We start from the raw sequence: 72,089 nt of genomic DNA on the forward strand, positions 1-72,089 counted from the left end.
GCAAAATATTCACCCAGCTCTGGAAAATCTGGTCAGTCAACCCCGGGCTCAACCATATTAGGGGAACAAAATCGTCCCCCCTCTAGTAGAAAGGGGGATATAACCACTATCACCAGAGGACCTCATTTGGCGGGCACGAGTAATGGAACCCATAAAATATACATATAGAAGCTAAAAACCCACAATGGCACTGAGTTCATTCTGGAGCAAAGGTTATAAAAAAAATAGTGGTTGGAGAAACAACCAGTCATTTTCATGGAAGAGGACACTAGCCACGTCTAGTTCCCGCATAATGATTTGCTGGTGATAACCATTCAGCTCGCCAATTGAAGAGTACAAAGGATATTGATTGATAATGGGAGCTCTGTGCTATTTAGGTCCACCCTAGAAAAGATGGGGCTGTCGGTGGATGATCTTAAGGCAATCTCGATGACTCTATATGGAGTCTCAGGTGAAGGAAAAACAACCATAGGAATGATTGAGCTCATAGTGACACCAGGAGATGATGCACGAGCTATTGCTAAAATGCTCGAGTTCGTCGTAATTGATTATCCGGTTGAATACAACGCAATTTTGGGACGACCTGGGCTGATGACTTTTGAGGCTGTCACCTCAATCTGACATCTAGCAATGAAGTTCCCCTCAACCTCAGGTATATGTACAGTAAGAGGAGATCAGCTCGCTGCCAAAGAAGACTATAACATTGTTATGAAGGGAAAATCACAACCCAGGTAGCAAGCAATGGTCATCATTGAGGGGGATGAGGAGCCCCGGGTAATGGAAATTGCCCATGGGGCGGAAGAATCTCAGGAGGGAGGTGACGAGGTCGCCCAACAAGATGACATTGATCCAAGATTAGGCAAAGACAGATCTGAGCTCCAAGCATTGGAGGAGCCCGAGGAAATCAATATCAAGACAACGGTTCCTTCCAGGGTTGTAAAAGTTGGAAATAATCATGGAAATGAAAGGAAGAAGGAGTTGGTCGAGTTTTTGAGAAATAACCTGGACGTCTTCGCAGGGTCACATGAAGATATGGTGGAGATCAATCCAAATGTTATAATGCATACTCTGAATCTAGACAGGAATGTGCCTGCAAAGGTACAGAAACGAAGACTTTTGGGGAATGAGAGATTAGAAGCTTTAGAAGAAGAAGTAACTTGCTTACTTAAGTGTGGATTCATAAGGGAAGCAAAATATCCAATATAGATTGCTAATCCTATTTTAGTCCCAAATCCCAATGGAAAGTAGAGAACTTGCATTGACTTCTCCAACCTCAATTAGGCATGTCCTAAGGATTGTTTTCCACTACCTTGAATCGATCAGTTGGTAGACACAACAGCCGGTCACGAGCTCATATCTTTCACAGACGCATATTCTAGATATAACCAAATCGCGATGAACCCTGTAGAACAAGATCACTCTAGCTTCATTACTAAGCATAACATATACTGCTACAAGGTTATGCCATTCAGGCTGAAGAATGCTGGTGCAACGTACCAATGACTGGTCAACAAAATGTTCGTTAACCAGATCGGGAAAAAAATGGAAGTGTATGTCGATGATATGCTTGTTAAATCAAAGACTACCAGTAACCATGTATCTGACCTGGAAGAATGTTTTGGCGTGCTGAGGAAATATGACATGAAGCTTAATCCCCAGAAGTGCACCTTTGGGGTTTCCTCGGGAAATTTTTTGGGCTTCATAGTCAACACAAGTGGGATAGAGGTGAACCCAGAGAAGATCAGGTCGGTATTAGAAATTCCTTTGCCTAGGTCATGTAAAGAAGTACAAAGCTTAACTGGGAAAGTGCCGGCCCTAAATCACTTCGTTTCAAAATCAACTGACAAGTGTCTCCCGTTCTACAACTTGCTCAAGGGAAACAAAAAGTTTGAGTGGACCAATGAATGGGAGAAGGAATTTTAGAATTTTAAAACTCATCTAACTGAACCCCCCATATTATCAAAACCATAAATTGGAGAATGTTTGTTCTTATACCTAGCTGTGACAGAAAATGCTGTCAGTGTCGTATTAGTTTGAGAAGAAAATCGGGCGCAGAAACCAGTGTACTACATGAGTAAAAGGCTTCTGGGAGCTGAATCCAAATACCCTTTATTACAAAAACTCGTGTTCTGCTTGTTCTTGGCCTCGAGAAAACTCAAGTCGCATTTCCAGTCCCACACCATCCACGTCTTAATCGATCAACCTTTAAGGCATGTCTTGTAAAAACCTGATATATCGAGACGTTTGCTAAAGTGGGCCATCGAACTCAGTCAGTTTGAGATATTATATTAACCTCGCACAACAATCAAGAGTCAAGTGCTTGCTGATTTTGGCAGAATCAAGAGTCACATGAGTAAAAGGCTTCTGGAAGCTAAATCTGAATACTCTTTAATAGAAAAACTCGTGTTCTGCTTGATCTTGGCCTCGAGAAAAATCAAGTCGTATTTCCAGTCCCACACCATCCATATCTTAATCGATCAACCTTTAAGGCATGTCTTGCAAAAACCTGAAACATCAAGATGTTTGCTTAAGTGGGCCATCGAACTCAGTCAGTTTTAGATATTATATAAACCCCGCACAATAATCAAGAGTCATGTGCTTGCTGATTTTGTGACAGAATTCACAAGTTTTCAGGACGAGCCAATGAGAGAACTAGTGCAAGAGCTGTGGAAACTCTTCATAGATGGATCTAACAAAAACAAATTTGGAGTTGGGATAATTCTGATCTCACATGAGGGACATCGATTCCACACAACCCTGAGTTTCGGATTCGAAGCAACCAACAATGAAGTAGAGTATGAAGCTCTATTGGCAGGAATACGGGTGGCAAAAGAACTAAAAGCAAAGGCGATCCAATGTTATAGTGATTCCCAGCTCGTGATTAATAAGATATTGGGGGAGTATCAAGCTCAAGGTATCAAAATGGCAGCTTATCTAGCTAAGGTTAAAGATGAGTTGTTTGAGTTTGAGTTTGAGTTCTGCTCCATTAAGCAGGTACCCCACGAGCATAATTCGAATGTTGATGCTTTAGCTCGACTTACCACCACCAAAGAGGTGGATACATTAAACGTGGTCCCAGTGGAATTCTTAGAAAAACCAAGCATAACAGAAGAACCAATTGAGGTCGGAGTGATTGACACAAAACTGACCTAGATGACCCCCATAGGGAATACCTTACAACCGGTAAACTACCAAATGACTGAAAGGACACAAGAAAATTACTATATCAAGTCCCACAATATGTTATTGTTAAGGGAATTCTATACCGATGAGGACATTCGCTACCCCTCTTGCGGTGTGTTCTTCCCAAGGAAGCACAGACTATCCTACATGAGATACATGAAGGATTCTGCCGAGACCACACTGGGGGGCAAAACCTGGCTCTAAAGATATTGAGGCAGGGCTATTTTTGGCCTACGCTAAAAAAGGACTCGACCTCATACATACAAAAATGTGATAAGTTCCAATGTTTTGCCACAGTTGCCCGGGAAACACCCATGGAGCTAACCATGATTTCACCGCCCCTGTCATTCGCAGTATGGGGGATCAACTTTATTGGTTCACTACCAGAAGGAAAATGAGGAGTTCGTTATACAGTTGTCGCCATCAACTACTTTAGAATTGGGTCGAGGCCGAGCCTCTGGCGACATAACCTCATATATAATCTTGGATTTCGTCATGAACAACATCATAGTTGTTTTGGGCTCCCAAAAAAGATCGTGTCTAACAATGGAACTCAGTTCGATAGTGATATTTTCATGAAATTTTGTGAGAAGTACTGCATAAAGAAGAGTTTTTCTTCAGTGGCTTATTCACAAGCTAATGGGCAGGTCGAGGCTGTAAATAAAACCCTAAAGGAAAGTTTAAAGAAACGACTAGATGAAGCAAACAGACTATGGCCCGAGCAACTCCCGCAAGTACTTTGGGCCTATGGAACCTCACATCGCACCTCCATGGGGGCACACTCCCTTCTCTTTAACCTTTGGAAGTGAGGCTATGCTCCCCATTGAGGCACTAATGACATCACATAGACAGAAAACCTTTTATCAGGATTGAAACCACGACTTGCTTAATGCATCCTTGGATCTGACCGAGGAAAAATGGGAGGAGTCACAATTACAGCTTGCCCATTATCAGCAGAGAAATACTCATTACTTTAACTCAAAGGTAAAAGGACGCAGAATCAGACTGGGTGATTTAGTGCTTCAAATGGTGTTTTTGACAAGTAAAGATCCTAAAGATGGTGTATTGGGACCGAGCCGGGAAGGTCCATACAAGATCATGGAAATCTTGCATGAAGGAACCTTCAAACTAGCTCGGTTAAGTGGAGAGTTGGTCTCACGGACCTGGAATGCTCTACATCTCAAAAAATACTATCAGTAACAGACGACTTTGTTAATTTTTAATGTTTTTAGTATTTTTCTGTGTAAGAATTATTTATAAAAGCCATTCTATTTTAATAGCACTGGGTTGCTCATTTGTACAAGCGACTTATAATATTCCTAAATTCTGATCTCTTGGGGGGGCATTTAACACTCGAAGAGTCGTTAAAAGTATTTAGCATATTTGGATAGAATTTAGAACTTAGAATTTGGAAAATTGATTATTCAACGACTTTTCAAATCTCGAATCATCAAAAAAATTCCGAATACGAACTAAGTTAAGAAAATTCAAAGAAACAAAACCTAGAATTCAACTAGGAAATCCTAGATATAACCAGGTCTGAAGCTTGATTCCTAACAGATATAACGTTATTAGGCGAGAAAAATCCTGGATATAACTAAGTCCAAGGCCTGATTCCTAGCAGTTATAACACTATTAGCTGGTCAAACTCTTGGATATAAACAGGTTTGAGGCCTGATTCCTAACAGGTATAATGCTATTAGGTGGGCAAACTTCTGGATATAACTAGGTCTGAGGCTTGATTCCTAAGAGGTATAATGCTATTAGGTAGGCAAACTCTTGGATATAACTAGGTTCGACGCCTGATTCCTAACAGGAGGTCATTGAGCAAAATTAATTGGTCGAGCCATCAGACATCTATCTCGATCTTAAGATAACCCCTATGATTGCTAATGAGCAAGGACTTAATGTTCCTAAGCACAACAAGATAATAGGTTAAGGGGAACAAAAATAGATCATAAAGTAATGAACATGTAATTACAAGTATATGAATAACTCGAGGAGAAATAACCTTGAACTGAGCCTGAAGGTGATTGTTTAAGCTTTTGAAAGCTTAATTACAAGGGATTTAAAAATCCTGAAATAAAACACAAATAAAAAAAATATGGGGGCGTTTTAAACATCACTGAGCTCTAGTAACTTGCCCTTGTGATGTCACCTCATCATCGCCTCCTTTAGTAGCTCTAGAAGCCTCAACAGTCTCAAATGGCTCTGGAAAGAGTTGGCTTTGGAACTTGGTAAGATAACGCCCCCAAAGCTCATCATCCAGAAATGAGAAATCTCCTTCCTGGTTGGACGCCCAACATCGGTCTAACATCTCCTCTAGGGCATTTGTTGCCTCGGTAACCTCCAGATTTGCCTTCTCGGCATCCTCCTTAGCTTTCTCTTCGACCTTAGACAATTTCTTTTTGAGCACATCGACTTCCTCAAGTTTCTTATTGAGTACGTCGACCTCAACCTATAGCTGGTCTCAACGCTGGCTCACTATAATGACCTGTTCCTTGGTGATTCACTCATTGTCTTGGGATGCCACGAGGGCGGCCCTGACCTCATCTCATTGAGCTCAAATCCGAGTGATGCTGCAGATTTGAGCTAAACAAGACTACAACAGAAAAATACATGTCAGGGTTAGCTCACAAAAAAAAGGGGGAATGTAGCAAGATAGGATAACTCACAGTCATATTCACTCCAAAGGCTGACTCCAGGACGTTCCCTGGGGAATGCTTCTCTATGGCCTTCAGGTCCTTGACATTCACCTGGTTGGCGTGACCCACCATGTGATTTTCCATGTTGCGAAGGGGTCCACGAAGTGCTTCCAAGATCCTTACGACCTCGAGCGGCATGACTGGGAGTTGTAAGTCCACGAGCTGTGTGTCTGGGAGCTGAGCAGATGGGACCTCTCCCTGAACAACTTGAGGAACCAGAGCAGGTTAATGAGGATGAGGAGGAGGAACCTCATGAATGGTAATTGCAGTTACCTGAGTTGGCAATTGCTTTTGCTGCTGCTGTTTTTGAGTGGAGCTAGCACCTTTATCCTTTACAGGGGGTCCAGTGGCAAACTCTGGCTCTGAAGGTGTTTTTCGTTGATATTCTCGCCTTTTTGACGACGGGTCCAGTTTCGGCCCCACTAGATTTAAAGGCGCTCTTCAAGTCCATATCTTAATGTGCAAAAGGGCGAACAAAGAAGTCAGATTCGAGAAATGATTAATCAGGATAGCACAAGACAAATAATAGAACAAGAACCCTACCCTTCGAGCTAGAGGAGGAAACTACTATGATTGGCTCTGGATTACGAACGGGGCTGGGTGAAACCTCTAACTCTTGGACTATCGGAAGAAGGGGAGATTATGGTATTATTACATTTTGGACTAGACTCATGCATGACCAGCGTAATACCCGGGGTAAAAACACCATGACAAAGGGAAGGCCACGACAAAAAGTTTGTACCGTATTCCTAAAAAATAGTGGACCTAAATTGAAGGATATTATCTATCACTACATTACATCTGGGGTAGCTATGGTTATAGCGTACGACCAAGTGATCCACACATTGAAGGAGGGTCACGTTCAGGTTCAAATCAACCAGGTGTCGACTCACGAGTTACCTTGGGTTGAATCGAACTAGCCTAAAACTGGCAGCAACCTGGTTCATTTCTCTGTAAGGGTTACCTTGGCCAAAGGTGTCGGCTGCTACCCCTGATTCAGCTCAGCCTTGGTCAGAATTTTGTCTGTATTTAGAAACATTTCTTTTGCGCACCAACTACCTGACCTCCTCCTCTTCATCAACCTCTTCAAAGGCTGGGATGAGTTCTTGGGGAGAAAGGAGCTTGGGGGGAGGGCCTCAAGCTCTGATGGCTAGTGTCTGATCTTTCCGTATCACCTTACAAGCCACCATGGTGGCATCATTCACCATAATCTAAAACTCTTTCTCCTTAGCAGGAATATGAGCCAAAGTCACATATTGACCTCCGAGGATCTTTGAACGCCCCGTTCTCTTATATATAGTTGCATAAGGTAACAACTTGATCAGAATATGTTTAATTTTGGTTGAGAAGGAATTCAAGTACAAAGTTCAAGGAGCTGAGAAACTTATGAGGGCGGTTGAAATATCGATGGGTGTAGTTCCTGAACCCGTTTGACATAAAGAATTGATCCTTGTAGTCATTCGGGTGGTTGGGGAGGTCAATGATGTAGGCTGTACTGGGGAATCTGGTGAGGTAGTAGAAGCCATCACTCCGTTCCTTTGATTCTGGATTGAATTTGAGGCAAAAGAAGTACATGATATCAACAGGGGTGAGAGCCTCCCACTCGTGCTTCAAAAACAGATACTTCAGCCCCGCCAAAAGTCAGTACGAATTAGGGGGGAGTTGGAATGGGGATAGTTCGACGTAGTTTAAAAAATCTACGAAGTACTGGTCCAAGGGAAGAAAGGCACCTACTTTCAGGTGCTTGTCACTCCAAGCTACGAAGTCATCCTGAAGTGGAGTACAGTTCTGCTCTCCCTCTAGCGGAGGGTGGGCAACAAGACCCTCGGGCCCCAACTCGATCCCGTGACTCAGCAAACTTTTATTCACTTTGCCCTGATTTTTTATCCAGGATTCAATGTGATCATCCTCAAAGAAGGCGTTGGGGTCAACCACAATCTCCCTATCAACTATTGGGCCAAAATGGGGAATAGGGGTCTCAGACGCAATCTGCTTACCCTTATTCTTACTTTGGGAAGAAGAGCTCGCCACTGACTGGTGTTATTAAATGATCAAATCAAAGGTATGCATCGGAATATATGAACCCATTTTAATAAATATTAATACCAGCCAGGATCATATACTCATATGAACATTAAATCACATACAAAATAGATCAGGGATCACCTCTTGTAGCTATCAAGTGTCCTTGAGTCTTTTTTTTATATAAAATCAACAATCTTCCTATCCAGTAATCTGAAAGCTCACATCTTGATCTTCCGGACCAATCCTCAAACACACAAGGACGTGTGTGGGTATGTAGGATTCAAAAGGTTGATTTATCTAATTCTCTAGATGTATTCAACACATGAGATCTAGAGAGGTTGACTGAGAGAAGAGGTTTAGAATAGTTTTCAAGTTTAGAGAAAACTATCGCTTTAGAGAGAGAGAATCTGTAATTTTTAATCTCATAAAAAATCAAAGCTTATTCTAAAGTCATGTACTATCACACTTATAAAAGATATTTAATCTAATTAAATAATCTTTATTTTATTAAAAATAAAATTCAAATTAAAACTGATATGATATTTATATTTAATTATTTATTTAAATCATATTTAAAAAGGAATAATTAAATAACTGATTAAAAAAATTTATTTGAAATTCAAAATTCAAATCCCAGGGATAAAAATCCCTGAGTTAGGCGCTACACACTGTACTATACAGTGTGTGTCGCCCATCCTTATTAGGGTTTCCCTAATTTTCTAATTTGTTTATTTAATCAACTTTTAAGAAAGTATATTTATCCCAACATAAATATCAGTTAATTCAAAATTAACATTATCTTAAAATATATGTTTTAAATTAAATAAATAAATATCATATTCTAAATAATATATTTATTATTTTCTTTTTATATTACTCCAAACAAGATTAATATTAATTTTAACCTATAGTTTTTCAAAATAAAAACTATATAGTTAAATAATTAATTGTTACACCCAAATTTAGCTCATGTATACGGATACTAGCAAAACACTTGTACGAATTATCAAATGGTTCCAGATCTGCTATCAGCACTCTAGTCTACTTACAGATCTATTACTAGGACTTGAGCATGAGTCGCATCGTTCGAGCTTGAGTTGCTGGCTCGAAGGCACTGACCTTCTCCGAGGAACGTACTTGACAAATTACTAGATGAGGAGGAGATTATAACTGGAACGGTGAGCTCAACGACGTGTTTTTCACGTGGGAATGCCGTTATGAAATCCCTATTCTATAGGGATTCGTTATTATCTAATATTAAATACCTATTATCATGGGATATTATGTATTCAATGCATTTATTGTATTTATTTCAAATTAATATGATTGATTGTAACTTCCCTGAATTAGAGGAAGATATTCTCATGACCAGGTCTATAAATAGCCTGGTCTGATTCACTTGTAGATACACACAAATTGTACTAGAGAATACTCTGCCAAAATGCTTTCTGAAAAAGCTCTGAGAGAGTAGTGAGAGTAATAATAGTGACTTGTGGACTAGGCATGTTTTAACTGCTGAACCACGTAAAAAGCCTTTGAATCCTTCTATTTTTTCCTTATATGCATTTAGTGTTTTTCATATCTAAGTTGACAAAAAATGACGTCAACTGTTTGGTGCTTTCATTGAGAGAATTAAACAAATCTATGTATTGTTAAATAAAAAACCTTCTGCATTTCATCAACGGTCGCCATGAACAATCCTGGAACTGGTGGACGACCATTGCCACAAACCATGAGGAACAAACTCCTTAGACTGAGAACTACCCGCGAAGGCTTGGGAAGCAGTGGTAGATCAAAGCCCCGATGAGGGAAGTGCATCATCCGGCTCCAGGGGGCAACCTGCTCCAACCCCCAGGCCCAACGAGGATTTATAATATAATCCCGAAAGGTACGTGCCCATCGTGGAATTGGAGAATAATCCCAAAGCTACACAGCAAAAAGAGGAATTGGCTAGGCAAGCCGCTGAAGTACAAGCACCACCTCGGAGGACTAGAGGGCATTCCTGCAGAAGCATGGTCGCCAGAATGGCTGAACAAAAGGCCCAACAGGCCCAGGACAAATGCTGGCAATGATCGTTCTGGGAGAAATGCTCAAAACACTACTAGGGGAAACCCTACGGTGAGTGTAACTACTAGAGCGGGGAATGACTAAGCTCCTCCTGTAGCTCAGAGTAATATCACTGAGCCTGTCAGGAATAACCCAGAGCCATTCCGAGCCAATTCTGTACCTTTCTAGATCCAATAATGGAAGCCTCCCACCATCGCCAATAAGGCATCCTCTGTTGCCAATGAGACACCCCTCTCTGGTTCAAGAGGCACCCCAGGCAGCTCCTAATGGGAACTGGGCGGGGGAACGGGCACCCCAAAGACCCTTTCATAGTGGTAGTCGAGATAGAAATCATAGGGCTCGACCTGGACAAGGGGGTGAATGAGAAGCTCCCCGAGGACATAGGGCATCCCAACCAGCAGGAAGTCATATGTGGAGGTCATAAACAACCAGGGTGAGGGGGATAGTGGAAGACCCACCTCGCAACCCTCGAGCTACACAACAACAACCTGATAGGAATGTTAGCTTCATCAATTGAAGTCTGGACCTCAACAAATCAGTGAGTGTTTACAACATCGAACCTAGGAATACTGGGAATTATGAGAATGACAATCCTGATCTTTGAGATCACTTGAATCAACACTGGGGGCAGGCTAACCCTTCAAACCTGGATTTACAAACACATCTGAATAGCCGAAAATAGCCCATGCAGCTAGTACACGAGAACCAGTTTAACCCTGTACTGAGGCAAGGAACTGGAGTTTTCACATACAATAACCAGCTACCCCAAGTGCAAGCTCAACCTCCGGTGGACTTGGTCCAAGAAAGAATTAACCAACTTGAAAGAGCATTCAGGGTTCTTTAAGAAAAGAGAAATAGGGACAAAGCCGACGACTCTGATGAGGAGCTCGAGCCTTTCGCTCCACACAATTCAAACACCACATTTCCTTACGAATTCAAGATACCCCATGTGTTACCTTTTGACTGGACCTCAGACCCGTACAACCACATGAGTACGTTTAACACGATAATGCGTGCCAACAACGTCATATACGAGCTTAGGTGTATGCTTTTTCCAACCACGATGAAGGGACCAACAATAAACTAGTTCAACAAGATCCGAAGGCATTCGATCTCATCTTGGGAACAACTAGCTAAGTAAATCAAGAAGCAGCTCAAGGCCATGGTAGGTGTCAGCCCGAAGCCTCGACCTTGACTACTGTTAGACATCAACTGGGAGAGTTTTTAAGAAGCTACCTGGCAAGGTTTAACATAGAGGTGGCACGAGCTCGGAATGTCGACGACAATGGTTATCTTATGGCAGAACGAGTTGGGGTATTGCCAGGAAGTCCCCTTTGGGTCGATATGCAAAGGAAACCCATAAGGACAGTAACTGAGTTCAATAACAGGGCCTAGAGATTCGTCAATGTGGAGGAGGCAAGGTTAGCATTAAAACTGACCCCTTAACCGATTATAACTACAATGAAGAACATCAACTCAGCCTCGACCTCGGCTATGCCCTCACCGTCGCGACCCTCAGGAGACAACCCTTCAAAAAGGAAGAAAAATGAAGGGAATAACTCAGAGGCAGATGGAGGAAAAAAAGAAGAAGGGAGATAAATACTTCTAAATTTACATAGTATACACTGAGCTTACGGATACTTGGGAGAACATTTTTATCACAAATGAGAACTAGGTCTCGTTTAGATGACCTGACCCGATGTGAAATCAAAATTCGAAGAGGGATACCAATAAATTCTGCAGATTCCATAGAGACATCAGTCATACAACCATGAATGCAGACAACTGAAGGACAAGATCAAAGGTCTGATGTTGAGAGGATATTTTGGGTAATATATAAGAAACAGGAATCTGGCCCAAGTGTCTTCTGTACAGAGGGCAGATCCTACACAGCCTACCCAACAGAATATGACCCCACGCACAAGCGATGATGACCGACCTCCCCCGGTAGATGGGGAGGATGTGGTAACCATTGCCAGAAGACCACATATCGCTGGGTTAGGTAGAAATGCCCATAAAAGGTATGTCAACGAGCTTAAGATGGGGGATGGATCTACCTACGAACCTGAACCACGAGCTCCAAAATAAAAGAGGGTTAAAACTTAACCCATTACTTTCACAGAAGAAGACACCTCGCACGTCCAGTTTCCCCACAATGACCCTTTGGTCATCACATTCCACCTCGCCAATAAAAGGGTGCACCGGGTCCTGATAGATAACGGGAGCTCGGTTAACATCCTTTATAAGGCCACCTTGGAAAAGATGGGACTCTCAGTTTGAGATTTGAAAGCCCGTGTGATGACGTTGTACGTATTTTTAGGAGAAGGAATAGCCAGCACAAGTTCCATTGAGCTCCGAGTAATCTTGGGAGACTATTTAGTCTCAATAACCAAGATTATGGAGCTCATAGTGGTGGACACCCCATCGGCTTACAATGTACTGCTTGAGAGACCAGCCTTAATCGGGCTGGGGTTAGTGTCATCTGTGACGCACTTGGCCATCAAGTTCCCAACACCTAGTTGCATTGGAACACTGAAGGGAGACCACCTGGGCGGCCGAGAATGCTATAGCATATCCATCTGAGGGAAGGGCCAAACAAGTGCACAAGCACTTGTTGTAATCAGAGAAATAAGCGAGACAATCTTCAAAGTTGAAGAAGAAATCAATCCCAGGATAGAAGCGGATAAGGCCGATTTCGGACCAATCGAGGAGCTCGATGACGTAGAGCTCGACGAAAAGGAAAACACTACGGTGGTAAAGATAGGTAGGAATCTCCCTAAAGACACGAGATAGCAGTTAATCCACTTCCTCAGGGAAAATCAAGATGTGTTTGCTTGGTCACATTCAGACATGGTTGGGATCAGCCCAAACATTATAAGCCATGCACTCAACATAGACAAAAGCTTCCCTCTAAAGCAATAGAAAAGAAGGCTCCTGGACAATGAAAGGAAGAAAGCCCTGAAAGAAGAGGTCGAAAGGTTGAAGACAAATTGGTTTATTCGAGATGCTTTCTATCTCGATTAAATAGCCAATCTGGTGTTAGTTCTGAAGCCTAATGGCAAGTGGCAAACTTTCATTGATTATTCAGCCTTAACAAGGCATGCCCAAAGGATTGCTTTTCCTTACCTCAAAATGATCAGCCCGTAGATGCTACCATAAGGCATGTCATCATGTCGTTCATGGATGCATATTCTGGATATAACCAGATAGCCATGCTTGCACCCGACCAGGAACATACGAGTTTTATGACTGATAAGGGTTTGTATTGCTATAAATCGTTCGGGCTCAAGAACATTGGGGCCACATATCAAAGATTGGTGAATAGGATGTTTTCCAAAAAAATAGGGAACAATATGGAGGTTTATGTGGATGGCATGCCGGTTAAGTCCAAACATAACCGTAACCATGTTGACGATCTCGCGGAATGCTTTGATATATTCCGGAAGTATAACATAAGACTTAACCCACATAAATGCTCGTTCGGAGTATCCTCAGGAATGCTTCTCGGATTCATAGTAAACGCCTATGACATAAAAGCAAACCCGTATAAGATTAAGGCATTAATCGATATGCCCTCACCAAGAAAACATAAAGATATCCACAACTTAACTAGAAGAATGGCAGCCTTAAGTAGGTTCATCTCGAAATCTACAGACAGATGTCTTCCATTCTTTAATCTATTCTAAGGGGGCAAGAAATTTGAATGGTTAAATGAGTGTGAGTTTGCTTTTCAAGCCCTTCAAAAGCACCTCTCCGAACCACCGATCTTATCCAAACCAATCATAGGGGAAGTATTGTACTTATACCTCACTACAACCAAACATGCAATCAGCGCAGTACTTGTTCAGGAAGATAAGAAAGTGCAAAAACTCGTTTACTATGTTAGTAAGAGGTTACTGGGGCCAGAGTCAAGATATCCACTAATGAAAAAGTTGGCCTTGTGCTTGATACATGCCTCTCAAAAGCTCCGACCTTACTCCAAGCACATCCCGTACAAGTATTGACTGATCAACCGTTAAGACAAGTATTATCAAAGCCCGAGGCCTCCGAGAGATTGTTAAAATGGGCTGTCAAACTCGGGCAGTTCGAGATCACTTATCATCCGAGAACAATGATCAAAGGGTAGGCCTTAGAAAATTTCATAGTTGAATGTACGAGAATCGCCAACGAGGAAGTCATAACCCCAGCTCGCGAGCTGTGGAGACTTTACATCGATGGATCTTCAAATGAGAACGGGTCGGGGGCGGGAATCATTTTGATCACTCCAACAGGAAATCATTTTCATTCAGCCTTACGGGTTGGCTTTGAAGCATCAAATAATGAGGATGAATATGAAGCACTATTAGCAGGAATTCGGATAGCTTCTGAGCTCAAAGTGAAGGCCAAGCTTGTGGCTTTAAAATGGCAGCCTATTTGAAAAAATTTAAGGCGACGTTTGGGCAATTTGAGTTCTATGCCATTGAACAAGTTCTGTGGGAACATAACTCAAATGCGAACGCTCTAGGCAGGCTCGCAACAACCAAAGAAGCTGATGCACTAAATGTGGTACCGGTCGAATTCCTACCGTTTCCAAGCATAGCCGATCTTGAAGAAGAAGATGTCAACATGATTGACTCACAACCTACTTAGATGACCCCCACAATCGACTACCTCGAACCTGGGAGCCTCCCAGCAGATAGGAACGAGGTTAGGAAACTTATGTACAAGATACCAGGATACACCATCTTAGAAGGGAAGTTGTACAGAAGATGGTACTCTATGCCACTACTAAGATGTGTAACTCCACACGAAGCCAGAAAATTATTAGAAGAAATCAATGAAGGATTTTGCAGAGACCACACCGGGGGGCATAGTCTATAAAAAAAATGTGATTAGGCAAGGATACTTCTTGCCTACAATTAAAGTAGAATTGTTCGAATACGTCAAGAATTGTGACAAGTGTCAACGATTCGCTTCAATCTCGTGAGTTCCACCTACCGAGCTCACCATGATGAGCTCCCCATGGCCATTTGTAGTATGGGGAATCGACCTGATAGGATCCTTACTAACAAGAAAAGGGGGAGTGAAATATGTTGTAGTCGTTGTTGATCACTTCACAAAGTGGACCAAGGCCTAACCTCTAGCTACTATCACCTCGAAGAAAGTCTTGGATTTCGTGATGAAAAATATAATTTGTAGAAATGGGGTACCAAGGAAAATAGTATTAGACAACGGGACCCAGTTCGACAACGACCTGATCACATAGTTCTGTGAAAAGAATGGGATAATCAAAAGTTTTTCCCCTGTGGCCCATCCACAGGAAAATGGCCAGGTTGAAGCAGTTAATAAAACTCTGAAGAGTTCTATTAAGAAAATGCTCGAAGAGGCTAAAGGAAAATGGTCAAAGAAATTACCACAAGTCCTATGGGAATACTGTTGGGAATTGTGCCCTTAAAACAATTGTAGTTGACAATGGTTTTAATGAAATAAATGAATGAATCGAATTATTGTATTTATGTAGCTTATGTACTATATTATTGTTAATAATATTAAGTAAATATCAAAAAATTCCCAAGTTCATCTATGTGGTCTCAATCTCATATTGGTATGAGATGATCGAGATTGAGATAATGAACTTAAATAGTTCGCAGTAAAATAAAATTATGGAATCTTTAGATTAAATACTGCTAGTACGATCCACTAGTATTATGAATAAATGTGACCTAGATCCTGGTTACTAGTGTAGTAGGACACTTTAGTGGATGTACTTTGCATACTAGAGTATGTAGAACTGGACCAGATGTGATTTAATAATACTTGTTTGAATACCATTTCGTAGTAGTATAAAACACATCAAATGATGATCATATACAAACTGATCTTAATCCTGAAGTTACTATGAACTTCTATATATGTCATTTGATCCTTAGATTCATGCGTTAGGGTTTGTCAAAATGATCAGGCTAAGAACTATTGTTTTGGGGACTCGATGATGTATATGGCTGGAGACATAGCTTAACAGATATGGAATCTATACCTTCTCATAGATTGAAGGAGGGTTGCCTACTGGGTTGGCTTTTGGAACTGAAAAGGTTACTGATGTCAAATTCATAATCAGATTTTGAATTAACCTTCACTAGTAAAGTCAATGGTATACTAAGAATAAAGATATAATTAAAAGGGGAAAATGGTAATTTTACTCCCATGAATCATCAATAGAGGATTAATTTGTATGTAATAATTATATCAATGGACACTTTATAGTTACAATAAAGTACTCAGTAAATATGTCTTTAATTCTGAAGAGTGCAGTCTCATATCTATAGTGCAGTAATCATGAGATTAATAAATATGATTATTGAATCAAAGAGTTTTGGTAAATAATCTTTTATTTATTGGAGCTTGAAATTATTGGTCCATAGGTCCCCGAGGCGGCTCTATCAACACTATTCAAGGTAAGAGTTGATTCAAGGGTCAAAATGTCAATGAGCCATTTGAGAGAATATTTATTCTTTGGGATAAATATGCAATTAAGTGATAATTGAAGTTGCACAATTTAATATTGCATTAGTGCAATTTTTGAAATTGTGTAGAAATAAAAGAAGTTGATTTTAAGCAATTGTTTTATTTAAGTGTGAAAGGATAAATATGGATAGTCAAAATTGGTTTTGATTATTATATTTATTTAATTAACAATAAGATGATAATGGAAATTCAAATTTTGAATTTTGTATTTTGAAATTTAGGCTGTTATCGTTTCCTTAAAAATATAATACCTTATTTGAATTTCTAATTATTAATTAATTAAAATAAAAAATGCATGAAAAATCAAATCCCATTTTTTCAGGGAAGTGCTACACACATAGGGCTTCTTGAACAACCTTATGCGTGTACCACTACTGATGGTGATCAATTATTGGTTTTTTATTTTTCTTTAATTAATTAATAAAACATTTTGAAAATAATTTTTAAAATGGAATGTAAGACTTTGTATTTAATTATCATTTATTTATTATTATTAAGATGATCAATTTTTTTTTATATTATTCTTATAATAATACCTATATATTCTATATGTAGAAAATAAGGAAGAAGAGCTTTTTACATCAGAAAAAACTGATCATCTTTTTCTCAAAAAAGATAAACCTTTCTCTCTAGCCTATAATCAAAAGTCTCACGTGTTGAGAATACTTTTGATTCACAAAATTGATTCTTGTTCTCTATGTGCCCACCCACATCTTGAGGTGTAGAGAACGTATTGGAAGATATAGGTGTGAATACTCTAGCGAGGATATGAAGATCGAAATATATACGAAAATATTCAAGGATTCTTGATAGGTTACAAGAGGTAAATCATTTCGTATTATTTTTACATATACATATTATATTGATTAACATATTTCATATTAATGGATCCTCATATAAAATTGTTTATATGATATTTTTATTGCCGTATACGATACTACCATTACCGCAATTTCCGTTGCGCACTAGGAACTGTTCCTAACAATTGGTACCGAAGCCATCTTTAATCCCTTCGTATGTTAATTACTATGTGGGTATCATATGCATTTGTTATATTATGTGTAATATATGAATGGATGGATGTTTATGTATTAATTTTTTATGTTCTTAAGGGTTGGTTTTCATGGTGTTTTTTGGTTAGAAAAAAGTTCTTAAAATTTCTAGATATACAAAAATTGTATGCCATTTTGGGGCATAGAAATTTTGTAATTAATTTTTTTAAATTATGGATAAAATTATGTTATGGCCCGAGCCTTGAGCTCGAACCCCGAGGCCCGAGCCAGCGCCCTAGCTGCTCATGCCATGCCCTGTACCCATGCGCCCCACACATCCTAGGCCCTGCACCCCATGCTGTGCACGCCTGTGCCCGTGCGCCCACGTTGTGCCACTGCACCCCTGCGCCGTGCCTCCCACACACCTCATGCTTAGCCCGTGACCCTACGCCCAGCCATGCATGCCAGCCTCCATGTGTGCCCCTGCCAGCCGCCGCCCACCATTGACACACCCATTAGGATTTGTGTCATGCAAACCCTAATGGATGTGTAATTGTCCATTTGGGACATTTTAAGCCCAATATAATTAAAAGTGTTTTAATTATAATTTTTTGAATTAATTGTGGTGAGTCCAAATTCCAACTGGGCCTCAATAACTTGTTGGGTATTAAAACTCAAAGTTTGATTATTTTAAAGTTGTTTAAAATAATTACAAGGTTATTTGATTCATAATGGATAATTAAAATGGTAATGACCCAAAGACTAAAATAGAAGGTCCAAGATCAAAGGAGTTGCTCTTCATTAGGTCTTAGTTAGTTTAATTATTTTTATGTTTTTTTTTTTGCAAGTGTTGTAATTTTCTAGAAATACCCAAAGCACCCTACCTGCATTTATTTATTTGCTTGAACATGATTAAATTTTTTAATACTTTTTCATTTATTATAACATGCCATACATATTACCAACACAGTACATATTAAGCATGCATTTTTTTAGAAACATGCTTATGATTGATTATATGTTCTTATTTGATAACTCTACAATAAATTTAGTCTTAATTAGTTAAGATGGTAAAAACAATTTAAAGTTGTTTATTTTCTTATTTAATAATTTTTTTTATTAAATTAAATGGTATTCTATTTAAAAAGGCAAAATAAAATTAATCTAGGGCACGATTATTTATTTTGCATAGTTGGAATAGTATTTATTAGAATATCATTTGGAAAAATTGATTTAATTAGTCTTACAACCAAATTGAAAAATATTGATTTTGAGGAAAACACATTTTCTTTAAAGATAGTGAGTCGGAGAGGGAATTATGATAATAAGTCCCATGATCTCCATTATTGGTTGAACTCCGTGAGGCATAGGAAGGGCCTCATGTCGCCTCCGTTTGCGGCCTCCCTAAGGAAAGACTTTCGAATATGTTTATTTTATCTCAAGGTTGACTTCTCATAAGAGAATAAGACCAGTGATGTATTTCAAGTTTGAATGACCCTAAGACACACTCTTGAGTTAAGTCATTAATCGAAAAAGAATGGGTTACACTCCGAAGATGTATCTAGGATTTCAAGCGCGACTAGTGAATCTTATCCAAATTAATGGTAATTCATAAGTCAAAAGAGAAAAATGAGTTTTTAAGTTTTCACTTATGGAGTTGAGATCTTGTCTCAAGATTAATTTGTGATTAGTCTGACCTACCCCAAGGCTGGTTCATTAATTTTCAAATTAATCTATCGTGGACTAGTAACTAATTATTGTGTGTTATTTTATGTGTTGCATTCATGCATCATGTTTACTATTCCAAATATAAACTGATATTTATTATATGCATTAATTCATTATTTATTTATTTAATTTTCAGCAATATGTCTAATCCAAACCCTATAACTGCTTTACTTGCTAATGAGAAATTGACTAGTGATAACTACATGAAATGGAAATCAAACATGAACATTGTTTTGATATGTGAAAAACACATGTTTGTCCTAAATGAGGCATGTCCTGAGGTTCCTGCTCTCACTGTTGCCAAAACTGCCAGAGAAAAAGTATGACAATTGGATCTTATCTAACAATAAGGCCAAATGTTATATGCTTGCTAGTATGAGCGATTTGCTCAGAAAGAAGTTTGAAACTGTTGAAATAGCCTATGAGATTTGGGTATCTCTACAAGACATGTTTAGCCAACAATCTGATAAGTGCAAACATGATGCTACTTGAAGCTTCATGAATATGAAAATGAAGAAAAATGTTTCTGTCAGAGAACATGTCCTAGACATGATCAACATATTGCACGATGCAGAAATCCATGGTGCGACCATTGATGAGAGAACTCAAGTAAGTGTGATACTTGAATCTCTCACACCAGCTTTTGCGGCATTCACTACCAACTATGTTATGTACAAGTTGGACTACAACATGACCCAACTGCTGAATGAGTTGCAAACTTTTGAGTCTCTAAACAAAAGTTCCACTAAGGCTGAGGAGAAAAATGTTGCTGAAACCAAGCCTTCCACTTCAAATGGAAATTCGAAGAAAAGGAAGGGTGGCCAAGGAAAGGAAAAGAAAAAGGAAAAACAACTAGAGAAGACCAACAAGTCTTCCAAGAAGAATAATTCTGCACAGAACTCCAAAAAGAAGGCACCGAAAGGATCATGCTTTCATTGTGGAGTTGATGGTCATTGGAAAAGGAATTTTCCTAAGTACTTGGCTGAATTGAAAGACAAAAAGAAGGGTTAATTTGATTTGCTTGTTTTAGAATCTTGTTTAATTGAAGGTGATTTTTCATCTTGGATAGTTGATTTTGGAGCCACTAATCATGCTTGTTTTCTTCGCAGAGTCTTAGTACTTCGAGGAACCTAGCTCATGGAGAGGTGACCATGAGAGTTGGAAGTGGACAGGAAGTCAGCAGTTGAAGTTGGAAAAGGTCGCCTAGTTTGACAATAATAAATTTATTGTGTTGGACAATGTTTATTTTATTCCTCGATTTTCTAGAAATTTGATTTCCTTATCAAAATTGCATGAACAAGGTTTTAATATTTCCTTTAATAATATTTCAATTGTTATTTTGAAATATGGTTTTGACATTTGTTCTGCAAAGTCTGAAGGTGGACTTTACAAGTTAGAGTCCAAAGTTGAGCATGTTTATAATTTTGAATTATTTAAAACTGCAAATCCTAGATCTATCAAAAGACAGATTCCAATAGTGAAACATATCTGTGGCATTTAAGATTGGCACATATTGGTCTAGATGTAATTAATAAACTAACAAAGGATGATCCCTTAAGATAACTATCTATTGGTTCTCTCCCAGTCTGTGAATCCTGCCTAGAAGGAAAAATGACCAAGAGACCTTTCTCTGCTGAAGGTTCAAAAGCCATAGAACCACTTCAACTTGTACATACGGTGGTCCACTAAATGTCCAAGCTAGATGAGGTTATGAATATTTTGTCACTTTCATTGACGATTATTCAAGATATGGTTACCTATACTTAATGCAAAGGAAATTTGAAAATTTTGGTAAGTTTAAAGAATTCTGAGCAGAAGCTGAAAATCAATTAGGTAAATCACTAAAAGTACTTCGATCAGATCGAGGTGGAGAGTACTTAGATTATGAATTTGAGGACCATTTGTGGGAGCATGGAATTCAATCCCAACTCACTGCACCTGGAACGCCACAACAAAATGGTGTTTCAAAAAGGTGGAACAGAACCTTATTGGATATGGTTAGATCGATGATTAGTTTCTCATCATTGCCTTTGACATTCTAGGGTTATGCAATAAAATGTGCTCTATACATACTCAATATTGTTCCATCTAAGTCTATTAAGAAAACACCATTGGACTTATGGAATAGTACTAAACCTAGTTTATGCCATTTCCGTATATGGGGTTGTCCTGCACACGTGCTTAAAGGAAAGGCTGGGAAGTTGGAATCATGCACTGAAGTGTGCATGTTTGTAGGATATTCCAAAGAAACAAAAGGTGGTATATTTTATAGTCCTGAAGATAACAAATGTTTGTATCTACAAATGCTACTTTTCTAGAGCATGACTATATACATAACCACAAACCTCAAAGTAAAGTCGTACTTGAGGAAATGGTCTCAAATAAACAAGACCAATCACTAGCAATGGCAAAAGAAAAACGGCCAGAGGATATCACTAGTTCTAGTCAGAATAATAGAGAGCTTCGTCGTAGTGGGAGGGTTGGTAAACAACCAGTTTGATATGAACATGAAGTTCAGATGCTTGTGTTTGACACAAACAAAGATGATCCATTGACATATAGAGATGCAATGGAAGGTTCTGACAAAGAAAAATGGCTAAACGCCATGGACCTTGAAGTGGAATTGATGTATTCTAATTCTGTATGGACTCTTGATTATGAGTTGACAAAAGAATTAGTTGATTATGAAGAAATTTTTTCACCTGTGGCCGTGCTTAAATCTATTCACATACTCTTATCCAAAGCTGCTTGCATGGATTATGAGATTTGGCAAATGGACGTTAAAACAAATTTTCTGAATGACTATCTTGAGGAAACCATTTACATGTCTCAACCAGAAGGGTTCAAATTTAAAGGTTAGGAGCAAAAAGTTTGCAAGCTTCTTAAGTCTATTTATATACTTAAACAAGCTTTGAGATCTTGGAATCTTAGATTTGATGAAACAATCAAAATGTTTGGTTTTCTACAAAACGTTGATGAACCTTGTGTTTATAAACAAATCAAAGATAAGATTGTGGTATTCCTCATTCTTTATGTTGATGATATTCTACTCATTGGGAATGTCATAGAAACATCATCAAAAAGTAAAGAAATGGTTAACTAAGAAATTCCTAATGAAGTATTTGGGAGAAGCTAAATATGTTTTAGAAATTCAGATTTGTAGAGATCGAAAGAACAAAATTTTGGCACTGTCTCAAGCAACTTATATTAATAAAGTGCTAGAATGCTTTTGCATGCAATACTCCAAGAAAGGCACTATGTCTACCCAGTCAGGAGTTAAATTATCTAAAGAACAATTTCCACAAACACCTCAGGAAGAGAAGGACATGAGACAATATTCATATGCCTCTGCAGTAGGCAGTCTAACGTATGTAATGTTATGCACTAGACCTGACATCTGTTATGCAGTAAGGATAGTCAGCCGTTATCAATCCAATCCTGGATTGAGTCATTAGACAACAGTAAAGAATATTCTCAAGTATCTCAGACATACTAGAGATTATGTGCTTGTGTATTCAGGTGGAGACCTGAACCCCACTAGATATATTGATTCTAATTTTCAATTAGACAAAGATAGTCAAAAGTCGACATCTGGATCATTATTCACACTTGGAGGAGGAGTTGTAGTTTGGAGAAGTATTAAACAATCAAGTATTTTAGACTTCACCATGGAAGCCGAATACATAGTAGCTTGTGAAGCAGCTAAAGAGGATGTGTGGCTCAGGAAGTTATATATTCATCTGGAAGTTGTTCCAGGCATGGATCAACCACTAGTTCTGTACTGTGATAACAGTGGGGCAGTAGCTAATTCAAAGGAACCCAGAAGTCACAAGAGAGGAAAGCACATCGAGAGGAAATATCACTTGATCCGAGAGATAGTCAACCGAGGATATGTTACTGTCTTGAAGATTGCCTCTGAAGATAATCTTGCAGATCCATTCACAAAGACTTTATCTATTAAATATTTTCAGGATCATGTAAAAAACATGGGGTTAAGGGAAAAGCCTCATTTACTTTAGGGAAAGTGGAAGAATGTTGGGAATTTTTCCCTTAAAGTAATTGTAGTTGACAATGGTTTTAATGAATTAAATGAATGAATTGAATTATTGTGTATATGTAGCTTATGTACTATATTATTGTTAATAATATTAAGTAAAAATCAGAAAATTTCCAAGTTCATCTATGTGGTCTCAATCTCATATTGGTATGAAAGGATCGAGATTGAGATAATAGACTTAAATAGTTCGCAGTAAAATAAAGTTATGGAATCTTTAGATTAATTACTGGTAGTATGGTCCACTAGTATTATGAATATATGTGACCTAGATCCAGATTACTAGTGTAGTATGACACTTTAGTGGATGTACTTTGCATACTGAGAGTATGTAGAACTGGACCAGATGTGATTTAATAATACTTGTTTGAATACCATTTCGTAGTAGTATAAAACACATCAACTGATGATCATATACAAACTGATCTTAATCATGAAGTTACTATGAACTCCTATATATGTCATTTGATCCTTTTATTCATGCGTTACGGTTTGTCAAAATGATTAGGCTAAGAACTATTGTTTTGGGGACTTGATGATGTATATGGCTGGAGACATAGTTTAACAGATATGGAATCTATACCTTCTTATAGATTGAATGAGGGTTGTCTATTGGGTTGGCTTTTGGAACTGAAAAGGTTCTTGATGTCAAATTCATAATTAGATTATGAATTAACCTTCACTAGTAAAGTCAATGGTACACTAGGAATCAAGATAATAATTAAAAGGGTAAGGCAATAATTTTATTCCCACTTAATTATGAATCATCAATAGAGGATTAATTTGTATGTAATGATTAAATCAATGGACACTTTATGGTTACAATAAAGTACTCAGTAAATATATGTCTTTAATTCTAAAGAGTGCAGTCTCATATTTATAGTGGAGTAATCATGAGATTAATAAATATAATTATTGAATCAAAGAGTTTTGGTTAATAATATTTTATTTATTGGAGCTTGGAATTATTAGTCCATAGGTCCCCAGGGTGGCTCTATCAACACAATTCAAGGTAGGAGTTGATACAAGGGTCAAACTGTGAATGAGCTACTTTAGAGAACATTTATTCTTCAGGATAAATATGCAATTATGTGATAATAGAAGTTGCACAATTTATTATTGCATTAGTGCAATTTTCAAAACCGTGTAGAAATAAAAGAAGTTTATTTTAATCATTTATTTTATTTAAGTGTGAAAGGATAAATATGGATAGTCAAAATTGGTTTTGATTATTATATTTATTTAATTAATAATAAGATGGTAATGGAAATTCAAATTTTGAATTTTGAATTTTGAAAATTGAAATTTAGGTTGTTATATTTTCCTTAAAAAGATGATACCTTATTTGAATTTCTAATTATTAATCAATTAAAATAAAAATGCAATCAAATCCAATTTTTCAGGGAAGTGCTACATGCATAGGGCTTCTTGGACTGCCCTATGCGTGTACCACTACTGATGGTGATCAGTTATTGGTTTTTTTTTTTATTTAATTAATTAATAAAATATTTTGGAAAGAGTTTTTAAAACGGAATGTAAGACTTTGTCTTTAATTATCATTTTTAAGATGATCAATTTTTTTTTATTATTATGCTAATAATACCTATATATTCTATATGATAGAAAATAAGGAAGAAAAATTTTTTACATCAGAGAAAAACAGATCATCTTTTTCTCACAAAAGATAAACCTTTCTCTCTAACCTATAATCAAAAGTCTCATGTGTTGAGAATACTTTTGATTCACAAAATTGATTCTTGTTCTCTATGTGCCCACTCATATCTTGAGGTGTAGAGAACGTTTTGGAAGATCTAGGTGTGAGTACTCTAGTGAGGATAGGAAGATCGAAATATATATGAAAAGATTCAAGGATTCTTGATAGGCTACAAGAGGTAAATCATTTTGTATTATTTTTACATATACATATTTTATTGATTAACATATTGCATATTAAATGATCCTCATATAAAGTTGTTTATATGAAAAAAATTATTGTATACAATACTACCATTACCGTAATTTCCACTGCGCACTAGGAACTGTTGCTAACATGAGACTCATCCAGAATATCTCGTCTGATACCGGAATCCATCGGAATGCAAATCCGACCTTTATACCTCAGTAGATCAATCTCAGAAATAGAAAATTCTCTAGCCACTCTGGCTAAGACATCCTCCCTGTATTTCCTCAATTGTGGATCCTCATTCTGCGCTTCCCTGATCCTCTCAAGGAGGATGGACTGAAGAGTGATATTGGCTAGCTAACCAACTACCAATTCAATTCCCACTCTGGTCATCTCTTCAACTAACTTTTCTAATATATGTTTGGAACTGAATAACTGCTCTGGGCCCCTGCGACTCAATGCATCAGCCACCACATTAGTTTTCCTGGGTGGTACAAGATCTGACAATCGTAGTCCTTCACTAACTCCAGCCAACACCTTTGGTGCATGTTCAAATCCTTCTAAGTAAGCAGATACTTTAAAATTTTATGGTCGGTGTATATTTCGCACTTCTCTCCATAAGGATAATGCCTCCATACCTTCAATGCGAATACTACAACTGCCAGTTCCAGATTGTGAGTGGGATACCTCTGCTCATACTCCTTCAGCTGTCATAGGCTATCACCTTCCCAACTTGCATCAGTACACAACCCAAACCATGCCTTGAAGCATCACAGTAGATTACAAACTTCTCCTTGTTTGATGGAAGACTTAGTACTGGAGCGGTAATTAGTCGCCACTTCAAATCCTTGAAATTGTTCTCACATATATCTGTCTAGACATACTTGATCTTCTTACCCGTCAGCTTAGTCAACGGTGTGGCTATTCTGGAGAATCCCTCAACAAAACGCGGTAGTACCCTGCTAATCTTAAGAAGCTCCTAACCTCTAGTACACTGCTTGGCCTTGGTTAATCTCTCACTGCTTCAATCTTGGTTAGGTCCACCAAAATCCCTTCCTTACTCACAATGTGGCCCAAAAATGTTACTTGGTGTAACTAGAACTCACATTTACTGAACTTATCATATAGCCTATGCTCTCTCAACCGCTGTAGTACCAAACGAAGATGCTGCTTGTGCTCTATCTCTGATTGGGAGTACACCAGTATATCATCGATGAATACGATCGCAAACTTATCCAAGTGATCCTTGAAGACCCTATTCATCAAGTCCATAAAGGCTGCTGGGGCATTGGTTAATCCAAAGGACATGATCAGGAATTCATAATGTCCATACCTCGTACGGAATGCGGTATTTGGTATGTCCTCCTCCCTACTCCTTAATTGATGGTAACCTGACTGGAGGTCACTCTTAGAGAATACCATCTTCCCTTATAGCTGGTAAAGTAAGTGGTCGATCTTGGGCAGTGGATAATTATTCTTAACGGTCAACTTATTCAGCTCTCTATAGTCTATGCACATTCTTAAGGATCCATCATTCTTCTTAACGAACAACACTAGAGCACCTCATGGCGAAAAGATGGGTCTGATGAATCCTAGATCCAGTAATTCCTACAGCTAGATCTTTAATTCCTTCAACTCTGCTGGATCAGTTCTATAAGGTGTCCTTGATACTGGCTCCGCCCCTGGCACCAGCTCTATGACAAACTCGATCTCTCGACGTGGTGGCAATCCTGGCAGGTCTATTGAAAATACATAAGGGAACTCACATACCAGCCTAGTCTCACCCGATCCAACTGAAATGACCCTAGATGTATCCACTATGTTCATAAGGAATCCTATGCAACCCTCTTGTAATAGGTCCCTAGCCTTCAGTGCAGAAATCATAGGTACTCGTGGCCCACGCACTGCCTCCACAAACACAAAGGGTTCCTCCCCTTCTGGATCAAAAGTTACCATCTGACGCTTGCAATCTATCATCGCCCTGTACTTTGATAACCAATCCATCCCCAGATACATATCAAAGTCATCCATCGCTAGTTCAATCAGATCAACAGACAACTCCCTATCGTCTATCTCGACTAATAATGCTCTAATCCATCTCCTAGAGACTACCAGTTCCCTAGTTGGCAACAAAGTCCTGAATCCCCTAACATACAAATCACAAGGTCTACACAAACGGTCTAACACCCTAGCAGATACAAAAAAAATGAGTAGCTTCTGAATCAATCAATGCAGTAAATGAAAAACCGACACTAGAAATTTTACTTGTCACGACTGAGGGACTAGCCTCAGCCTCGGTCTGGGTAAAAGTAAACACTCTGGTTGGAGTGAGATTGTAACTCCTCTTGAGTTCTTCTTTTCTGGCTTATGGGAAGTCCTTCCTCAGGTGACTGACACTCCTACAAATGAAGCATGCTCTGAGTCTACACTCACCCAGATGCGCCGCTTGCAACGTGGACACTCTGGGAAGCTTCTCCAATTCTCTCCCTCACCCTGATGGCCACCAAAAGCACCTTGTGCCCTCCTATCTGGACTAGGAGGAATAAAAGAATATGGGGCCTTTCTTCTCTGCTCACTAGTGCCATTACCCCAGCTGGAACTAGTGAAGGGAGGCACCATCCTCCGAGCATCACGCCTTGCGGTGCCTTCTCTCCATATATGATCTTCAGCCTCCTCAGCTGTAAGGGCTTTCTCCCCTACCTAAGCATCAGTGGTAGTCATTGAGTCCAATGTTATCTTAGCATCATGGGCTATCATCACATTCGGTCCCCGCACAAAGCGATCCCTCCATGCCATATCAGTAGGCACCAAATTCGGCGCGAACTTTGCCAACTGATCAAACTTCAAAGCATATTCTATGACGGTCATTCTGTTCTAAGTCAGATTTGTAAACTCATCCACCTTTGCATCTCAGACTACAACATTGCAATACTTCTCATTAAAGATATCTTTGAATTCATCCCAGGTCATAACAGTCACATCCCTCATCTGGGACACAACTTCTCACCAGATGCGGGCGTTTTCCCTCAACATGTAACTGGTACAATCCACCCTCTCATTCCCTTCCACCCTCATGAAATCCAGGATAGAAGAAGTCATGTTCATCCACTGCTCTACCCGCAGTGGGTCTGGTCCGCCCTCAAAGGTGGGAGGGGTGCTACTTCCTAAAATTTTCACACAAGGGCTCCCACCTATTTTCCATCACAGGTTGGGCTGGCACTGGTGCCACAGCCAGTGGATCTGTAACCCAACATCTCGAGGTGGAGCTTGCTGCCTCAACTCTCAGAGTTCAACTTTAGTTCACTAAAGTCTAGCCTTCATTTATGCAAGCATTTGTTGTCAGTTCTGTGGGGCAGGTAGAGGGTCCTAACCCTGGTTGTCATCTTTGGCCATATTTCTACGGAGTCTAGTTGATCGCTGAGGCATAACTTCAATATGCCTGCAATCAATGATGCCACACATCAGGCACGATAAACACATCCGAAAACCACCTCCCAATCCAATCAATCAATCACAAACATCAAACCAACACAATGCACACATCGCATAAACATATAAAAATCAAAGGGGCCATGCACTGGCATCATATATAAAAATATATTCATCATGCTCTATCTATATAATTCAGGAAAATAGGGAAATTAAACATATAATTCACTTAATAGCGACCAACCCTGAGTCAAGCTTATCTCTGGCAGAGATCATACATGTTCGGTCAATCTCCAGGAACCATAAACCTTGGCACATTCTGATACCAAGTTGTAATGCCCTACTACCCTAGAGTCGTTACCATGTGATTTTAATATGTGCCATTAGCTCGCTAATCGAAGTTTTAGAGTGAAAAGTATGATTAAATTGGAATAAAGACTCATTTAATGAAAATTAAGTATAAAAGGTTTGGACATCCATTTAAGTTATAAAAGTGATACATTGGGATCCCAAAATACGGTTTCAAAATATATTTACAACTCAAGAGTTAGAGTACAGTCGACCTAAGTGACAAAACCAAATGTTTATAACATGTACCTCAAAAAATCCCTAACTGTGGAGGCCAGGTAGGCCAAACATGTACGCGCCACTCCATTCCCTCCAACTCATGCTTGGTCGACCTTCCCTTTGCCCTTACCTGCGCCATAGAGCACCCGTGATCCAAGGCCCAACAAGAAAACTCACGCACATAGCATATAACAATTCATTCCAGTAAATACACAACTCTAAACAGATAACAAACTATTAACATAATCGCCTATGCCGACCCAGGTGCATTACCAGGTACTGGCTTCATGATCTTCACTCAGTGGGTGAGTAAAACACCCTAAATGGCCACGCCATGGCGACCTGCATTAAGCATGCTTGATGTCGTTCCCAGCCTTTGCCGATCCCGACCTTCACCGATCAGTCATAATTACACAAACATAGCATAACAATCATAAACACTCACACATAGCATTAAACACAAATAATCGAGTCATGCCCTGCTCTACGGGAACAAACAGTTTTCTTACTTGTGTCCCGAGCTATCTGACTAGTACGATCCCGAGCACGATCCCCTAGACTTGGGCCTTGGCGGTAAATCCTAGTCACAACGCAATAATAATAAACATCCATCAAGCCTCAACCCAATTAAGAACTTTGGAACAATATTCTAGCCTCCGGGACCTCGAATTCTACTAAACCGGGTAGTAGAATCCTTCCCAAGCCCTTAAATTTGAGTTTTCAAGCTAAAAACCCTACTTTGGCCATTATCCCCTATTTGAGCCACATCCCAGACCCTAAGGGCCGCGACGCGCTACAAGTTAGAGAGCCTTGGGGATCTCTTCTGGGGGACATGGGCTACGGCACCTGGATGGTTTTAGAGGCTCCCAAGCCTTCTGGGTTCATATGGACCGTAGCGGTTGAAGAACAGGGTCATGGCTTGGGATTGCGAACCTAGTTTTTCCCTTGCGTTTTCATAAGCTAAACCCACTGAAATCCTCCCAATTCAAAACCTAGATCTAGAATTCATGTCAAAGCGATGTCAGCAGTATAAACACCCCAAAACTTATCCCATAAACTCATCGAAACCCAAAATCAGAACCTAAGTTTAAATCTAAACAAAACCTCTAAATCACAGCAAAAAAATTCAGCAAACCAATATAAAATCTGTTACACCGATATAAAATCCCAATTATTATGGGATATTATGTATTTAATGTATTTATTCAAATTTATTTCATATTTGAATAATTGGTTGTAACTTCCCTAAATCAATGGAAGATATTCTCCCAACCAGGCATAGTATTTTTCATTTGTATTCACGCACAAATTGGCACTGAGAATACTCTGTTGAATTGCTTTGAGAAAGCTTATAGAGAGTATCACGAATCAATAATATTGACTCGTGGACTGGCAGATTTTAACTGTTGAACCACATAAAAATCCTACTCTTCTTTTCTGAAATATTATTGAGTGCTCTTCAAATTTAAGTTGACGAAAAATGACGTCAACTGTTGCGAATTTTAAGCTATGCAAGTGCACACAGTCGCAATTTGTAATAATATGGTAAAAACCAAGTATCGTCCTCAAGGACTAATTTATCAATTACCAATCAATCAATTTTTTTAATTCTATTTGATTAAACAATTTCAGAGATTTCAAACAAAGAAGAATACTAATGAAGCACAATGAAAATTTTAACAAAATAACAGAGAGAATGAAATTAGGACAATTATGATCCTCTATTTTCCACCCTTTTACTTCCTAATGCAAGAATTATATCCCCTTTTCCCTATTCAAGAACAAGTTGCAAAAACAATTCATAATCTGGTTAAGATTTACAAATTCAATCTAAATGACAACTTCCTATATTTCTATGGCAAAGTTGAATCATGAAGAAGGCATTAAACACGCAACTCAGAAAAAATAAGCAAACAATTTAGATACTTTCGTTCTAAATTGAGTTTGCATCCAAACAATCAAAGCATATCAAATTTCACTTTTCATATTTCAATTTGATTCATGAAATAACAATTAGAGGTGATCAATCAATAATTGCACAAGTAACACAGATTGTAAGGAATTGAAAGAGGTGAAGAAGAACATGAATTCTGCATTAATCCATAAAAAGGGTTTCCAAAAGATTCACATAATAGCCCTAAATGAGAAATTAGCCCATAATATTCATTCTAGCAATCATAGAATTCAATTACAAACATGAAAAATTAAAGATAGATGATGAAAACACAAGAATGGATCCTCCAATGGTGTTCTCCAATCTCAGCCATCGTCTCCCTCTCTAAAATCTGCTAAAGTCGCAACATTATGTTTCTTAAGTATCCCTCCAAAGTTCCAAGTGAAAAGACCAAATTGCCATTCAAAAAGTGGTCAGAAATGTGAAAATCGTGTCACTAGCGCTGTAGCGCTACTTCTGGAGCGCTGTAGCGCTATTAACAGTGTTAAAATGCCTCAAAATCTGGTGCACTAGCGCTGTAGCGCTCTTATTATGGCGCTGTAGCGCTAAAGTCAGAATAGAACGAAACTCGTTTCGAACAGCCTGCAACGTCAACTCATCGTATTTTGATCATAACTCCTTCGATATAACTCCGAATTGAATGATTCAAAAAGATATGGAAATATAAGAGAAATATATACAACTTCTATTTCTAGAAGTGTTTCCAGAAAGTGAATGAATCACGGTCAAAATGCGGCTTGAAGTCTCAGACTTACATTATAGAGCATAAACGACGTGTGTTGAGCATCTTCAATGTAGTATTTTCCACACATAATGTCTTGAACCTCCACAATCAACATGAAATCCATCTTATTTATCATATTTAACTTGTTTCTTCTCGTTTCACTCCATATTATGGACTTGACCATTAAAGCCTGACACAAGAAGAAAACAAGCATAAATCTGCGCTAAACAATCCTAAATAACTAAAAACATAACATAAAACAATCTCTAAAACAAACCTAAAATGAACCTAACATCAAAAATTTGATTCTTTCATTGAGAGCATTAACAAAATATTTGTATTGTTTAATCAGAAACCTCTTGCATTGCCAATGACCGCCGCGAACAACCCAGGAGCTGGTGGGTGACCATTGCCCGAAATACCTGAGGAACAAACTCCTCAAACTGAGAATTATCCCCGGAGGCCTAGGAAACAACCAATGACACATCATGGCCTAGATGAGGGGAGTGCATTCCCAGGCCCGACGAGGACCTCTATTATAATCTTGAGAGGTACATTCCCATTGTGGAAATGGAGAATCGCCAACTACGTCAGTAATTGGCAGAAGCCACAAGGCGCAATGAAGAACCCTAATAGCTCAGAGCACTAACCCTAAATCTGTCAGGAATAACCTCGAACTAGTCCAAGCCCGTTCTGCACCTTCCAGACCCAATAATGGAAGGCCTCCACCATTGCCCATAAGGCATCCACCGTCTCCCATAAGGCACCCATCACCAATCTGAGAAGCACCCCATCCTGATCCTAATAGGAACCAGGCAGGGGAGCATGCACCACAAAGCCCATCTCGAAGCGGCTGTCGAGATGGAAATCGTCGAACTTGACCTAGACACAGGGGCGAGTGAGAGACAACCTGAGGACATAGGGCTGCCCAACTAGCAGGAAGCCACATGTCGAGATCATAGACAATTGGAGCAAGAGGGTCGATGGAAGATCTGACTTGAAATCATCGAGCCCCTCAACCAGAAAAGAAATGTAAGTTTTAAGAGTGGGAGTTTGGACCTCACTAGGTTTGTAAGTGTATATAATACTAAACCCAGGAATACTAGGAATTATGACAATAATCCTGATCTTCGAGATCATCTGAACTAGAACTGGGGGTAAGTCAATCCCCCGAACCCCAATTTACGCGATCATCTGAACACTTGAAAGGAACCTGTGTAGTCAATATATGGGAACCAATATAACCCTATGCCAGGGGATTTGGAGTTTATATAAACAATAACTAGCTACCCCAAGCACAAGCTCAGCCTCCAATGGACTTGGTCCAGGAGAGAATTAATCAGCTTGAAAGGAACAAGGCCAACAATTCTGATGAGGAGCTCGAGCCTTTCGCTCCACATATTTTAAACACACCATTCCCTTACAGGTTCAAAATACCCCATGTAGCTCATTTTGATGGGAACTCAGACCCATACAACCATCTGAGCACATTTAACACCATCATGCGAGCCAATAACATTGGCTACGAGCTTAGATGCATGTTATTTCCAACTACATTAATAAGACCAAGTCAAAGGAATTAGTAAAGGAATTAAAAAACAATTCAAAGCCATTGTAGGCATCAGGTCCGAGGCCTCGACCTTGACCAATGTCAAACAACAACCGAGAGAGTCATTAAAAAGCTACTTGGCGAGGTTTAACATAGAGGTGGTGTGAGCTCATAATTTTGATGATAGTGGTCATCTTATGGCCGTTCAAGTTAGAATATTGCTAGAAGTCCTCTTTGGGATGATATGTAGAGAAAACTGATAAGAGCAATAACCGAGTTCAACAAAAGGGCTCAGAGATTCGTCAATGTAGAAGAGGCGAGGTCAGCATTAAAGCTGACCCCTCAACCCATTATAACTATAATGACGAATGTTAACTCAGCCTCGACCCTCAGGAGATAACCCTTAACAAATAAAGAAAAATGAAAAGAACAACTCAGAGGCGGACGGGGGGAAAAAGAAGAAGGGAGACAAGTATTTATCCATTTATATGGTTTACACCGAGCTCACGGAAACTCGGGAGAATATCTTTGTCATAAATGAGAATTAGGTTCTGTTTATGTGGCCTGACCCAATGCGAAATCATAAGTCAAAGAGAGACACCAATAAGTACTGAAGGTTTGACAGGAACGTCAAACATACCGCCGATGAATGCTGAAAACTGAAAGACGAGATCAAAGGCCTGATCTGGAGAGGATATTTCAGACAATATATAAGAAACTGAAATACCAATCAAGCGTTGACTGGATAGAGGACAACTTCCGTGCAACCTGCCCAATAGAATAACACCTCTCAAGAAAGGGAGGTTGATCGACCTCCCCCAATAGATGGGGAAGATGTGGTGACTATCTTTGGAGGACAACACCTTACTGGATCAGGTAGAAATGCCCAAAAGAGATATGTGAATGAGTTCAAGACTGGAGATGGTTCTCCTTATGAGCTTGAACCACGAGCTCCAAAGCAACAAAGGGTTGAATCTCAACCCATTACTTTTACGGAAGAAGATGCTTCGCATGTTCAATTTCCCCATAACGACCGTCTGGTCATCACACTTTAGCTTGCCAACAAAAGGGTGTGCAGAGTCTTGATTGATAACGGAAGCTCAGTCAGTATCCTTTATAAGGCCACTCTAGAAAAGATGGGAGTCACGCTTCGAGATTTGAAAGCTTGTACAACAACGTTGTATGGTTTTTTAGGAGAATGGATTGCCAACATGGGATCCATCGAGCTCCTAGTAACCTTGGGGGACTATCCAGTCTCGGTGACCAAGATGATGGAATTCATAGTAGTGGATACCCCATTGGCCTACAACGTACTACTCTAGTGACTAGCCCTGATTGGGCTGGGAGCAGTGTTGTCTATTAGGCATTTGGCCATCAAGTTCCTCATGTCTAGTGGCATCAGGGCCCTGAAGGGAGACCAACTCGCCGCTCGAGAATGCTATAGCATTTCCATGAAAGGAAAGAACCAAACAAGTGCACAAGCACTTGTAGTTATTCGAGAAATGAATGGATCCATCCTCAAAATAGAAGAAGAGATTGACCCTAGGGTTGAAGAAAGGGCCGATCTCGAACCAATGGAGGAGCTTGAAGAAGTGAAGCTTGATGAGAAAGATACCACGAGGGTGGTAAGAATAGGGAAAAATCTTTACGAAAATGCAAATTAGCAATTAACTCGCTTCTTGAGAGAAAACCAGGATGTGTTTGCATGGTCACACTTGGATATGGTAGGGATCAGTCCGAATATTATAAGCCATGCACTCAACATAGATAAGAGATTCTCTCTGAAGCCACAAAAAAGAGGCTCCTGGACGACGATAGGAAGAAAGCCCTAAAAAAGGAGGACGAAAGGCTAAAGGCAAATCGGTTTATCCGAGATGCTTTCTACCCTGATTGGATAGCCAATCCTATGCTGGTTTCGAAGCCCAATGACAAGTGGTGAACCTGCATCGACTATTTAGACCTCTACAAGGCATTCCCCAAGGATTAATTTCCCTTGCCTCGAATCGATCAGCTCATAGATGCCGCTGTAGGTCACGACATCATGTCATTCATGGATGCTTATTCTAGATATAACCAGATAGCCATGCATGCACCTGACCAAGAACATACGAGCTTCGTGACCGATTAGGGCTTGTACTGCTACAATGTAATGCCTTTCGGGCTCAAGAACGCAGAAGCCAAATACCAAAGATTGGTGAATAGGAAGTTCGCTGAGCAGATAGGGAATAGTATGGAAGTTTATGTGGATGATATGTTAGTCAAGTCCAAACATAATTGTAACCATGTGGATGATCTCACTGAATGTTTCGTTGTGCTCCGAAAATACAATATGAGACATAACCCACAAAAATGCTCATGTAAAGTATCCTCGGGAAAGTTTCTCGGATTCATAGTGAATGCTCGGGGTATAGAGGCTAATTCCAACAAGATTAAAGCATTAATTGACATGCCCTCACCTTGAAAACATAAAGATATTCAGAGCCTAGTTGGACGAATGGCGACCTTAAGTAGGTTTATCTCGAAATCAACAGATTGGTGTCTTCCATTCTTTAATCTTTTGAGAGGGGGCAAGAAGTTTGAATGGTTGGACGAGTGTGAAATCGCGTTCCAGAACCTTAAGAAACACCTCAGCGAGCCACCAATCTTGTCTAAACCGATTGCAGGTGAAGTCTTATACTTATACCTTGCCACAACCGAGCATGTGATTAGTGCAGTACTTGTCTGGGAGGATAAGAAAGTACAAAAACATGTATAATACGCCAGCAAGAGGTTATTGGGGGTAGAATCGAGATACCCATTAATAGAGAAACTAGCTTTGAGCCTAATGCACGCATCTTGAAAGCTTCGACCCTATAGTGCCCCAATATTTCCTAATAAGGTTTAGGACCTTGATTAGGAGGCCGGGAGGGCCATAATTGATTTATTATGCCATTAAATGATTATATGCATGTTTATATGAATAATATTATTATATGATGATAAAAGCATTAATATGGGTCCATATTTCATTATAAGGGCATTTTGGTAATTTGGCCCGTTGAGGGCGTAATTGTGTATTTTCATGCATGTTGTTGAATTTTGAATAAGACCACATTATAATGTGGATTTGTTCGAGCCATTTGGCATGAGATGATCTGTGAATGCAAGTTATCGGGTTGGTCATAGCGGGGTTAATTTAAGGGCTCGGGGCAAGTTTCGGGGTAATTTGAGGATTAGAACATTACCAGGAATTAACGGGTAATGGAATGTGATTTATTAGCATTTGAGAATATTGAGAATAACGAGAATTGGAGGGTGTTAATTATGATTAACGAGATAGGCGCGAAAGGACGATTTTTCCCTTGGTGGCCTTAAGAGGATTTTAAATGACATAGGGACATTTTGGTCTTTTGACCTTAAGGATAGATATAACCCTTTAAAGCTGTAGAAACTTGGCCAAAATAGAGCCCCCTTCTTCCCTTCAACCGTTCATCACTTCTTCTTCATTTTCCTTTGAATTTTTAAGCTCTTTTTGAGGAACCAAGCTAAGGAACCAAGCCTTGAGGGTTTTGGGTTATGCTCTACCATTGAACAGGGTGTGTTACTGAGATTGAGGTGAGTTTTTAACCATTAAAACTCTTGTTCTTGATCTGTTTTTCTATTTGAGTTTCAACTGGATTTTGAGTTGGATAATGGGAATTGATGGGTGTTTTTTGGCTAGGGTTACTTGGGTTATGATGCCTAGGTCATGTGTAGATGCTTTTTGGGTTCAATTGGGGGTTTAAATGGAGTGTGGAAGCTTGTTTTTCAGATTGGGAAAAGAGGAGTCGAAGGAGGGAAGAACCAGGGAAATTCTTCCTGGTCCTAGCGCTACAGCGCCCAAATGGTGGTGCTACAGTGCTAGCTAGGGAAAATTTCCCCTGGTTGTAGCGCTGGGGTGCTAGGGGGGCAGCACTATAGCGCTACCTTGTTTTCTCTAATGCATATTTTGGACACTTTTGAAGGTTTTTGGCTTAGGGTTTCAATTCCTAAGGCTTAGGATCGAATCTACTCGCCGTTTAGGTACAATTTGGGGTCTCGGGAGTGAGGTATAGGTCAAGAACCTTTTATTGTTGATTTCATTAATAAGAGATTGCATTTGGTTATGACTAGGTGACCGTTAAAGAATCAAAAGGATTGATCGTTCTCAAGGGTCGTTCAATTGTTATTTCTCGCACGAACCAGAGGTAAGAAAAATGCACCCCATATGTGACATGCATGGTTATTATTGAGGCATGTTGAGTATTTAAATGTGGACATTGATTGCATATCAAATGCTTAGAAAATCTTGCTCACTTGTGAATGGCACTGACTTATTAGTCAAAATCGGCAATGGTGTCAGTATTAACTATGAAGCTGTGACTCATTAGTCAAGTTCAACAGTAGTACTAAGCACTGGTCGTATGACATTGACTTATGAGTCAAGGACGGTTTTAGCGTGTTTAACGCAAGACGGAAAGATTAGATCTAATCAACATCTACATTGAATGACTCATCATGAGCATTAATGCCAGATCGAGCTCAAGTTTGATGAAAACTAAAAGTGCTTGTCTAGTCTAAAGGCTAGTTACTTAGAGCCAGAGCCGAAAAGGCTAAGGTGACCTACACGTCAGATGGCTAGGAGGGTATGTGACCTCCGAGATAGACTTATCAGTCATCTGACCGAGATAGACTTATCAGTCATCTGATCGAGACAGACTTATTAGTCATCTAATCGAGATAGACTTATTAGTCATCTAATCGAGATAGACTTATTAGTCATCTGACCGAGATAGACTTATCAGTCATCTGACCGAGATAGACATATCAGTCATCTGACCGAGATAGACTTATCAGTCATCTGACCCAGATAGACTTATCAGTCATCTATTTAGAGAGTGACTTATTAGTCAGTTGTTCAAAGAATGACTTATTAGTCATCTACCTCAAAGCAAGAGACTTATTAGTCATATACTCAGAGTGCAGGACTCCACAAACATTTATTTGTACCTGCCTGCATGCATGAGTAGAGTTATTACTGCTAGGCATGCCTATTATGACTTAGTAACATGTTATTACTTGTTCATGAGAATATCAAGTTTTCTTGCTGGGCTTCGGCTCACGGGTGCTTTGTGGTGAAGGTAAAGGCAAAAGAAAGCTAGACCATCATTGAGTTGGAGAGCTTAGGTGGCGATGTGTACATGTGGCTGCTCGACCACCACAGCCAAGGGTTTAAAGAGGAACTAGGGTTAAACCCTATTTTGCCGCTTAGGTCAGCTAGTTGTAAATATTTTGCTGTAATTAACCTTTAAATTATATTTTTGGGATCCTAATGTATACAGTAAACGTTTTAGTGAAATGTTATATCTTAACTAAATTTTTTAACCCTAAACTGCTAATCATACTTAGTTATACAATTATGGCCAAATGACTCGATTAGCGAATTTAGCACTGTTTAAAATGCACACCGTAATTGTCCCTGGAGTTTAGGGTGTCACAGACCCTATTTCCAAGCACATCCTATCCATGTTTTAATTGATCAGCCGTTAAGACAAGTATTGTCCAAGCCCGAAGCATCTGGGAGATTGTTGAAATGGATTGTCGACCTCGGACAGTTCAAAATCACCTATCATTCCAGAACAATGATCAAAGGACAGACGTTGGCAGACTTCGTTGTCGAATGTACAGAGCTGCAAGCTGTGGAGACTTTATGTCGATGGGTCCTCTAATGAAAATGGGTTGGAGGCAGGAATCATTTTGATCACCCCAACGGGAAATTGCTTCCATTCAGCGTTAAGGTTTGGCTTTGAGGCATTGAATAATGAGGCTGAGTATGAGGTGTTGTTAGCAGGTCTTCAAATAGCCACTGAGCTCAAAGCAAAGGCCACCCACTGCTACAGTGACTCTCAATTGGCCGTTAACCAGGTCTTGGGTGAATATCAGGCTCGTGGCATAAAAATGGCCGCCTACCTAGAGAAAGTTAAGGAAACATTTGGAGAGTTTGAGTTCTACGATATAGAACAATTTTCCCAGGAATAAAATTCTAATGCAGATGCATTGGTTAGGCTCACCATGACCAACGAGGTTGACACGCTCAACTTGGTTCCAGTAGAATTCCTATTGATTCCAAGCATAACAGGGCCCGAGGAAGATGTAAACATGATTGAATCGTAACCCACCTGGATGACCCTGATAGTTTACTACCTCGAAATTGGGAGTCTCCCAACAGATCGGAACGAGGCTAGAAAGCTAATGTACAAAATACCAATATACATCATCTTGGAAGAAAAATTGTATAGAAGGGGATACTCCATGCCACTACTTAGGTGTGTAACTCCCCTAGAGGCAAAGAAGATTTTAGAAGAAATCCATGAAGGATTTTGCAGAGACCACACCGGGGGGCATAGCCTGTCAAAAAAGGTGATTAGGCAAGGATACTTCTGGCCAATAGTCAAGGCAGACTCATTAGAGTACGTTAGGCATTGTGATAAGTGTCAACAATTTGCTTCATTACCGTGAGCTCCACCCACCGAGCTTACCATGATGAGCTCCCCATGGCCATTTGAGGTATGGGGAATTGACCTCATAGGCTCCTTGCCAACCAGAAAAGGTGGAGTAAATTACGTTGTAGTCGATGTCGATTATTTCACGACGTGGACCGAAGCCGAACCCAGCTACTATCACCTCAAAGAAAGTCATAGATTTCGCAGTAAAGAACATCATTTGTAGATACGAGATGCCAGGAAGATTTTGATGGATAATGGGGCCCAATTTGACTGTGATTTGTTTACACACTTCTGCGAAAAAATGGGATAATTAAAAGCTTTTCCTCTGTGGTCCATCCCCAAGAAAATGGCCAGGTCGAAGCAGTAAATAAGACTCTAAAGAGTTCTATGAATAAAAGGCTAGAAGAAGCTAAGGGGAGGTGGCCGGAGGAACTACTTCAAGTCCTGTGGGCATGCAGAACAACGGTGAGAACCTCGATGGGGCATACCCCCTTCTCCCTGGCTTATGGATGTGAGGCCATGTTGCCTATCGAGGTCGAAATCCCAAAAGATGAGATGAAGCCCAGCTGAAAAATGTTGCATACCAGCAACGGGCTACGAAATATTTTAACAAAAGGGTCAGAGATAGGAAATTCAAATTTGGAGAATTGGTGCTAAGGCACATATTTCTAGCCACACGAGACCCATCTACTGGAGTGCTCAGGCCTAATGGGGAGGGACCCTATTATTTCGAGTCCATTATTCGACATGGAGTTTATAAACTAGCAAGGTTGAATGGAGGATTGGTTCTGCGAGCTTGGGATGGTGAACATCTACGACCTTATTATCAGTAATGTAGGAATGATGTTTATTTGTTTTAACCAAGCATGTATTTGATTTTTGCTTTTTGTCAATAAAGTACTGAATTTCATTCAAATGTTGTATTTTATTGTCATACTTTTTTTAAAGCCCTCAAAATTCAATAACCTAAGATTGCACCCATAGGATATAAAAGGGGAATAAGTGGTATACAATCATACCATAGGCTCAAAAAAATATAACATAAATAAAAATGAACTCTAGTATAAATGTTTGGATTGTTAACCTAACATAAAGAAAACAATAATTGTATGGATCATTAACCAAACAAGCAGATTAAACAAGCCTGGAACAAACAAGCAAAACCTAGTCGACATAGTCAAAAGTTGGAATTCTAGATAAACCAACCAAAAACCATAAGTCAAAACTAGGGCTGGTAAATTTTTTTCAAATTAGTTTCAACCTTGCAACCTCAAGGTCATACTTGAGGATGAGGAAAAGTAACTGGAAAAACAAAATATAACTAGACTAACAAGGTTACATACCATTTGAGTATTTTTTAAATACGTAGTAAAAGTAAAAGTTCAACCTTGACAATAACGAAGTCGAACATGGGCATTTCAAATAAACTATGCAAAAATGTATTGAAATTCAAACTTGAACCCAACATATACTTGTATGAATAAACAAGTATAAAAGCAGGTCCTTAATAGTAGCATGCTCAAAATATTTCGATCCAAAAATATGATGTATAATATTAAGGCAAAAAGCTAAAGGTAAATAATGCGCAAAATGATTTTTGAGCTAGAAAATTGAAAGCACAAAGCTACTGTTAAAATATAAACATCCATAATCAAAATAGCTCAGACTCGAGCTATAAAGTGTCTTTGCCCCAAGGGCACAAAAAATATAGTCACAAAAATTATAAGGGACGAAGCCCTATTTGAAACAGCTTAGTGTTGGTCGACTGAACTAGACTCAGCCTCCTCACCTTTGTCCTCCTTGTTCCCACCATCCTGGGTTATGTATGTGACCTCCTCTTCGGCCAACTGAGCCTTCCATTTGGAGATGAACTCCTCTTCTTTATCTTGAAGGAACGAAGTGTCAATGTCGGGGTTCAGAGACCATATCATATACATAGCTCGGTTTGTAGCCCAATCGTTCCTGGTCTTGAACTCCTTAGTGAGGCGCTTCTTCTCATCTTCAAGAATTCTAAAGGCGGAATCCTTCTCCTCCTTCAGGTGTTCAGCCTTGGCCTTGGCAGCACTTTTCTCTGCCTTTGAGCGATCGATCTCGGCCTTGGCAGCATCGAAATTCACTGTCTTGGTGTCGAGTTTCACCTTTAGGTTGTTAGCAGTAGCCTCGAAGGAGTCAAGTTTAGCTTGAGGCTTTCTCGGTCTTAGCTCAGGCCTCCTTAGCTTTGACCCAGGCTCCCTTGTCCACCTTCAGACCATCTTCGACAAGGATGCGAGCTTTGTTTTCTTTGTAAACCAGGATTTCTGCCGTTGCCATCTTCGAGGAGAACAACGAACTCTGGCAAAGAACACCAAGAAGGGTCTGGAACAAAAAATGTTTACAAGGGTTAGAAAATAAACAAGATGAATAAGGAAAAATAATACAAGAGAACTAGACTTACCGAAATCAAGAGCTCCACTGTTTGGCCAATGAGGCGTGTGGGATTTTCTACCCTAAAAAATCACCACACATTGGCGTCGAGGCTGCCACAAGCTTGGCCTACCCGAGATAGCATGTCCAAGCATAGGTTAACTCCTAGGGTCCTTGCCATGTTCTCCAGAGGGTACTCGCGTACGTGGGACAACGCCACAAATTTGCGGACCACTGTTGGGGAACCCATAGGCCTGGGAGCCGAAGGAGGCACGACTTGTTTGCCTTTGTCTCCAGCAAGTTGGGGAGGTGGCATAACCTTCGGGGGTTCGATGGTGGCAATTGATGAGGTCATGAGGGCAGTGTCCGAAACCACGACTGTAGATCCCGAAGATTTGGGGTTTGGGCTCGGAAAAGGCGAGCATTGAAAGAGAGGAACCCTTAGCAATCTTGGCTGACTTCGAGGTGGCCCCTTTCTTCAAGGTTACGCGACCTCATTTGGTTCCATGAGCCTTGGAGAGCTGTCCCAAGAGGCTATCTCCATGTCACCTGAAAAGCATGAGGTATATTGGTCAAGACGAGAAAGAAAAAAGTCACACATTTTTATAAGTAAAAAAGACTAAGTGTCAAGAACCTAACAAGAAGGCTCACTAGAGCTTGAACTTGGGAATCAAGAAATTCCCCTGTCTTTTGATGAGGATATGGGAGTCCCATCCCTAAAGGTGGGGGACATCCTTGAGAGGTCCCTATAATAATTTGTGTCGTATTGCACTGCTACCCCATCCCAAACCTCATTTATGCTATACATGGTTTGGTATTTACCTAGCCAACTATTAAACCTACGAACTCTAAGGTCTACCCTTGACCATGCTAAGAAGTTATCTCTGGGGTCATCAAAGAGGACCATTACGTCAGGCTCATGCTTAAGTAATGACGGAGACCACATGGATGAGTCGAGCACGACTTTACCTTCTGGCGAACTCGCTGAGGCCTCGTCCCGTGCCTCATTTCTCGAGCCTGAGGGTTCGATGGGGCGAGGTCTATGAGTTCAAGAGATTTGACCTGTGAGTTTGCCTCTCACAAGGAACTTGGTGGTAGGCACGGGCACATCCTCCCTTCTCGTATATTTGAGGTTGTTGGAGTCGTCAGTGGTCTCACCTTCTTCTAGAAGGTTTCAAAGTCGAAGATTTTCCTCATGAAGAAGGTAAGAGAGGTATCGTCGACCATAAGGGAGCTTGAGGATGACTTCCCTACGTTCCCTCATAGCATCTGTAGGTTGGGGACGATGGTAGGTGGCTATATAAAAGGTTTGAGCAAGTCAGTTGGGGCTCACATATTAAAGAAAGATTTAATAAAAAAAAATACAAGGAACTTACAAATTCTCCGACAAAAGTAGAATCGAGAGGGAGCAAGATCATCTGTCCAGAAGAAGGTGGTCTTGAAGTTCGGAGGGTGGTTCGGAATGTCCTCGAACAGTCGCTTCTCCTTCAGATAGCTGGACAGATAGTAGAACCCATCCTCGTCATGAGCTCGAGAAGGGTTGCTTTTGAGGCAAAAAAGATACAAGATCTCGTGCGTTGTGGTCTCCTCCCATTTCATCTCCTTGTATAGTGACTTCAACGTAGACAGAACCCTGCACGTGTTCATCTGGAGTTGGAACAGAGTTATACCGGCATAGTCCAGAAAGCTTCATAAGTAATCCCTTAGAGGCAGCAAGGCCCCAGTTCGTAAGTGCTCATGGCTCCAGGCTGCGAGCTTAACTTTTCTATCTGGATTGTCTTCTCCAGGTGTAGAGCAGCTCCTCTCGTCGGATCTGGTAGGGCAACAAACTAACTTTCCAGAGAGCTTCAACCTGTGACAAGAGAGGAGCTTGAAATTTTTTCAAGTCGAGGTTATGGAACTTTGATAGTGTTCAGCCTCGAAGAAAGAACTCTTCAAGACTGGGATAGAAAGGGGTTTGGGAGCTTTAAGTGGTTGGTTAGAAGGACCCTCCACAAGACTGAATACGAGCTCACCCGGTGAAAAACCTACAGTAACCTTGAGTTTGAGGTCTAGTGGAATAGGCCTGATCTCGGGGTCTGGGTCGGGATAGGCTGCCACTCGGAGTCTTTTTCTTTTTATCTCTTCGACCTTGTCGATCTGACGTCGAAAGTGGTCTCGTATATCCTCTTGCTCACACCGTTATTTGTGCTCGCATATCAATCGCTGGTTTTGGGCGAAAGGCAATTCAGGACTGGGAGTTGATGGGTGGTAAAGGATAGCAAACTTGGCCCCCACCGATTCTCAGAGTACTACGACATCTAGCAAGGAAGAAAAAGGTCAGGGGCCATTAAATAAAAAATAATAAGAGGAAGGGGCTTAAATTTTGATAACTCAAGCTTGAAAGCTTGAGATAGCGAGATTACCCTAATCGAGCTTGAAGGCTGGAAAAGGTGAGATTGATTCGGATGTGTATCCCGATCTATTATAAAGTTTGGGCATCGAGCGTGCACCCAAGCGAGAGTGGGGAGGTTATTACGAGTTTAAAAGAATTCTGAATTTCCAGGGAAAAAGTGGGCAGTTACCCTAAAAGGTGATGTTTTCAGGATTCGTGCAGTAAAACTGTAAACCAAAACCCTATTTCTTAAGCTACACGAAACTTATGACCAAAATACCCCATTACCAGAAAAACTCCATTTTTACATCTCTCATAAATTTTTCGATCTAAATCGTGATTCTAAGCATGCCAAAATTACTCAAATCAGAGAACTGTCCTAATGCAAGAGAGGAGCCATAAAAATTTGGTAAAAACCAGAGGCATCCTCACTGATAGAAGAAACGCGTAGAAAAGAAAAAAAATGTATATACAACAATGAAAGATTAGAGCACTTACGCAAATTGGATCAAGGATACGATAATATCGTTGATTATGGAAGAGGCAGCAGAAACGATCCCACTGAACCAAAGATTGAAAGATTGCTTTACTTTTTGGGTTTTGACAACATGCGAAGGAAAAGAAAATTTTTGGCTCTGGTTTTCTCTGGTGTATAATTTTTAGAAAGGAAAAAGTGATTAATGGAGAAGAAGAGAGGGTTTATATATACATCAAAAAGGAATGGGAAGGGTTGAGTGGATCTGGGCCCTTGGTTTGAGTTGAAAGATGATCTGATGGACCGAGTTTAATTCTAAAATTGGAGGCAAAAAGAATAATATGAAAGGACGCGTGCAGAAAAAGAGAGTACTTGAGTACTCCTGATGTGCAATCCCCAAGTGACGCGTGTCCGCACTCGAGTGTTGTAGGTGGCACGTTTTTTGAAAAGTGGTGTTCAAAAGTTTCCTTCTCAGAGGATTCAAACCAACACTTTTGAGGGGGCAAAATGTTACACCAAAATTTCGAGGATGAATAAACGAGCCTCGAAATGTAGGCTCATAAATCGTAAGCTTGAAAATAACAAGCAGTGGTTGAACACTTGTATGAATATGCATAATCCCTGACCTGTCGGCGATGTAGCACAAGATTAAAGCTCGAGCTTAGGTTTCAAGATCGAAAGAAAGAATGTTCTTCAAGGCATATGAGTATTATTCGAGCCTTAGTTTTAGGCTCGAGGGCATTGGTCTCCAAAGATTGAGTTCGATGAAACCACCAACTGAGGAGGAGGCTGACCGAAATAACAAGCTCGAATTTATGTTGATCTCGAAAGCGTGTTAACCTTGCATTTGAGGTTAGCAACACGTTTTGCATACAACAAGTGTTAGGAGATCCCTATTCTTTAGGGATTTGTTGTTATCTGATAACTAAATCTCAATTATCATGGGATATTATGTATTAATGTATTTATTTACATTTATTTCATATTTGAATAATTGGTTGTAACTTCTCTGAATCAATGGAAGATATTCTCCCAACCAGGCTTTTAAATAGCCTAGTATTTTTCATTTGTATTCACGCACAAATTGGCACTGAGAATATTCTGTTGAATTGCTCTGAGAAAGCTTTGAGAAAGTGTCATGAATCAATAATATTACCTTGTGGACTAGGAATATATTAACTCTTGAACCACGTAAAAATCCTACTGTTCTTTTTTGAAATATTGTTTAGTGCTCTTCAAATTTAAGTTGACGAAAAACAGCGTCAACAAAATCCTTACCTCAATTGTGAATCAAGCTTTGAGTTGCTCCTAACAAAGTCCCTAACTTCAACCCACAAATTCCCAAGCTGATTCCTCAAGAGTTCCACCAAAAGTCCCAAGTACTCCAAGGGAGAAAGAGAGAGAGAGAGAGAGAGAGAGTGCCGAGTAGAGAGAGAGAAAGAGAGTGAGGGTGCTGTGTTTCTTCTGTTTTTGGTTTTTTCTACAGAGTTCCTAAGGGCTGAGTCTATCCCTTAGCTCTTTGATACCACAAAGGGAAAATCCGTCATTTGACACATCCCGCTAATTCCTCGAGTATTCCTACAGATCCCCAATTAATACTGGCATGCCCAAATAACCGCTAAATGACTACCTGTTACCTGGTAACCTCGAACACACGCTACATTCCCAAATTACCCCTAGGCTCACCCCGAGCCGAGTATTCGACCCCGTTGTGACTATTTCGTTATTCCTCTTCCTAGAACCGTCTCAGATCACACATCATAGTTATATCTTCACAATACTGTGGTCTCGAGCACAATACACACACATAATCATATTTATCCCTCAACGAGCCAAAATTACAAATATGCCCTTATTAACGAAAATGGGCCTACATGCATATTAAATTCATCTAAACATACATTTCTAATCATACAATCATTTAATCCATATATCACATACTGATACACATATATCGCAATTAACCACGTAATAACATAATTAAATCAATTATTGCCCTCCTGACACGCTAATCAAGGCACTAAGCCTTATTAGAAAATTTGGGACATTATACCTAATATCTCTATTTTCAGATTTCTTAATCCACTATTGGCGGAAAAACCATGTCAACATTATATAATGTTTGAGTTTTATTTTATTTACTTGTATTTTTTCATGAAATATAAAACTTCAATTTCGTTCACTACTAATACATTGGATTTGATTAATCATATATTTATTTAAAACAAATAATAAATGGTTATAACAAAGAGTAATAAATATATTGAAAATATGAATTTTAACAAACAAACGAAAAAGCTCAAATACAATAAGCATGAAATGAAACACGTATTTAATTAGTAAATAAAGACTATCAATGAAATATTACAATTGCATGGAATGAAATATGTATTTATTTAATTAATAAAGAGTAGCAAAAAATTGCATGAAATGTTTGCAATTAGTTAAAAATTTCAAAAGTTTTTGCTTGGTTTAAAAATACAATTTTTTGCTGAAAATGATATCTGTTATTTTATATATTTATTTTGAGAATGAGTTATTGTTAAAGTTTTTTTTAGAACGAGTTTTTATTTATTTTTGGAATTAGTGAAAATTCCAAAAGTTTAATAGAAAAAGTTTTGGATTGGTTTAAAAATGCAAGTTTTTTCCAAAAAGGAGAAGTGTTATTTTTTTTTTTAAGAATGACTTAATCAAAGTTTATAAGGTGGTGTAAAATACTTAACGATTTCACTTAAGTTCAATTGAAATTATGAGTTTTTGTTGTAAGCATCTATAATTGACTATTTTTGGTCTAAAGTGATACAATAAGGTATCTAAGCATGCCCAAAAAGTTTGGGAACATTTGAATGTGTTTTATGTCACTTTTGGAGAAGTTGACAGGCTTGGAGGGGACGCATCGCCTCTTGGAAAGCAACATGTTGCACCTGTTTTTTCAAGCTAAAGGAACATAACACGCAACATGTCGTCTGCTATGGGGCAGCACATCGCCTGTCAGGCGCCGCGTCACCAATCTGTCTGTACATGTACGTTTTTTTCCTCTAAAGGATGTGTTTAATCCCACTTCTCATTTCATCTTTGTAGAAACTTCAAGCAATTTTGAGAAGGCTTGGAATAGAGATTTTGGACTGAAATATTCATTGTGTATAAGCCTTGGTTCTACATTTTGTGGTTTTGCGACATATGAGCATTTGACTTTTGATTTTTTGTTTCCCATTGTTTTTTGTCTTTTCTTTTGTGATAGTTCTTGTTGAAGTAGTTTTTTGTCAACTTAAAAAAAATGAGAGATTAAGCAATCAAAATTTAAAAATAGAACATGAATAAGATGAACATTGGGATTTTTACGTGGTTTGATAATTAAAATCTACCTAGTCCACAAATCACTTTTATTAAGTGCTCTGAGTTACAGCTGTGAGGTTACTTTCTCAGAGTTTCGGTATAGTATTTTATGTGTAAAAAATAATAACTGAAGACTAGTTCTATTTATAGAGAGAATGGTCTTAGATTCCTCTCCCATGAATATATGGAGGTTACAGGATATTTAATTTGAATATTATTTAATAGTAATACAATAAATGGGAATAACTAATCAGTCTCTCTAAAAGTGGAACCGATTTACAATTCAAAATAGATATTTATCCCAATTTTCCCCTTTTGTTACGCGTATTCAAGCTGATGATCTGTTGAGATTGGTTAAATATAATGGTTAAGCTGTTTACACAATGTGGTTAAAAAAACTTAACTATTTCACTTAAGTTGAAGTAAAATTATGAGTTTTTGTTGTAAGCATCTATAATTGAATTTTCTACGTCTAAAGTGATACAATGAGGTATCTAAGTGTCCCAAAAAAATTGGGAGAAATCGGAGGTGTTTAAGACACATTTTGAGAATGTGGATTAGGTCTAGAGGCAACGCGTTGCCACCCGAGAGATGACGAATCGCCTGGGCTGAAAAATTTGAGAAATCATAGTAGGCAACATATCGCTCGTCACTAGGCAATGTGTCACCTAGTAGCATGTCCATACAAGTTCGTATGGTTACATGGTTTTAGCTCCAAATGATGTGTTCAAAACTCTAATCCTATTGGTTGGACTTAATGACGATGCCTGCACTATAAATAATAGTTATGAGAGTTGTAAAGCCTTGATCACACTTTTCAACTCTCTCTCTCTCTCTAGCTCTCAAAGAACATTCATTTTCTCCAAGAAACTCATCAAACATTGCTTGACTTGTATGAGTTTCAAGACTTGTTTAATCCCACTTTTCATTCCATTTAGTGAAGCTCCAAGAAACTAAGGGAGGACTTGGAATAGAGATTTTGGACAACAATATACTTATTATGACAAGCCTTGGTTTCCAAAACAAGTGTTGTATCTCTCTAAAACCCTAATTTTGTAATTGTGATCTACTTACATAAACGTGATATTGTTTTTATTTCATCCTTTAATTGTGTTTATTATTGTTAGTATTGATGATCAAATGTTCCTAAATCATGTTATAATCATTTAATCACTTTCTCTTTGATTATCAAGATTTTCATTCTTACTTTGAATATGGTTATTTAATTATCAAGATTTGCATTCATACTTTGAATATGGTTCTTGATTAGCATCTAGAGTTTGTAATATTGAATTATTCTCATTATTCATTGTTAATTTAAGAAAGTGTAATCCATAAATTCCCAACATTATCTATACGCATAAAATACTTTTGAGTTGAAGTAGTAAATGCACTTCAAGTCAAATATTTGCTGACCAAGTGACGAGTTTTGATTTACATTTACGAGCTGTTATCATGCCTTTGCCGAATTTTGATTTACATCTAGACTTTTGAATCTCTTTCCTCGATAGATATGTCCACTTACCACATTCAAGTTCATGGGACATGTGTCGCATTTGAGAGAGATGGTTCAGTTTCTGAGTACTGATCAAATGCCACAATCCCATCAGTACACAAGCTAGGTGTAAAACACATAATAAATTCACATAGTGAAGATGTGAAACTTGAGTTTCTATTGTAGGCACTCAAAAATTGTGTTTTGGGTCCAAAGTGATACAATGAGGTATCTAAGGATGCCTAAAAAGTTTGGAAGCCTTTGGAGGTCTATAAGGTCAATTTTGAAAGTTTTGACCTACCAAAGTGGTATTGCGTTGCCACCCTGGTGGCATTTCTTCGCCTGAAACCCTAGGGCTTAGGTGATGCCCAACACATGATGCATCGCCTTCTAGTTAGCGATGTATCGCCTGGCAGGTGACGTGTCACTTGATGTGTCCGTATTGACATGTGTTTTAAGCTCCAAATGATGTGTTTTGAGGCTCTAATCTCATTGGTTAGACCTAATGACTATGCCTACTATATAAAAGGGTTCTCATAGAGTTTTGATAGAGTTTATCACTCTCTCAAATCTCTCTCTAGCTTCAAGATCTCTAGTTTTCTCCAAGAAATTCATAAAGAAAGTGCTTGTCTTTGTGAATTTAAAGGCTTGTTCATTCCCAATTCTCATTTTCTCTTAGAAAGGCCTCAAGCATCCATTAAAGGATAGGAAATAGAGAATTTGAACAACAATACTCCTCGTGTGTAAGTCTTGGTTGTGTTTTATTGAAGAAGAAGAAGTTCAAGGTGGTATTCTAGCAAGGATTAGAAGCTTTCAAGAAGATCCAATAAGTTTGATCTAAAAACTAGGGTTTGAATCATCTAACTCAATCTTTTGATGGTCTCTGTACGCCCTGGTTTTCCCACGGGCTGTTAGCAAGCTGAGATATGGCCTAATCATGAGATTCGGCCTAATCATGTCTACCACGTGGACATCCCCAAGATCGGAGCTGCCACTCGAAAGATCCTACCTCCTCAGCTCGAGGTAACCTAAGGGTTTGCCAGGATTAGACTGAGTTTGGACTTTGAAAGCCACAGGTCGAGGGAAGCATCCAGCTCGTGGTACGAGCAAGAGTTGGAGGCTGTTACCCCTTATAAAGTCAACCATGCAAGGTAAACGTACATATATCAGACATCACGTGTCTGATATATCCCTGACTTCTCGGACACGCAGCATGAACGTGCGCATTCTGGCACCCACGACTGGGTTGGCCGTGCGGCCCATTATCCCCCTTACCTATTGATTAGACCACACTTCATGTGTCACGTTTTAGGAATTAATCATGAATGTCACAGAGTTGACATGATAGGTAAGAAGGTCACGGGATGACCTTCTTACCAAGTCCCGGGTGCCTTCTCCTATAAATATGGAGACCCTGGGAGTTACAAAGGGTTGGATTCGATTGTGTAAGAAATACCCTGTAAAAGAATACCAAACATATAGCAATAATATTGACTGGTGGAGTAGAAGGATTTTAACCTTTGAACCACCTAAAAACGTAATTGTGTCACCAGCCCATTCCTAAAAAGATCATTCATCTATTTCGGTTCAACATAAGCACTAATCCCTTCCTCTTATTTTCTTAATTACCTGTTGGCGAAGAACCGCGTCAATAGTCTCTATCAAGGACATTTGTGTGTAGATTCGTAATATTTTGGTGGTGTAATCTCACTATTTCCCAACATGAATTACTAGTCTCGAGTTGGCAACATCCGAGTAAATGGATGAAATAAAGATAAAATGGTTAAACTCCTGGTATGAAGACAATCTAGTGGCATGCGATAGAATCAACTTGGGTCACACTATGCAAGAATATGCTTGGGTGTTGGTTCACCAATTGACTTTTATTTATGAAAATATTTATTTAAGAATGCAATCAAGTACAATTAATGTGGTTGCTTGATAAGTATCAAATTTGTCTATTTTTAATTCATTCTTCTTCTATGATTATGCACTTAATTATTTATTTATATGTTTAGTTATTTTAATTTGTGATTTTAGGATTTCCAAGAAATTTATGTGAAAAATAATGAATTTGGGATGTTTTACACAAAATGGTTAAGCTCGACATTACAAGTGTGAAAATTCACAATTGATTTTGAAAATTTTCCAATAATGTTTTGGAAATTTTTCTAGAAATATTGGTTTTAGACATTTTTCTTAGCTATAAATAGCCTTTTCAATCATCTAATTCTAAGCAATATCGATGAAGTTATGGTTAAAATACCATCAGTGGCTAAAACTAAAGAAAATCTCAGTTGCTGAGGAAATTGAAGGGAAGAAGTCAGCGACTCCAGGCCACGGCGGAGACATGACGCGTCGCCTGACGTGTCCATACTGATACGTGTTTTAAGCTCAAAATGATGTGTTTTGAGGCTCTAATTGTTAGATTAGCTTATACATGATCTTTATTTATTTTCATGTATATCTAATATTAAATAAATTAATACGAGATATCCTAAAACATGTTTCTAAAATTGAATTCAAAGAGAAACAAAGAATAGAATACTTACAGTATACGCATCAGAATTATAGTCATTTCTTCAGTTTCTCTAACTCTTGTATCCTCTCTGTCACAGAGTATTATCAAGAAACTAAACCGATCTTCCATTTTCTTCACAATCTTCCAATGTATCCTTAGAACCACCTAGACTAGTGTGGGCAATTCTCAACACATGAGATAGATATAGAGAGAAGAAGAGAAAATAACAAAGAGGCTTAGAAAATGACTTGTGTTTAGAGAGAATCTAAAACTATAAGAAAATCTGACTTGTGACTTATTCTTTGACTTCTCTCTAAGCACTCCTTTTATAGACTCAATTAGGCCATTTAATTTAATTAAAAAATCAATAAAATAATAGCCATTTTAAATCCCTAGGTCGAAATTATCATGGGCTATAGGCCCGTGAAATTTCCCATTTGATTATAAGCCCATTGGACTTAAAATCAAGGACTGTATTATTTTCTATTGATTTAATTAATTAAATAATTATTTACATCCTTTATCAAATTAATTAATTATCATTTGAACCTTGATTTAAATTTATTTATTAATTTAGATACCGATTTATCTTAATCAATAAATCTGCCATAATTTCTCTTTTCTTCTCAAAATTACACAACTCTGTGAAACTATCAAAAATTAACCTGGTCAACTTTGATAATTCTAATTGATGATTAAATCAATTAATTGAGACTATCTAGATGATTTTATCCAAGGTACAATGGGGACTATGGGCCTATGACATCAAGCTCCAATAAGTTATCATAAATCTAACAAATAAATTTACTAACTTATTAATTCCTCGTGACTCCACTATAAACTCATAATTGCACTCTTGAATTCATAGAACGCTTTATAAAAAATATAGAAACGCTATTAATTATCCATTGTTACAACCATAATTGTCACTCAATTCTCTATAGACGGTCTACAATGAGATAGGACTAAAATACCGTTTTACCCTTCATTGTATTTTCTCCTTAAAACACTTAGTTCCTTGTAAATGATATTTCAGTAAACTAATTTAATTACTAAAATGAGATCTCTATCATTTGACACCTTGAACCAAACTAAAAGGAAACCATCGTTTCACTTCTTCATTAGAAACTATAGATGTTCATATCTATGATTAACACTCCCACTCAATTATACTACCCAGTTCCCAAGATGTAAGTATGGGCTAGTTCGTAGGGTAAGATGGTAATGAACAAGTCAAAGAACTCAAATAATACAATCAGTTAGAATACTAACCACTAAGAATTGAGATTGAATTGACCTATGGTTAACTATATGATATGACTAGAATAGATAATAACAGTATGTTTACTTATCTTATCAACTGTCAATATAGGTCCAGTCCGATGTAACAAATACATCCGATCTTATCTACTTTGCTAATGTTCTGGAAAGAACATAACACTGTAATGTGTAAGTAGATCATATCGTAGATTGGCAAGTCAGTGTAAATCTTGTGCACTGACTAATCTTAGGACTAACTTATTTTTTTACATATAATCATATTTATATTCCACTATGATTACATCACTATAAATAAGATTAGCTATATGCTTGGGATTTAATAGAAGTTTATATTAAACAAATAATCATGAAAATAAAACATGTGAGCAAAGTGATTGACCAAGTCAAAAAATTATTTCTATTCTTTTATTGATAATAAAATGAGATTACAAAGAATTTGAGTTTTAATTAGGGCATAAAACCCCAACAAACTCCCACTTGCACTAATTGAAACTAATGTCTTAATTCTACTAATCCCATTTCCTTGATATGCTTATCAAATGTAGCTTCTGGTAGTGTCTTTGTAAACGAATTCGCAAGATTGTCTTCAGTTGCAATCTTCATAACCTTCACATCTCCCCTAGCCACATATTCTCAAATAATGTGATACTTCCGTTCTATATGCTTACTCCTCTTGTGACTTCGAGGTTCTTTCGAGTTGGCTATCGCTCCTGTATTGTCACAAAACAACACAAGTGGTTTATCCATTTCTGGAATAACATCAAGATCAGAATATAACTTCTTTAGCCAGACTATTTCCTTAGCTGGTTCTGACGCAGCTATGTACTGAGCCTCCATGGTGGAATCTGAGATTGCAGACTGCTTTGCGCTTCTCCAAATCACAACTCCAACCCCAAGAGTAAACACCATTCCAGAAGTAGACTTTCTCTCATCGACATCAATCTGAAAATTTGAATCGGTGTAGCCTACAGGGTTCAGAACACCACCCTTGTAGACTAACATATAATCCCTAGTCCGTCTCAAATACTTCAGGATATGCTTAACTGCTATCCAATGTTCCAGCACTAGGTTTGACTGATACCTGCTCACTACTCCCACTGCATAGCAGATATCTGGTCTAGTACACAACATGGCATACATCAGACTTCCAACTGCAGATGTGTAAGGAACTTTTCTCATTGCATCTTCCTCTTCAGGAGTCTGGGGAGACTGCTTCTTTGAAAGATGAATTCCATGGCGGGACGGTAGACGCCCTTTCTTGGAATTTGTCATTGAGAAACGTTCAAGCACTTTATCAATGTAAGCTGCTTGAGATAGAGCTAAAAGTTAGTTCTTTCTATCCCTGATGATTTGGATACCTAGAACATAACTTGCTTCACCCAAATCCTTCATCTAGAATTGAGTGCTCAGCCAATTCTTCACATCTGATAAATTCTTAACATTGTTTCCAATGAGTAAGATATCATCTACATAAAGAACCAGGAATACCACTATTTGATTTGCCTTCAGTTGGTAAACATAGGGCTCATCAATATTTTGTTCAAAGCCATAGGTTTTTATTATTTCATCAAACCTAAGATTCCAGGAACGAGAAGCTTGCTTAAGTCCATAGATGGACCTATTCAACTTGCAAACTTTTCCTTCTTGTCCAGATACTTTAAATCCTTCTGACTGATCCATATAAATGACTTTGTCAAGCTTTCCATTAAGAAAAGTTGTCTTGACATCCATTTTCCAGATCTCATAGTCGAGAGCGGCTGCTATGGATAAAAGGATGCAAATGGATTTGAGCATGGCTACCGGACTAAAAGTTTCCTCATAGTCCATGTCTTCTCTTTGGGTATAACCCTTTTCCACTAATCGAGCTTTATAAGTCTCGATATTTCCATCAACACCTCATTTCTTCTTGTAGATCCACTTGCACCCAATGGCCCTAAAGTCACTAGGTGCTTCCACAAGATCCTAGATGGAATTTGAGTACATGGACTCCATTTCCTGTTTCATGGCTTCGAGCCATAGTTCCTTTTCAGGGCTAGCCATTGCCTATTTGAAAGACAGCGGATCATCATCATTAGTGTCACCAACAACCATATTGGTTTTACCATCCAAACCATAGAGAACTGGGTTCCTAGAAACCCTCCCACTACGACGAGGCTCCGTGACTGTTTGCTCAGGAACAGTGGTACTTTCTTCATTTAAACCGCCTTGTGTCGGTTGGATGTGAAGAGTGGGAATTTCATCATCAACTTGCATTGATGATGATGGAACATTGGTTGGAGTCAATTCTCTAACCATCTCCTCTAAAACTACTTTGCTGCGAGGTTTAAAGTTCTGGACATAGTCATTTTCCAGAAAAGTAGCATTTGTAGAAGTAAACACTTTCTTTTCTGAATGACTATAGAAAAGTCTACCTCGAGTACCTTTAGGATAGCCAACAAACATGCAAACTTCAGTTCGCGGTTCTAGCTTTCCCTCCTTTTTCCTTAGGACGTGAGCGGGACACCCCCAGATTTTATAATGGCGTAAACTAGGTTCACGACCATTCCAGTGTTCTAAAGGTGTTTTGGGGATTGATTTTGATGGCATGAAATTGAGAATGTCATTCACGGTTTCAATTGCATGTCCCCAGAATGAAGATGGTAGAGCTGAGTAACTAAGCATGCATCTAACCATTTCCAATAAAGTTCTGTTTCGGCGTTCCGTTACACCATTTTGTTGCGGAGTACCTGGGGTAGTAAGTTGTGATAAAATCCCAAGTTCAGTTAAATGATCTTGGAACTGCATATCCAAATATTCTCCACCCCTATCAGATCGCAAAATCTTTAACGTTTTACCTAATTGGTAAGGAGCCATTGCTAGGCTTTCCTAAAACTTTGAAAATGTTTATGATTTCCTATGCATTAGGTAAAGACATGAGTATCTAGAGTAATCGTTAATGAATGTGACGGAATACTCAAAACCACCCCTGGCTTGTACATTCAAAGGTCCACAAACATCTAAATGCACAAGACCAAGTGGTTCTTTGGCCTTATCACCCTTTGCAGAGAATGGACGCTTGGTCAGTTTGCCTTCTAGACAAGATTCACAAACAGGTAATTCACCTAAGGTGAGTTCCCTCAAAGGTCCGTCCTTTGTAAGTCTTTGAATCCTATCATAGCCAATGTGACCTAGTCTCAAGTGCCATAAATACGTCATATTATTGTTATCGGTCTTTTGACGTTTATTGGTCCTAGGTTTAGCTACTTTGAATAAATCATTATTAAGAGCGAGGGGTTCGTTAGGTCGCAGAATATAAAGCCCATTTTCCAAACATGCAATACACAATTGTGATCCATTGAAAGAAATAGATATATTAAAACTTGTGAAAGTCATAACAAATCGTTCTAATTGCAACATGGAAACTGAAATTAAATTTCTACTAAAATCCGGAATAAAAAATACATCTTTTAAAATTAAAAATTTATTTTCGAACTTCAGACGAGCTCTTCCTCTAGCTTGGATCGCAACGAACGCTCCGTTCCCAACTCTAAGCTTTAAGCCGCCTTCGTTCACTTCCTCCCACGATTCAAGAAGCTGTAAAGAGTTACAAACATGGTTAGTAGATCCAGAATCAATAATCCAAACAGAGTTATCATTCTCTAAAACACATGTTTCCAAGATAAATGAACTATAATCATTACCTTTGTTTTTATCTGCTAGAAAATTGGGGCTGTTTCCAATGCCCATTTTCTTTGCAGTGAAAACATTTACCTTTACCTTTCTTCTTTTTCTTGTTTTTCCCCTTAGGCGTCTGTGCACTTGGTTGTGCACTCGCCTTTGCAGGCTTGGGCTTGTTGTTTTTTTCCACCTTTCCTCTTGTTTCCAGCTTTTAGAGATGAAGCTTGCTTAGCTTCAGCCTTAGCTGGATCAGCAGCAGTAGTAGTAGTTGTCTTCTTTTCTCCTCCCTTACTAGGTCCACCCATGATAGCCTCAAAAGTCTGAAGCTCATTTATGAGCTGGGTCAGACCATAGTTGAGTTTATTCAACACATAGTTGGTGGTGAATGGAAGGAAAGCTGGAGAAAGACTGTTGAGGATTAAGCCAACTTGAGTTTCCTCATCTATTATGGCTCCGTGCAGTTCAACTTCCTGAAAGTAGTTTGTCATCTTGATCAGGTGGTCACGAACATGTTGAGAAGGTGCCATTCGAGCATTGGCATATTTCTTGGTGACCTCAAAGCGAGTTTGCGCTGACTTGGCACCAAACATGTCTTGGAGCTGATCCATGATTTCGTAGGCTGTCTCGACATTCTCCAATTTTGTCTTGAGAGTGTCAACCATACTAGTCAACATGTAGTACCGCGCCTTGTTGTTAGCCGCCTGCCAACGCTCATACTTGTCCCTCACAGACTTGGTAACTCCTTCAGCTGGAACTTCCGGGGATTCCTCAGTCATGACGAACTTGGAGTTGTCACCTATCAACACAATATTGATGTTTTGCTTCCATTTAAGGAAGTTTTCTCCAGTGAGTTTCTCCATCGAAAGTTGAGAAAGGATGGGAGTAGACACAGCCATAACTCAATACTACAAATTACCAATAAAATATAAATCAATCACATTTGCTCAATAAGACTTGTATTCATACAAATTTCAAGAAATAACACAACATATACCAAAAATATGTAAGATATGAGAAAAAATACAAAAAAACAACCATATCTCTATTTCTTTAGGTTTTTAACTAATCTATGATATCCTTGTCCCGGTTGGCGAGAGTCAAAAATACCACTAGTTAAATAGAGATGCAAACTCATTTAATAATGGACACCACTATTAACAACCTACTATTCGATCAAAATAAGAAAACAAAATCTCTTATTTTATGAGCTAGACCCACGATTTCAATAATCATAGATTTAGTCCTAGTAGTCACCGTAGGGGTGAGTCTAGTAGAATTTGACCTATAATTATCTATCTTTCGAAATCTAACCTTGTCAAAATAACTAATGAACACCTTCCGTAGGGGACGAATTAAAGCGCCTCGAGGCCCCATTAAGCTATTGACTATGTTAAACCAACGGTGGAGATCGAATAAAATCCTTAAAATAAGCTCATTATACAATTAAAATAGTATTTTTATTATTTATTTTTAGAAAATTAATGACTATGGTTTTCCCAAAAAAAATTAAACAGATTAAAATTTTTAAAACCAAAGTCCTATAATTTCTTATTAATTTTAAAGTGTCACATTGAAACAAATTCAATTAATTTAGAATTAATTTGTTGCTAATCAATATTTAGGTTTAACTAATATAATGAACCTATACAATTAAGTCCAACTCAGGTAAATAGGCCTTAACAATTGGGCTTGTATGGAGGAGGGCTGGGTCCAGTATGTCGTTCCCACTACAAAGGCCCCCTATCTTCCATACAAGGTCCAAAAGACAGGAATTTAAACCTTCGTTTTATTAATTGTTATTAATTGATTAGGCCCACCATAGTCATGCAAAGCAAATGGGCCTTCACAAGTGGAATCACCCACAAGAGAGGAATTTAAACTTTACATTTTCTAATGAGCCCAAATAAAACCTATCATTTTATGAATATTTTATTTGGCAAAATACCATATATCTAGCAAACATATGAGCCACTATATGCATCTAAGCCCAATTGTAAAAATACCACATATAGTGCAAACAGACATGTTATAATTGGATGGGCCTAATCATGTTACTATATGAGCAATTCTATGAATTTATGCAAAAATACCCCAATTTATTTCATTTGCAAAAATACCACAATTAATTATCTAGAATTTATCAAAAAATTCAAATTAATTAATTTTTTACAAAAAATAAGTCAATTTAAATGAAATTTATCAACAATTAACAATAGTTAATTTAAATTTCATTTATCAAAAATCAACTTGGTTTTAGGTTAATTTGATAAAAAAAATATTATTTTAATTTAAATATGATTTATCAATAATTAACCAAAGTTAATTTAAATCCCATTAAAAAATATATTTTATTAATTGGCTGAAAAAAATGATATTTTTCAAAATTTAACCAATTTTAAATTTTAAAATCAATATCTTAACTATTGTCCAAAATATCTTGTGTTGTTATAACTATTAGCTAATATTTTAACAATTAAAAAATAAAATAAAATATAAATAGTTATAACAATCCTAAAATATCTCAAAATAGTTAAACAAATTCAAATATCCATAAAAATATCTAACTAACAATATTCAAATTTCAAATAATTTAAATATTAAAAACTATAGAATAAAAAGATATTTATATTTTCAAATAAAGATTTAATAAAAAAAATTAAGAATTTAAATGAAAATATCTTAAATATCTAATATCATAATTATAATATTTTAATATATTAAAAGATTTAAAATTAAGTTGTTAGTCTATTTTTAAATTTGACTTTGAATCTTTGTAGAAAATATCTAATCATTTATATCTCAATTAACAAAAATATCTTATTTTAAAAAAAACAATTTTAAATGATAAAACAAAAAATATATTTTTGGTTTTGATTATAAATAATAAATTTCAACAATTCTTATTTTTTTTAAAAAAAAAAAGGATGAATAGTACCTGTGGTACTGTTCACGGGTTATTGTTCATCGTGCTGGTGGCTGGTGTGCGTGGGAGTGCGCGCGCATGGGCAGCCAGGCCAAATTTAAAAAAAAAAAATTGAACAATTTTTCAAACCAAAACCGTTTTCTAATTAAGTTTTAACATGTTTTACACAAAATAAAGCATATATAAAAATTAATAGCATAGAAAACTCAACAAAATAACCTAAAAATTGCTAATAATCACATAAAATCAATATGCTTCATAAAAACATGAAAACCATCCAATTATTCAAACATATCAAATAATCTAATTTTAAATATGTTCATGCATGAAAATAAAGATTACCAAAGGCTCTGAGGCCAGTTGTTAGATTAGCTTATACAAGATCTTTATTTATTTTCATGTATATCTAATATTAAACAAATTAATACGAGATAGCCTAAAACATGTTTCTAAAATTGAATTCAAAGAGAAACAAAGAATAGAATACTTACAGTATACGCAGTGGAATTAAAGAGTCCTTCCTTCAGTTTCTCTAGCTCTTGTATCCTCTCTGTCGTAGAGTATTATCAAGAAACTGAATCGATCTTCTATTTTCTTCACAATCTTCCAATGTATCCTTAGAACCACCTAGACTAGTGTGGGCAATTCTCAACACATGAGATAGATATAGAGAGAAGAAGAGAAAATAACAAAGAGGCTTAGAAAATGACTTGTGTTTAGAGAGAATCTAAAACTATAAGAAAATCTGACTTGTGACTTATTCTTTGACTTCTCTCTAAGCACTCCTTTTATAGAATCAATTATGCCATTTAATTTAATTAAAAAATCAATAAAATAATAGCCATTTTAAAGCCCTAGGTCGAAATTATCATGGGCTATAGGCCCGTGAAATTTCCCATTTGATTATAAGCCCAATGGACTTAAAATCAAGGCTTGTATTATTTTCTATTGATTTAATTAATTAAATAATTATTTAAATCCTTTATCAAATTAATTAATTATAATTTGAACCTTGATTTAAATTTATTTATTAATTTAGATACTAATTTATCTTGATTAATAAATCTGCCATAATTTCTCTTTTCTTCTCAAAATTACACAACTCTGTGAAACTATCGAAAATTGACCGGGTCAACTTTGATAATTCTAATTGATTATTAAATCAATTAACTGACACTATCTAGATGATTTTATCCAAGGTACAATGGGGACCATGAGCCTATGAAATCAAGCTCCAATAAGTTATCATAAATCTAACAAATAAATTTACTAACTTATTAATTCCTCGTGACTCCACTATAGACTCGGAATTGCACTATTGAATTCATAGAACGCTCTATTACAAATATAGATACGCTATTAATTATCCATTGTTACAACCATAATTGTCACTCAATCTTCTATAAATGGTCTACAATGAGATAGGACTAAAATACCGTTTTACCCTTCATTGTATTTTCTCCTTAAAACACTTAGTTCCTTGTAAATGATATTTCAGTAAACTAATTTAATTACTAAAATGAGATCTCTATCATTTAACACCTTGAACCAAACTAAAAGGAAACCATCGTTTCACTTCTTCATCAGAAACTATTGATGTTCATATCTATGATTAACGCTCCCACTCAATTATACTACCGAGTTCCCAAGATGTAAGTATGGGCTAGTCCGTAGGGTAAGCTGGTAACGAACAAGTTAAAGAACTGAAATAATACAATCAGTTAGAATACTAACCACTCAGAATTGAGATTGAATTGACCTATGGTTAACTATATGATATGACTAGAATAGATAATAACGGTATGTTTACTTATCTTATCAACTGTCAATATTGTTCCAGTCCGATGTAACAAATACATCCGATCTTATCTACTTTGCTAATGTTCTGGAAAGAACATAACACTGTAATGTGTAAGTAGATCATATCGTAGATTGGCAAGTCAGTGTAAATCCTATGCACTGACTAATCTTAGGACTAACTTTTTTTGAACATATAATCATATTTATATTCCACTGTGATTACGTTACTATAAATAAGATTAACTATATGCTTGGGATTTAATAGAAGTTTATATTAAACAAATAATCATGAAAATAAAACATGTGAGCAAAGTGATTGACCAAGTCATAAAATGATTTCTATTCTTTTATTGATAATAAAATGAGATTACAAAGAACTTGGTTTTTAATTAGGGCATAAAACCCCAACACTAATCCCATTGGTTAGACCTAATGACTATGCCTACTCTATAAAAGGGATCTCATAGAGTGTTGATAGAGTTGATCACTCTCTCAAATCTCTTTCTATCCTCTCTCTCTCTCTAGCTTTCAAGATCTCTATTTTTTTCCAAGAAATTCATAAAGAAAGTGCTTGTCTTTTTTAATTTAAAGGCTTGTTCATTCTCAATTCTCATTTCCTCTTAGAAAGGCCTCGAGCATCCATTAAGGGCTAGGAAATAGAGAATTTGGACATCGATACTCCTCGTGTATAAGCCTTGGTTGTGTTTTATTGAAGAACAAGAAGTTCAAGGTGGTATTCTAGCAAGGATCAAAAGCTTTCAAGAAGATCCAAGAAGTTTGATCTACAAACTAGGGTTTGAATCATCTAACTCAATCTTTTGATGGTCTCTATCAAGGACATTTGTGTGTAGATTCTTAATATTGTGGTGGTGTAATCTCACTATTTCCCAACATGAATTACTAGTCTCGAGTTGGCAACATCCGAGCAAATGGATGTAATAAAGATAAAATGTTTGAGCTCCTGGTTTGAAGACAATTTGGTGGCATGAGATAGAATCAACTTAGGTCACGCCATGCAAGGATATGCTGGGTTGTTGGTTCACCCATTTACTTTTATTTATGAAAATATTTATTTAAGAAGGCAATCAAGTACAATCAATGTGCCCGCTTGATAAGTATCAAATTTTATTATTCTATGATTATGCACTTAATTATTTATTTATAACTTTAGTTAGTTTAATTTGTGATTTTAGAATTTCCAAGACATTTGGGTTAAAAAATAATGAATTTGAGATGTTTTACGCACAATGGTTAAACTCGACATTACAAATCTGAAAATTCACACTTGATTTTGACAATTTTCCAATGATGTTTTTGAATTTTTTCTAGAAATATATGTTTCATATATTTTTCTTAGCTATACATAGCTTTTTCAATCATCCAATTCTGTGCTATATCAAGGAGGTTATGGAAAAAATACCGTAAATGGCTGCCGCTGAAGAAAATTTTGGTTGCTGAGGAAATTGAAGGGAAGAAGCTAGGGACTCCAGGTCGCGGCAAAGAAATTCTAGGTCGCAGCCTAGACATTCCCAGGCCTTCAGGCCGCGACGGAGAAAAGCCTAGGTCACGGCCATAGCCTTCATTACAGGTTTGAATCCCAATTTTTGGCTGTAGCCCAGAGATGATTTATGCATTTAAAATGCAATTAAGGGGCCTATAAAAATGGAAATTAGAGGAAATTCTAAAATAACTTTTAAATGCATTTTTTAGAGACTTAAACTCAGAGAAAACTTGAGAGATAATGAGAATTGTTCACCATCTACATCAATATTCTAGTTTTTCTTCTTCCTCTTCTTCTTCATAAACGCTATTATTTTGAATTATGTTTGTGATTATGAAGTAGTTTATTTCTAGGTTAAGGGTTATTTCAAAACCCTAGAGATGGTTTCTTGATTTCAATGATATTACCATGTCTTATATTCCTTTATATTGAATTATTTATATTTTTCTGTGCTTAATTTTATGATTACTGTAAAAGTTTGTTTAGATTGGCGCTAATTAGGGTTTTGCATTATTATACTATCAACTTAGGGATCTATTCACCTAATCGTTCAGAACTCTAGGTTTGTGATGATAAATTGCAATTAAGGGTAATGTCACAGGTTCTTTTAATTGATATGACTTTTATAACCTAGGTTAAATGAATTGCATGCTTAATGAATTTGTTTCCTAGATTAATTTGTTTCTACTGAATGTCATGATTTTCCCGAGTTAAATAGATTGCATGCTTAATGGGTTTATTGCTTGGTAAAAAGAATTAATTAATGAGTGCTTAGCTTTAATTAATTGTGATAGGGAAACCGCGATAATTGAATCTTTAAGTGTTATCTGTAGGGTTAATAATTCAATTGGAATAGGGAATAATAATAATCATTGTTAATATTTAATGATTGTTGAAGGTGGAGAATTAACTCTTAACTGTTTCTTAAAATTATTTTTATCAGTTCAATTGCTTACTTTGCTATTTTATTGTTCTAAATTATTTTTTCTTTTTTAAACTTTACAATCTCCCATTTTCATTCTTGTTTCTAATTTTGAATAATAGTCCTTGTGGGTTCGACCTATATTTACCATTATACTAAAATAATTGGTAATACTGAAAATAAAATCTTAAGTAAATTTGGTATGGTATGTGACACGCATCAAATTTTTGGCGTCGTTGCCAGGGACTATTTTATGTAATTTGTTATTCATTTTTTTCTTTTAACTAAGTTGGTCTATCAGTTGTGGTTGATGTTTTAAGGGCTTGCATAGAACTTGGTTTGAGACATGGCACTGTACTATCAACACTGCCATGATCTACAAATGAATAGATATGATCCTTATTTTAACCATTAAAATTCACAATGGGAGGAATATTCTAATACTTTTTATGGTGGAAATTAATATGTTGATCCAAATTACTACTCTCCATCAGAATATAATGAGTTCGTGCCACAATATTTAGATCCATCAATTGAAGATCTCATGAGAGCCTTGAATGCCAAAATTCTCCAACTTCAACAAATCTCATTGCAGGCTTATGTGCCTCATCCTTCCACCTGCAGCTTCAAAAGAACAAGAGCTATCTCTTGCTGATATGATGAAAACTTTAGTTACTACTAATGTTCAAATGCAACAGGGTCTTGTACAATTTCAGCAAAACACACATGCAATTCTTTAGAGTAATAAGGAATCTCTTCATGATTTGGAGAACACAATGTGACAACTTGTTGAATCTCTGAGCAATCTTGAGGTTCATAATTTTGGAGAATTACCCACAGAACTGGAGAGTAATCCAATAGAGAATGATGGCACCCTAACTCTCCAAAGTGGTACTTAACTTGACACACCACCTTACCCATACACAACATTTGATGCAATTCCAACTCAAGAAGTCAACAATTCAACCTCAGAAGCATCATCTCAACCGGATATCGAAACTTTCACTTCAGTTGGTCAATCATCACAGAACATGCTACACAAACCAACTGTCAGATCGTATGTCCTAATTCCTCATTTTCTGAACAAATTGAAAAAATATAAGAATGAGGAGGGAAATAAGGAGATCCTTAAAATCAATATTTCACTCCTTAAGACCATTAAGCAAGTACCACAGTATGTTAAGATTCTTAAGGAGTTCTGCACAAATAAAAGGAAACTTAAGGGTGATAAAAAGATAAGTGTGGGGGAGAATGTCTGTGTTGTTCTTTAAAGGAAGTTTCCACCCAAGTGTCAGGATCCTGAGATGTTTACAATTTCATTCACTATTTGTAACGTCCCAAATTACCTAATAAGGCTTAGGGCCTTGATTAGGGGGCCAGGATGGAAAATTATGAAAATTATGTGATTATGTGATATATATGTATATCATTATATGATTCTGTGAGTTATATTATAATATGACTTGATATGCATGTTTAGGTGTATTAAATATGCATGTGAGCCCGTTTTTGATTAAAAGGACAATTTTTGTAATTTGGCCCGTTATGGGTATATTTGGCATATATGTGATATATGTGGGAGAGCACATTATTATGTGGATATATTTGGGTCACTCGGCACGAGGCGACCCTAGGGATCAAGTTAGCAGGAAAGTCACAACGGGGTCAAATACCAGGCTTAGGTTGAGCCTAGGGGTAATTTAGTACATTACCGGGATTGATCGGGTAATGGGAAATTATTTAAGGATATTAGAAATAACAAGAGTTTGGGAGACGTTAATTATGATTAACGGGGAAAAGAGGCAAAAGACAAATTTACCCTTGGGGGCATAAGGACACATGCCAAGGGCAAGGGGCATTTTAGTCAATTCCGCCTAAGGAGAGATATACTCATCCTTACCCTAAGCAATAGAAAACCAAAACAGAGTAGCTTTGAAACACCCTGGTTAGCCAAGACCGATACACTGTGTACTTTAAATAGTGATTAACTCACTAAACGAGTTATTAGGTCATAAACGTGCATCTAAGTGTTATTAATGGCCCAGGGTAAAAATCTTGATCAAAAGGAATGGATATATTTTACTAAAAACATTAATCTGTACATGGGATCCCATAAAAGTGTTTACAAAGTTATTTACAATCCAAATGGTCATTACAATTTAAAAGTTATAATTTGCCGACCTAAGAGGCAAAAATAGGGTTAAACTCTAGTTCCCTTGAGAAACACCTTGGCCGTGGTGGTCAAGCGGCTGCATATGTACACCTTGCCACCTAAGCTCTCCACTCAAGGCTGGGTAAGCTTCTCTTTCTCTTTACCTGCACCACATACCACCCGTGAGCCAAGGCTCAGCAAGAAAACTTACTCCTACATTATACAATATAAATAAATAATCATTCTGGGGCTTGCAACTCTAATCAAATAATGACTGTTAAGTCATTCTGGGGTCCTGTGCCCTGAGTAGATGACTAGTAATTCATTATGGGATCCTGCGCCCAAAATAGATGACTAATAAGACATCCTGAGGTCCTGCGCCTTGCATAGATGACTAATGAGGCATCCTAGGGTCTTGCGCTCTGAATAGATGACTAATGAGGCATCCTGGGGCCCTGTGCCCTGAAGAGAAGACTTATAAGTCTTTCTGGGGTCCTGCGCCCTAAGACATGTGACAATCAAATCACCTGAGCCTTTTAGCCCTGGCTCTAAGTAACCAGTCATAGACTAGCCAAGCGCTTTAGTTTTCTTCGACCAATAGGTCAGTCAAGCATTTAATGCTCATGTTGATTAGATCTAATCATTTCAGCCCGCGTTAATATGCTATTGCCACTCTTGACTCATAAGTCAATTCCATACGACTAGCGTTCAGTACTATTGTCGATCATGACTGATAAGTCAGAGTTTCACGACCAGTACTAGACATCATTGTCATTTCTGACAAATAAGTTAGTGTCGTTCACAAGTAAGTGCCACCAGGCATTTACAATGCAACCAATGTCCATATATATAGAGCACTCAACATGCCTCATCAATAATAATGTATGTCACATACTGGGTGTAGTTTTCTTACCTCAGGTTTGAGCGTGAAATAAATAAAGAACGACCTTTGAGAATGTTCTTTTCCTTAGGCCCTTAGCGATCACCTAATCATAACCAAATATGAAATCACATCAATAAAATGAGTAATAAAAGGTTCATGGACTAAAACCCAGCTACCGGGACCTCGAATCCTACTAAAACGGTTAATAGATTTGATGTTGAGCCTTAAGGTTTGAAAACACACACTAGTTAAAACCTATCTTGGCTAAAAAAGGACAGGCGGGCCGCGACCTTCCCCCAAGGGCCGCGGCGCGCCCCCAAGACAGAGAGCCCCTTGTCTGGGTGCCAGGGGCAAGGCCGCGATTTGCCTTCGAGGGTCACAGCGCCCCTGTCATGCAGAGCCCAAAGAAGGCCCTAAGGTTCACTCAAGTCGTGACTTGCATGAAATCGGTCGTAACTTGACCTCGCGAACCCAGCTCCCCTGCATTTTCCTCAAATAAAACTAAGCCAAAACTCATCAAACAAATCCCAATATTAAAACCAAACATAAATACAACATAACCACCAATCTAACAACAAAAGCCAAGCTTTATAACACCCAAAACACCATCAATTACTCAAATCTGAAATCAAAATACCAAGCTTATAAACCATCTTAAAAGCAGAGGAAAAACCTTAAAGTTCAAGCTGAAAAATCATTACCTCAATCCGAGAATTATCCCTAAGCTTCACTCAAACCAAGACCCAGCTCAAACAGCCTCAAATCTCCTAAGGTTCAGGCTTCAAAATCAATCGAGTGAGAGATAGAGAAAATGATCGAGAGAAAGAGAAGAGAACCCCTATTTTCCTGCCTGTATAATTCTATAGCCTTCCTTGGCTGAGTTTATCTAATGGTCTAAATGACCAAAATGCCCCTAGGGCCATTTAATGCCTTCAAAACCGCCCAAGGGAAAAATTGTCATTTCCTACCTATCATGTTAATGATAATTAACGTCCTCCAATTCCCGTTACTCCCAATATCCTCAAATAATTATTAAATCATATCCCATTACCCGCTTATGCCCGTTAATTTAATAAGCACCAAATTACCCCTTGGCTCACCCCGAGCCCGGTAATTAACCCCATTATGACCAAACCGCTAACTTGCATCCTAGGATTGTCTTATGCCGAATAGCTCAAACATATCCATATAATAATGTGGTCTCACCCATATATCACATACATGCACATAAATATACAAATATGCCCTCAATGGCCAAAATTACGAAAATGCCCTTCTTATAAGAAGTGGGCCCACATGCATGAAAATATCATTATATAATAATATAACTCATATAATCACATAATAACATATTAAACCAATTATGGCCCTCCTGGCCCCCTAATCCAGGCACTAAACCACATTAGGGAATTCGGGACATTACAAGCTCTCCCATCTCTTTCTCTTTTTTCTCAGTTTCTCCCTTTCACTCCCTATTTTGGTTTGAATTTTGAGGAAATTAATGGAAAACTTAAGCTTGGATTGAAGGCTTGACTTTGGGGCTTGATTAGTTGCAGATAGGAGGACATACTCACAACTGAGGTAAGCTTCAATTCTTGTTTTAAGTGAATTATGCCCTGTTTTTATGGTGTTCTTGAGCTTGAAGCTCAAGGTCTTGTATTAGAGATTTGATGGAGGTTTTTGAGTGAGATAAACTTGGGTTTTGATGATGTTTATGTTTTAATAATGTTTGGGGGATTTAACTCTAGTTTTGGGAATTGATTGGGATAATTTTTGGTAAGGTTTTGGTTGAGGAAAAACATAGATTTCTGGGTTTGTGGGGTCGTGCGGCGGCCCTGTTATTGGGCGCCGCGACCCGTGTGAACCCAGGGCACTGAGGCGGTGCTGACTGGGATGCATGCCGCGACCCTTAGGGGCAAGTCACGACTCGCCTAGGCAGCTTTGGCCACCTTAGGTTTTTAGTGACAGGAACTCAAACCTAAAGGCTTGGGATCGATCCTACTACCCTGATTAGTAGAGTTCGACGTCATAGAGACTAGGACTTGATCTAGAAGCCGTTATTCGCTCATTATTGATGGGATTCTATATTATGGTTGTGACTAGGTTATGGCTAGGGGCTCAGAATCAGGATCATGCTCGAGGGTTGTTCATTGGTAACCTGTGCTTGTACTAAAGGTAAGAAAATTGCACCTGGTATGTGATACATGCGATTATGGCATGGCCCAAAATGTTGAACATGAATATGGATAGGCCATGAACGCCTATAAATGATTATGATTATGATTATGCATGTGATTGTTGATTAAGCATGTGGAATGCTTTATATTTGGATATTTGACATATGATATATGCCTGTTTGCATTTCTTATTGAGAAAGGCTTGACTTATTAGTCAAGGACGGCAATAGCGGTGAGTGCTGGTCATAAAACATTGACTTATTAGTCAAAGATGGAAATAGCGTCGAGGGTTGGTCATAAAGCATTGACTTATTAGTCAAGGACGACAATAGCGTTGAGCGCTTGTCGTAAAGCATTGACTTATTAGTCAAGGACGACAATAGCGCTAAGCGTTGGTCGTAAAGCATTGACTTATTAGTCAAGGGCGACAATAGCGCGATGAACGCTGGTCGATATGGTTATGCTTAACTAGGAGCACATCATACGCTTGACCGACCTATTAGTCATGGGAAAACTCAATGCCAGGTATGCTGGGCCAACTACAAGGATGGTTATACAGAGGATAGGGTAATGTACCCCGGGGTGACTTATTAGTCCCGTATCCTAGGTTAGGGATGGGCCCCGGACTTGACTTATGAGTCAAGAACGGCCTTAGCACGCTGAGTGCTGGTCGTAAAGCATTGACTTATTAGTCAAGGACGTCATTAGCACGCCGAGTTCTGGTCATAAAGCATTGACTTATTAGTCAAGGATGGCCTTAGCACGTTGAGTACTGGTCGTAAAGCATTGACTTATTAGTCAAGGACGTCCTTAGCACGCTGAGTGTTGGTCTTAAAGCATTGACTTATTAGTCAAGGACGTCCTTAGCACGATGAGTGCTGGTTGTAAAGCATTGACTTATTAGTCAAGGACGACCTTAGCACGTTGAGTGCTAGTTGTAAAGCATTGACTTATTAGTCCAGGACAGCCTTAGCACGCTGAATGCTGGTCGTAAAGCATTGACTTATTAGTCAAGGACGGCAATAGCACACTGAATGCTGGTTGATATGGTTATGCCTAACCAATAGCATCATATGCTTGATCGACCTATTGGTTGTGAGAGAACTAGAGCACTAGGTACACTGAGCCAGTCCCAATACTGGTTAAACAGAGGATAGGGCAAAGGGCATCGGGGTGACTCATTAGTCCCATATTCTTGGGCCTTGAACCCCAGTATGACTCCATAATCATGTATTTTGGGTATTGGACCCCAGTATGATTCATTGATTTTTCATCTTGGGCTAATGGCTCATATGATGTTGTAGTCATTTATATTGATGGTATGCTGCATGAATAGGGTTATTACTGCTAGGCATGCTTATTATGATTTGGTAACATGTTATTAACAGTTATGAGCATGCTTAAGTTTTCTTGCTGAGCCTTGGCTCACGGGTGCTTTGTGGTGCAGGTAAAAGAAAAACAAAGTTGGACCATCCTTGAGTTGGAGAGCATAGGTGACGATGTGTACATATCCGACTACTTGACCACCACGGTCGAGGTTTTGAAGAGGAACTAGGGTCAAACCCTATTTTTCCCTGTAGGTTGGCTGGTTGTAACTTTTCAATTTTAGTTAAACTTTTTAAATGTATTTTGAGATCCAATGTATAAAGTAAACATTTTAATGAAACGATGGTACCTTTGATCAAAATTTTTAACCCTAAACCATTAATCATGTTTAGTTACACGGTTATGGCCGAATGACTCGTTTAGTGAGTTTAGCACTATTTAAAATACACAGTGTAACCGTCCCTGAGTAGTAGGGCATTACAACTTGATATCAGAGCATGCCAAGGTTAAGGGTTCCTAAAGACAAGATGGGCATGTACACTCGTCACTAAAGACAAGTTCCACTCATGGTATGGTAACTATTTATGTGGTTATGTGTTTAACTACTTTAATATGATATAAATGTCTTACCTGCACGCCTTATTTGGAAGCATGAGATATTCTGATAAGGCCCGAACCTTGACTGTTTATATTATTACATGCTTGCCTGCTCAGTTGATATATGAATGTGTTATATGCATGCCAGAGTTAAGAGCATGGAAATTTTGTTGGAAGAGCAGGTATTATTGATTGGTCCATGAATGTTATGGGCATGTATTTTAGCACTACAATGGTATGTGAATGTGGTGTTGTTTAGTTTTCCCGTGGGAAGGCTTTTGAATGTGCTCATCATGCTTAATGGGTCAAGTTATTGACTACAAAAGAACTCAGAGGTTATGTAACCAAGACAGTTAATAAGACCTGGTGGTGTTTATAT

This window comes from Humulus lupulus, chromosome 6, assembly GCF_963169125.1.
Source record: "Humulus lupulus chromosome 6, drHumLupu1.1, whole genome shotgun sequence".
In the NCBI taxonomy this organism is placed as follows: Eukaryota; Viridiplantae; Streptophyta; class Magnoliopsida; order Rosales; family Cannabaceae; genus Humulus; species Humulus lupulus.